Genomic DNA, 72,089 nt, shown 5'->3' with positions numbered 1-72,089 from the left:
TTAATTTCGGAATGCAAAATTCAGAGAATTCCCCGATTATGGAATCTGGAAGTTAAAATTGTGTTTCGGATTGCACGATCCATAATACAAATTTTCATTCCAGATTATAGACTTTGAAATGGATAAATTTAGAAATTTTTAAAATATGAGGCTGCAAGAAGAAATTATGGAGGTATAGAAAGATATTTTTAAATATTTAAAATATGCAGGTTATGCAGTCTTGTCCGTCCCACCCCGTCGACACAAGTTGTGGGTTATGAAAGACAAACTTAAACGGGCCAATAAGTTCAAATAAACCGTCCGCTTCGCGCTTTTTTTTAACTGATCCATCTCACTTTATCATCTCTAGTTTAATATTATATTTTATGGTAGAAAATGACTAAGAGAGATTTTTGTGAAAAAAAAGTAATAAGGGAAGGAAAATTAAAAGTTATTTATTCTTCATCCATTCAATTGATTAAACAAAATAAAAGAATTAACATACAAGTAGTGTTGATTGTTCAAGACTAAACACTAGAGAAACTAACTAAACTACATGAACTATTTTATGCCATATCAATAACATATAAAATCTAACGACGTTAGATTAACTATTTTATACCTTGTCATAACAGAAAATCTAACCACACTACATGAACTATTTTATACCTTTTCACTGGATAAACTATTGAATTTGGTAACCATTCAAGAAAGGAAAAAAGGCTAGGTTCCAACAAAATTAACAAAAACTGTAAGATAGAATGAAATAGGCATCGACTTCTTTGGATCCAATAAGCACTTATCCTTCATAAACATATTTAAACCACTGATTTCTCATGTGCAATGATCCAATTCCAAATTGCAGTGCAACAAAGCAAATATCCCAGTCTAATATCTTTGAATATTCTATACATTCAGATCCTGCCAAAATTATAAATACAAAATCAAATCAAACTTGAATGTTTATACATCCCAATCACTCCAAAGTTATCCATATATATGTCTGTATATGAACACATACAAGTCTTTCAAAAAAACAACAATCTGCTACTAAGATCATATGGTATCTGCCCAGGGGTATAAATTGTTCTTCAATCTAGGAATTTACTCATGCCCAATGTAGGAAATTGCAATGCTTTCTGTCAGATACAATACTCAGTTGATGAATTATTCAACTAACATCTATCTTCCTGATACTTTACTATGCAACCTTAAGCTAGCTAGGTGTAAAACTTCAACTAATTTTTCTTCTTCATTTTCATGCTACTTTCTAAAATTTTCTTTCACACAAGCCTAATTTTATTTAACAAAAGACTCTAAATATCCTTCCCTCACAAGTGTGATTCCTCCTAGCTTGAGTTTACACAAGTACTTTCTTCCCTAAGCCAAATAAGACCTTCAGCTTAATAATTCTACCCTTTTTCTTTGCTATTAACCACCTTAGAAAACCTACCCTTCAGCCTACAATTGATAAAACCAAAAGGTTTCTATAGATCAAACAGTGAAAGCAAAGGACTAACCATAATGTATTAGATAAATTACCTCATAAAAATGTGGCAATTGCTTTCTGCACCATACCACCACACCCAATTCCAGGATAAAAGACGAAAATGTCCTTAAAAAATGGGATACATGTAAAAATACATTTCGGACTCCCTTTTTGAACACAATAATCTCTTTTGGATCTAAATGTATTATTTTCAGTTTCAAATTTTTTTATCCAGAATTAAATTTTGATTTTTTTTTTCAGATTTTTATTTCCGAAAGACAATAATCTCTTCTAGATCTACTTTTTCAGAATGTTGTTTTCAATTCCAAATTTTCATTCCAGAATAAAGGACATTTTCAGAATTTGAAAATTATGTTGGGTGTAGGTTTGTGGAAAGTATTTGCCTAAAAATGTTAGCATTAATTTTAAATTTAGTTTAATCTTAATCAGCTTATAAATAAAATTTATACTCACTTTAATATTATGAAGATTTTATTTTTAATCGATATAAAAAATTTTAACACACAATTTTATCGGTTAATATGTGCACACAATTTTATCAATACCAGTAAATATATGCCTAAGATTATATAGTTTTAAATAATTATCCAATAAATGTATAATTCTTACTAAAATAGACTTTAAATTATTTAATACGATTTTAAAAAAATAACTTTAAATTTATTTTAACTTTACAAAATCAATTTAAAAAAACTCACATATTCACTATGTTATCTTTAGTCATTTTTAAGATCTGCAAGATAATGTAGATAAAACTTCTTTTAATGGAAAACACGTAACCATTAATTGGTCATAAATTTTACAGAACTCAGTACAATATAGTATAAAAAATTAGAAAAAAGAACATATAGTGGGCACATGAACGAGAATCGATATAAAATTGAGTTCGTACTAGTGATTATACACTGGTGCAGAGGCAGGGCATGTTCATCCAAAACTGCATAGGATTCGGCCACATCTATGATCCTTCATCCCAGTTAATTCCTAGCACCTAAAAAGGCTATGTCAATCAAATGTAATAAAAGAGTTACACAACACTCAAACATAACCACTTTTTAACTCTATATTTGCTTCTACAAATGGAAAAGAGCCTTCGCTAATTTGTTTTTATTTCGTATAAAACAAATATTAATTTCAAGAAAAAATAAATATGGTCACTTTTCACTCAAAAACAAAAAAAATTACAAATATTTTACTAATACTTATAGTTTTAATTATTGTAATAAGAAGAATAAACAATTAAAAATACATATTAAATAATAATTTTTTATTTTTATCTTTTCTCTATTAATTCAAATAATTTTACTTTTTACTCATTTCTAGTCATGTTTTCCTTTTTTCTATTCTCACTTCTTATATCTAATCTAATGAAATACATTTTTAATTGCAGACTCACATATTTCAACGAAATATAGCATACTATTACTTAGTACATCAATAATTATGTATTAAATAAATGCCTATTAAAATTGAAAAGGCTGTGTGTGTATTGTTTTGTAATTTTAAAACCTAAATATACTTGTTAAAGAATTATATAATTGTTGTTAAATACTAAATATTCTTCTTCTATGTAAGCTATTTTTTATTTTAAATATTTATAGTCATGTTGTGCAACGTTAAATTTTTCACATAAAAGAAGAATAAATTTATCTACAATAATGTTTGTATCTAAATAATTACGTTACACGAGATAAACAAATAAAAATATTAACATAATTTTTTATATAAAATTATATTAATATTTAAACAAAAATACTGATTAGATGAGAATATAAACATTTACAAAAAATATTAACATACAATTATCAAAATAAATTTTTACTTTATATCAACTACTCAAAATCGAGAATTTAGATTTTTGGACGATAGTGACAGAAATAGTAAAAACGTTTAACAGGATCTGACAAGAGGACTTCTCTTTTTTTTCTGTACTTCACATGACAATGGAAATTTTGTGTTACATGCAGTGAAATGATGGCAAAAGTGTCATCGTTGAACAGTAAATCAAATAAAAATGGTGATATTTAAATTGTTAGTGTTAAAATAAAGAATGTTACACCACACATTCACTTAATATTTTTTTTTATATCTTTTTTCACGTGAACTTAATTTTTTTAATTTAAATTTTAAATATTTTGAATACTTATATTAAGTAAATTATTTTTATGTGATAAATAAATTTTTAAGTATCATTATAATGTTAAAATATTTATGTTAATATATTGAATGGATATTATAATATAATTTAAATTAAAAAAAAATTACGTAATAAAAAAAATATGGACAATGACTTTTTTTTAATAATTTTCTTATTATAAATATCTAAAATTTATATTAAAATAAAAATTAATTTTACATTATAATAAAAAACTGAAAAGATATTTAACTTTTATTGTTATGTAGTAATAAACGCTAAAAATTATGAAAATGAGTATCCTCCTCCTAGATTTGACTTTTATACATATATAGGAATCTTGTACCTCAACGACCACATTCGAAGTGGCTAGTTATCTTGTCGAAGATGAGTGTAAATTTATTATAGGCACATGTCTGAAGTCTGAACAGAAAACAACGTATCAACTATGCAGTTGTTGGTTTCAGAATGGTCCTGATATATATGACACAAGATAACATTTCTTGGTTCAGAAGCTTTAGCAGATTAACAATTTGCAATGTTCTTAGCAGATTAGACAAGCCTTATGATTGAACAAACATCCATTGAAAAGTGTTTTATGGTGGTCCTTATTGCAAACCTTCTTCAGACATGTCACTTATATGCTCTGACTCTGACAACAGAATGAGTAATTATGCTTGCTACATATAATGCAATCTACTCATTAACCCCATTACCAAATTCATAAGATATTTGAGTAAATTTTTTTTAAATAATTTTTTTTTATGTTAAAGTATCATTGTTCAACATCTCAGCTATTAAAAAATAAATAAAAATAAAGAAAATAAGAAAAATATGGGAGACTAAACCAAAACTTACTAGATGATAGTTTATTGTACCAAATAAAAGATTCTCTATGAATAATCATAAATTAGTCAACTTATCAGCACATGCATTTCCTCCATGAAAAATATGAATAATCCTAAACCTGATTTTTTCAGAGTAATTAAGACAAGTATTTCATCGATTCCGAAGCATTAAAAGAACATTTGTTCTAACAGTAAACGCAACACAAACCAAAATAGAATCACATTTCATCCAGACATTAGTAAACCTCATCTTTTAAGCTTCCTTCATAACATGCATAACCACATAAAACTCAGCAATCAGAACAGTCTAAACTTCAAGAAACGCAGAGAAAGTTCCAATAAATTCTTCCATACTCCTACGAAAAATACATCCACAAGTAGCAAAATCAAAATATCTCCTAGCAGCCCCATCAATGTTAATTTTAACTAAGTCCGATGAAGAAACTCACATATAACAGAAAGTCCTAGAATATGATTAAGAATGTAAGTTTTTTATTGACTAAAAATAAAATATGATTTGTATAATAAAATAAAATTGTTATAGAATTTTGAATTTTAAAATAAATATTACTTCCAATGCCTCGATTGAGTGATATTATTTCAACATACTGAGACTCTAAAAATAAACTATCGTTTCATTAGTGCTCTGGGAGGCTACTTTAAAATGTACATAAAGTTATACTTATGATTGAGTTGAGGGTGGTGTAGTTTTATTTTTTGGTTTTCTCTGAAGCTTATAACACATCCTCTGGAGGAGGAAGCGAGAGAGAGAAGTAGAAAGAAAAAGCAAAAAATGTTTGATAACTTTTGGGGGTTCTGAATGATTGTCTGGTGAATTGAATAATGCGACTGAAAAGTGAAGGATCACAGTGGGCATAAAAAAATTAATGTCTAGGGTGTGCTTGTTCCAGCACATGCTTGTGTTGTGTAAATTGAATGAAATGTCATTGATTTGGGTTTAAAATCTGAGCAAATAGAACAGTGGAGATACTCATAAATGGAATGCTGGTTTTGTTCTCTGCCAAGTTTTGAAGTGAAGCTGCTGCTACACACACATTAATTCATATTCCTTGGTTCAAAATGTGTGAAGTAAGAGCGTGTTCAACATTGAATAGCTTTTGGTGGGGTCATGCCCTATCTATGAACCCCTATCAAATCTTCTTCACACTCCAATTTAATGGTAAGTGTAAGTAACGTAACGTTGATGTTCATCTTAACGTTCAGCGCCGCGCCTATTCTGTAGATCACAGTCTAACGCAACATCTATTGCTTCCAATAGCTCTGCCCTACCCTCTCAGTGTTTATTATTTTTTTATTTTTTTACTAAACTAATGTTTTTTCCAAAATTACGATTTTGGATAATAAAAAACTTTTTAATGAGAATGAATAATCTCATGGATAAATTTTAAAGTAAAAGTTGTACTTATAAATATAATTTTAGGACATTTTCACTTTGAAATTATATCCATAGATACTACTTTCATAAGTTGTATTCATAAAATATGACTTACACATATGTAGTTTTTTTATAAAAAAAAATCACTATTTTAATGTAAAAACTCTTTTTTAATAAATTTCAGTTTTTTTATTAATAATAATTTTTAAATCAAAACTCATACAAATTTAATTAAGTGAAAAGTAACTATATAAAAATTATTAAATTTAAACATATTATTTTAGATTTTTTTATTTATTGTATCTTAGTGAAAATGTCAAGTTTAGAGTTGCATTAGAACAAAATAAAATGTTTACTAATTTGAGACAATCTGATGTAAAGTTTTTAAATCTTGGAAACTCAAATCATAATACATATATATTAAAAATTAAATAAAAAAAATACAATTATAATATAATCTAAAAGAAAAATGGGTTCGATTTAAGAAAATAAATATAAATAAATAGGTGAAAATTGAATTAAAAAATGAATAATCTTACACCCTTTTATTTTTCTTATTTCTTATTTTTATTCTGCCAAACATAGACACCTTGATAAAAGTTGTTTAAAAAATTAATACAAACTATTTTTTTTAATATCTTTCTAACTAATTTTTTTATGGTAATATTAAAATAAATTTTATTAAAAAATTATAAAACAAATATTTATATTAACTTTTATAATGTTATAATTATGAAGTAAGAAAAAATACTATTTACTGTAATGAATTTTATATAAATAATAAAATAAGTTATATTAATAAGAATAAAATAAAAAACAAATTATATAAACCAAACGGTTATAAAATAAAATCTTACTTATTAATTGTTATTACTTTTATAATGTTATGATTATACAGTACTTTGAATAATTATTATTTATTATAGATAATTTTTTATAAATAATAATAATATATATATATATTATATTAATGAGAATAAATAAAAAGAAAAAATTGTAAACAGTGATAAAATGATTATTAAAAATCTCCAAAAATAATAATAATAATAATATAATAATAATAATTCATTGATTATAAACATATAATTGATTATATTGAAATCATAATCAATTACCTTCGACTGAGTTAAAATTGGTTTCCTCTATGATGGCAAATAATTGATTGTTTTATATATACATAACAATAAAAACGTATTTTAGCAATCATATATTTTTCGTTAAACAACTTAAATCAGTTGCAAATATATTTTGTGACCAAATTAGTAATTGGAATCATATGGTAGTAAAAAATTTAGTCACAAAGTAGTGAATGATCAAATTTCTGTTGAATAGCTACCAAATTATATATCATTAGTTTGTCACTAAAGAATAAGAGACCAATTTATAAATAAAAAATATCTTAAGTTCAATCGTTAATTTGATAGTATAAATAAAAGAATGGTGAGATGCTAATGAGTCAAGTTTTTATTTAAATTTAAATATTTTTCTGTCGCTCAATTGATTATACATTTTTTTAAATAATCGAAGAATTTTTTTTTGGATCGCTAAATTATAAATTTATTCTATAATGGTCATTGAGATTTTTTCAAATATTAAAACCAAATAATTTGTTTGTTGTATTTATAATATTTTTGACCTGTTTATAAATGTTAAGAATTTAATCATGCTAAATAATAGTAAACTCCAATACATAATCTAGTAAAGAATAGTATAAACATTACCTGTATAAAATATTATGTGATCCAACATAAAACTATAATGAAAATAGTTCCAAGCAAAAATGCAAGATTTAAATATAGTTAAGCATTTAACTAATGATTTTTTTTTTATCTATCATCACTAATATGGTCTAATATGTCATCTTCGTCAGTAGTAGGATTTGTAAGGCCAGCCTGACGTAAGATTCTTCATTTGAATGTGCTGTAAAATAAGTTTCAAATGTTCATCTTATTGGTGTACATGTTTACTTTGTTGTTCATGTTTTTTCATCAATTGCTCCATCTTTTCTTCAAATGTCTTCTCATTGTCATCCTTTTCCATAAATTCAACATTTAACTTCCAAATAGTCTTACACATTTCTTTAATTTGATGAATCACTTGAGTTTGACTGATAGTAGAGTGAACATCTATAGAACTAATAAACTTTTTGTTCGATTATTGCTTTATTATATTTTCGTTATTGCTTTACTTGAACAATTTCATATCTACTTTGATTCCTATATTGAGAGTATTATAAAACCTTTCACACTAAAAAATAATTGAATACATCATTGGCAAGTTAATGTACTTGAATTGAATAATATTAGACAATATTCCATAGAAATTTGACTCTAATATTAGACACCTATTGTTGTGTCTCTTTCTTCACGTCTTGAGTCAAACACTTATTATGAAGTTGTGAAACATGACTGTAGGAGAAAAGTTATACAATGTGAGATATCTGCTTTTGAGTCAAATCAAACATGGGGGATTGTTCTTATGCCTGAGGACAAAACGGCCTTACAAATGGTATTAAAAAAAAGTATAAGGTTAATGGAACAGTTGAAAGGTATAAAACCAGACTGGTAGCAAAGGGATACACACAAACATGTCATTGTCTACCTTGATACTTTCTCTCTAGTAGCAAAGATTACCACCATAAGGTTGTTTCTATCTGTAACTTCTATCTATAATTAAGAGTTGAAACAATTAGACATAAATAATACCTTTTTACATGGAGAGTTGAAAGAATATGTGTACATGATTTATCCTCCTGGATTGACTTCTATTCAACCAAGATAAGTTTGTAAATTAAAAAAGACTTTATATGGACTTAAGCAAGCTAGCAGAGAGTGGTTTGCAAAACTGTCATCTTTTTTTCTTTTTGCAAGATATACTCAATCTATGAATGATCATTACTTGTTCGTTAATTCTTCTAAAAGATCTTTTACAACATTATTGGCGTATGTGGATGATATAGTATTGACAGAAAATGATAAAGAGGACATTCATCGAATCAAATGAGCCTTAAATCAGACATTCGAAAATTAAGGATTTTGGAGATTTAATATATTTTCTTGGTCTAAAAGTAGCAAGAAGTAAGAAAGGGATAATGGTGAATATTCACTTGAAATGGTAATATATGCAGGTCTTTTAGCTTGCAAACCTACACTCACTCCTATTGATAATCATGCAAAATTGTCTTCTAATAGGAGTGTTCCTTTCACAGATATTCAAGCCTGCAAAAGATTGATTGGAAGACTTATGTATCTTACTAACTTTACATAACATTTTATGTGCAACAATTTTCTCAATTTCTTGTTAAGTGTATAATTGCTCACTACTATATTGCGACAATTAGAATTCTCAAATATATTAAAGGAGCTCAAAGTCTTAGTTTATTTTTCTCTTCCAACACTTCTACTCATCTAAAAGCCTCTTGTGATAGTGATTGGGCAAATGTAGTGATTCAAGACAATCAGACTGATTTTAGTGTGTATCTTGGGAATTCCCTCATATCCTGAAAATCAAAGAAGCAAAGAACAATATCAAGGAGTTATTGTGAAGTTGAGTATAGAGCAATGACCACTATTACATGTGAAATTCAATGGTTAACTTATCTTCTTCAAGATTTCAGTTTCTTTTGAGCAACCATTTCTACTATGACAATGACTCAGCAAGATACATTGCATCAAATCCAGTGCGAACACATAAAAATATAGTCACATTGTTAGGGAAAAATTGAAGAAGGTTCTGATCCATTTGCTTCCCATTTTCACCACAGAGCAATTGATTGACATTTATACCAAAGCCTTGAGTCCTCAATCTTTCAAGAGTATTTGTTCCAAGTTAAGTCTCATAATATTTGTTCCCCAACTTGCGGGGATATCAAAGGATATAAATACAAAGCTTCTTCAAGAAAGCTAATATAGTTTTTGTCTTTTCTAATTCTTAGTTGTTTTAGTTTGTACACATGTCTAGTATTTATTTTGTCTTTTTCTAATTTTAACCTTTATTGACTCTTTATTTTACATCATTTCTCTTTAGTTAGATCTAGAATGAGTGTACTACTTATATATATTCTTACTCACTGCTTTGATTTAAAAAAAAAAACATAAGAAAATTTATTCACATGTCCTTTATCTTTCTTTCTTCTCTTTTGTTCATCTCTATTCGATTTTGTTCATTTATGTTTTTTTTTTATATAATAACTTTATCCTTATATATAACTAATAATGTATTACTTGCAATGATATTTTGGTCTAAATTTATTTCTCATAATTTTTTTAAACTATTATTTTTAGAATGAAGGAAGTATTAATTATCCTTGCAATTTACGCAAGACCTATTATTTATCCAAATATTTTTATGATCTATTCAAATAAAGTGAGTAATTATTCCAGAGAATGGAGTAAGATGATTTTAGATAAAATATTAAAAATATTTTTTTTTTTGTAAAAGTTATATACTCAAGTTTATAAGATTTTATTTGAATCTTATAAGACATTAAAACATGCTGATGTATTATAAAATTTGAAACTCAGGATATCAAATATCATTTTAGTTATAAGAATAAAAAGTTATTTTTATCTTAAAAACAACTCTATTTTCTACTGAATTTATGAAAAAAAATATTATTAAAATGCAAGTCTTATAAAATTTATATATTGAAATATAAGTTATTATAAGATAATATGACATAATAAAATCTAAAAGGTAAATTTAAACGTTATAATACATCTGTTTGATTATAATAAAATATTTATGCAGTTTATTATTTTATCCTTTTCTTTTTCATCTAATTAAAAATTATTTAAATATTAAAAGTTACATAAATATATAATTAATAAAAGAATAACTGATGTGATCTTAAACTTTGTAAATACCAAATAAATAAAAAGAATCTTCAAAAAAATTGCCACTCAAAATGAAAATATTAATAAAACATAATATAGTTAGCCACTTTCCTTAAATGAGAACGAAGGTACTAAAATATTAGTAAAATATAACGTAAATAGATCATTTATTTGATATGTAAGTGAAGTTATATATTTTTTTTCTTATACTATTTTATATGAGAAAAATTAGAAATAAGAATAGTATAGTATAAAACAAAAACATCAGTTTTAAGGGAAATCGGAATGGGTAAAATAAGATATAATTTAGGAGGTGGTAGTAAATGAGCAGAAAATATGCATGATAATTGTAAACTACACAAACCCCAATATTTTGAGTACTTTGAATACGAAGAAGTTTGACTAATTTGTCTCATGTTATTCTTCGATATCGAAAACCTAAATAATAGATGCCCCTCAAAGAAAAATTTAAGTTAGCTTAAATTTATAAAATTAATTTATACTAATATAAAATTTGTATCAACTTGTATATAAATATAATTTTCTTTAATTAATACAAGTTCTTCAACATATTTTTCATTTCAAAATTTGTTAACTCATACATAAAATTATATATTGATACTAATAAATTAACAGATTCTCAATATGATAAATTCTATATAATTTTAATATAATATTTGAAAGTAAATTTTAAATTCAACTAAACTTTATAATAAACTTTATAAAAAAAATGGATTCATATTTTTGTCAGCTTAGCTTATATACTTGATGGAGGATCTAAGATCTGTATCAGTTACATTAATAAAATATGAAGAAATTATTATAAAAAATAAAAATATTATCCCTAATTTAAAATTTTGAAAACAGTGATTTTTTTTTCCTTACTTTTATACATTGTTTATCTCATAGCTGATTTTGTAGTATAAAAGACAGCATTGACTAATGTAGTAGTACTAGTGTAAAGTGCAAAGATACTAAAAAGACAAAGTTGTACGAAATAATTGAGATTTTAGCAATAATTAATAAATTGTAGCGTAGGAGAGTGAGCAACCTTGTGGGGGGCACAGGAGTGTGCTGGTCCTAGGCCTCGGAAAGTGAAGCAAGCAAAGAATGCAATGTGGAACAACTTGAGGAGAAAAGTAAGCATCAGGATCCGACAGTAACCTCAGTTTTTTTTGTTTTTTTTTTTCTTTCAACTAAATTAACCGAAACCATTATCTCAAATTACCAAACTACCCTCTCCTTTCTGAAAAGGGCTCGTTGGTCGAGAGACTCCCAACAAACCTCTCAAACCCGAACCTCTTAACTGCACTCATCTCACCACCCATCACATTTACAACATTTACTGTTTTGCCACTCCCCCTTCTATATCTCCCTCCTTGCATTCAACACTGCTGCTTCTACCACATTTACTTCTTTTTCTCTTCCCAGGTTTCTTTCTGCCTCTCTGTAACTGGTTTTCCCTCGTTTCAACTTTGTCCTTTAGCTTTGTTTTTTCTCTCCTCATGCATTATTTTATGTTATGGAAATTTGAACTCCAGATTCTCTCCCTCCTCCACGTTTCTGTTCTTTTATATTTTTTTGTTTTTATTTTGTTATCATATTGCTGTGGGAATATAAACCGCTTCGGCATGTGTTCCACTGCAGGGGAGAGGAAACGTTAGTGCCTCAATGGGATTGCTTGCTGCTCTGTGTTGTTCAAGGTCGTTTTCTACTGTTGGACATCACTTGTCTTTTTTAGCCATTAAATAATTCATTTACTTGCAGGCCAATTACATATGTTGTTGGCATTAAGTTATACTTGATTTTCTGTGTTTCTATCTTTTCATCTCTCTCGTTTTCTTTGTTGTTTCTATTTTCTTTACTATTTACTATCCTATTTTTTTATTGTATGTACCATTTTCTTATCTCTCTTTTTCAGTTCCCAATCCACCCCATATGGGTGAACTTTTACATTTTTCTACAAATTTTTATTTTGTTTTGGAGAAATGACAGGTAGACCACCTTGAGATTTTAAAAAAGAAAGTGGGAGCTAGAGAGATAAAGAAAGAAGAGATAGAGAGAGAAATATAAAATGAAGAAGGTTTAATAAAGTGTTTAAGAATGATAAGGTGTTGATGTATCATTATTGTTTATTTTGACCACATTATCTTTGTATGTTTTCTTGAAGTGGTGTATAGGAGGTATAGAGAACTGCGTTTTTGTGCTTTGCTTTGCTGGGTTGTGTTATGTCCCCCACCCCTTTTTGTAGTGCAAACTCTCTGTGTGATTTCTATTTCGCTTTGTGTTGATGTTTTGTATGTCTTGCAGGTAGTGAAGGTTGCATTGTTTGTAGTGGATTCTGACTTTCTAAGTGTGAGATGATGATGGAAGGGCGGCGGCATTCAGTTGATATTCCAATTTCTAAAACTCTTGTGGCATTGAGGAGAGTCAGGTCATTGAGGGATCCTTCAACTAATTCTATGAGCAAACTCTCTTCTTTGGTTGATAATGTGCACTGGGAAAACGGTTCTGCTAATGAGATTTCCCTGCGGTTTTCTGATGCTGCACGGCCACGTGATTCTGATGACAATGCTGCTCTCAGATCAAGAATTTTAGGTTTCAAGGGACAATGGGAGCAGAATGATGCTGATTTTGTATTCAACTCAAGGTTGAAGCCTAGTGGAATTTCTTGTCAGGGTGTCCAACAAGATGGTGAACTAGTTTACTCTAAGCGTAAAAGTGAAAGCTGTGGTAGCAACCATGGGAGTAAAGAATTGGACTTGGCTCGTATTGTGCTTCCAAGTAACAATGATTTCAAGGATGGGGATTCATGTTATATAGCAACTGCTAGATCATCTCAATTAGGGAGATTAGATTGCTCTAAGTCAGCAAAAAAGTCTCTGCGCAAGAATAAAGTAAAACCATCAGAGTTAGTAGGCAGTACTGATGATGGCAATGCTAGTCCATACCCTTCTGGTTATGATGCTTTCTCACCCTACAGTGGTTCAGTAGGTATAAATCAAGATATGGATGGTTTAGATAATAATGATAACGGGTGTGGAATAAGCTGCTGTTGGTCAAGATCACCAAGATTTAGAGAATCAAATCTATATGGTGAGATAGAAGACCGTCCTTTGATATCTCAGCGAGTTGACGAGTCAGATCTTCATTCACACAGAAGCATGAGACACAATGGTGGTGGGATTAGTCTGAATTTGGAAACTCCTAGGAGTTTGTCCATGAAATTTAGGCCTAAATCATTTAGTGATTTGGTGGGACAAAATGTGGTAGTGAGGTCTTTGTTGGGGGCTATCTCCAGAGGAAGAATAACATCATTTTACCTCTTCTATGGTCCGCGTGGCACCGGCAAGACATCTGCATCTAGGATATTTGCTGCTGCACTGAATTGCCTTTCTTTTGAGGAGCAGAGGCCATGTGGCCTATGCAGAGAATGTATTATATTCTTTTCTGGAAGAAGTAAAGATGTTAAGGAAGTGGATTCTGTGAGAATCAATCGCACCGACCAGGTTAAATCCCTTGTTAAGAGTTCAAGCATCCCTCCAGTCTCTTCGCGTTTCAAGGTTTTCATTGTTGATGAGTGCCAGCTATTGAACGGGGAGACATGGGCAAGCATTTCAAATAGTCTAGAGAACCTTTCTCAACATGTTGTTTTTGTGATGATCACTCCTGATTTGGATAAGCTTCCTCGGACTGTGGTTTCCCGTGCCCAGAGGTATCACTTTCCAAAGGTTAAAGACGCTGACATTGTATGCAGATTACAAAATATTTGCGCCGAAGAAAGTCTTGATTTTGAACAGGAAGCTTTGGACTTTATTGCTGCAAAATCCTGTGGGTCTGTTAGGGATGCAGAAATGATGCTTGATCAGATGAGTTTGCTTGGTAAAAAGATCAATATTTCTTTAGCTTATGAACTTGTAAGTCTACCACTTTTGTTCCATATATGTATTCCCTCCAACTAACTTCAATTTTTCCTTGGCATTCTTGCTTACCCATTTGTTGTTCTGCAGACTGGGATCGTTTCTGATGATGAATTACTAGATTTGCTGGATCTAGCTTTTTCATCCGACACTTCAAATACAGTCATTAGAGCTCGGGAGCTGATGAGATCAAGGATAGATCCTTTGCAACTTGTATCACAACTAGCAAATCTCATTATGGACATACTTGCAGGGAAATGCGAAAATAGTGGTTCAGAAGTCAGAAGTAGATTTTACAGGAAATATACCTGTAAGTGGTGTTTCTGAAGCATAATTTATTTTATATTCTATTTAGCTTTAAGCAAAAATGCATTTGGTGTTTCAACGTTTTTGCACTTAATGTTTGTCTCTCTGGTAAAATTCTATTATGCTCATATCTTAGTTCTGTTATCTGACTGATTGTTTTCTCTATTATAGCGGAAGCTGATCTGCAGAAACTAAACAATGCATTGAAAATACTTTCTGAAACTGAGAAGCAGTTGAGAATTTCGAAGAATCAAACAACATGGTTCACCGTAGCTCTCCTACAGTTAAGCTCTGTAGATTATCAATCTGTGGATGCAAATGACACCAAATTTAGTCTTAGAGGTGCATGCAATGGAGGCGAGCTTAACCTTTTTCCTTGGCTTGTTACATTATTTTCAATTCCTTTTCTCCTTGGTGTGTTGGATATAAATACTAACAGCCTCATTACACTATCCTCACAGGTCAAAACTTGGAGCATTTTGCAACAGGCCTGTGTGCTAACAAGTCATACAGATTAGAAGTGCCGGAGGATCACAAAGGAACATTGGATTCCATTTGGTATAAAGCCACTCAGATGTGTCATTCTAGTCAGCTCAAAACTTTTCTCAGGAAGAAGGGGAAGTTGTCGTCACTTCATGTTGATCGCAGTACAGCTTGTAATTTCCTTTCTCTTTTTCTAGTGTTGCTATTCATTTACCATTCAGTTAAAAATTTATCGCATCATAGTAGACCTGCTTTCTGCTGTTATGTTTGGGGGTTTTGTCACACTTCTTCTTTGAGAAATTTGCTTCTTTATTGTATAAAGAGAAAGGCCACCAACACGCCCTTTTAGAACACCCCTTTAAATAAACTCATGTTGGTTGGAATTTATTAGAAATGACAGTTGTGTGGGTCTCACTTTTATTTTATGAACTTCCCTCTTGATTTTGTACTTTCCTTGTAAATTTTAACCATTTGGAGGGAGTGTGTTTTTTAAATATATTCTATGATTTAGCAAGTATGTGCCATCAAATTCAGCTTCTTTTCCATAATCTTGGTCAGATTTATATTTTTGAAGTTGAATATACTGCACTCCTTTTAGTTCTCCTCCCTAATGTACTGAGTGATGAATTTAATAATACACTAATTTGCAGGTCTTGCTATAGCCGAGTTGGAGTTCCACCATAGCCACCATGTATCCAAGGCCGAGAAGTCATGGAAAATGATTGCAAGCTCCTTGCAATTCATATTGGGTTGCAATGTGGAGTTGAGGATCACTTATACACCTTGTGCTTCAGATTCTAAGTATTCCAAATTGAAGAGATCAACTTTCAGTATCTTCACTTGTTCCCGCAGAAATCGGCAACAGAAGTCAGCATCATCTAATGAACAAGGAAGTGAATCAGATTGTGCTGATTGCACCTCTGAAAATCCCATGATGAAGGACAAAACTTCTACCTCTGATTGTGGAATGGATGCTGTAACAGCTTTGAGGAGTTGTGAAGGGAACTTGCTGAGCTCAGGAGAAAGATTTTTGAATAGATCATTTCAAGAGAGTATGAGAACATCATGTGCTGAAGTGGATTCTTCCAAGGAAAAGGGATGCAACGGTGCTCATCTAGATCCATCAATCCTCGATTCAGATAATGAACACTTTAACTGTTTTCCTAAAACCCTTTGGCTTCAAAAGAAGTTCCGTTCTTCGTATTCATCCAAGTTTACTTTTCAAGGCATTCAACAACAGAAAGATTTTGTTTTATCTGTCCCGAAGTGTACATGTTCTGGGACATATACATATGCTAATGAACCCTGCATTTTTTCCGGTACTTGTAAGAATTGCACCAAAGCCTCTTAGAAGAAGTAAGTTTTGTTATGTGTTTACATTGTTATAGTTGTTGAGACTGCATTACAGTGATAAAGTAGCATAGTTGGATAGAATGAAATGAAATTAACATTCTTGTGCTTTGATTCAGAAATTCCAAATGGTGTTCTCCATGAAATAAGTGCCATGAACTTGTGGACGGAAAAGACTTAATTCTGATGTATAGACATCTATCGTGCATGGGGAGAAACTGTTGTTTCATTAAGGTGGTTCCTGACACCCTTGTATGGGAAACAAAAATTGTTTTGCTGCGAGATGATATTGACCATCCATAAATCCTGTTGGAACATTTAATAAAATTGTCACTTTTTTTTTTATAAAAGGATGACACGCAAATTTGGTGTAGTATCCGTAATGGATAATGTTAAACTGGTAGATTCAACTATTTCAATTTTGTAGGATTCGATTTATTTTTGTCACCCTTAATTATCACATATCATATTCATGTCAATTTCAACAATTTAGAACTATTATTCAATCTTATATTTTAAAAAATTACCATGATATATTAATAATAATTAACACTCAATATAGCATATATTGTACATACTTGCAGTATTTATTTTAAATCTACTCGAGATTTCTTCGAGAACCATATTAAGTTTTGATAATAATTATGCTGATTTGATGGATGACTCACTATATTCTTTACATAAATTTGATATTCTTTTTTTATGATCTGATGTCAAATTTATTTATAATAAACTTTATAATACCAACTTCGACGTATGTTTATATGCAATCCTTTATTTAGGAACTTTCGAAATGAACATGACATTTTTACAACTCCCTTCCCAAATTATGATGCGTGTCATACTGAGTGTCAAACTTCATGTAAGATTTTTCATGTTGGTGTTTGACAATAATTATATGTTTTTTTTTCTTTTTGAAATGTTGCAATCTGTTTTGGGAATTCTTGAAAGGAATAAAAAAATTATTCTCACAATTGGTAGAGCGTTCTTTATGTATACCAAATCAAAGAATAAAAGTCACCTTTGAACTCCACAACTTCATCATCAGACAGCAATTACCAAAGAAGTTGTATGGCATTAAAATAATTTTGCTAGAATTATGTTTTGATAAAAGAAGTTGTCCGGCCAATTTTGATTATTAATGAAGTCATTTATTCTGAAAATGAATTATAAATAATTAATAAATAGAATCATTTTAGAGGTTAGGTTCAACTTTTATACAAAACATAAAAATAAAACATACCTCTACTAGCAACCCACCCTAAGCCTGTGTTTGGATTGGGGGTGACACTGTAGCCGCAGACGGATGTTGGGTGCCACCCCGTTTGTATCTGTTGAATGGTGAGGGTGAGGAGAAAGTTGGCCAAAATGAGGGTCCTTTGAGAAGTGAAGAGAAAGGAGAGGGTGAGTAAGTGAAAGTCAGGTACAATGAGTGCAAAGTCATTTGTACCCTCAGTATTGTGTGAATTTTGAAAGTATATGGAATGAATGTGAGCAACTGAAAATTCGTAACATAATCGATTATGGAGGTTATACAAAAGTGAACATAATCGATTATGTATATGTATGACCATAATCGATTATGGAGGCTATACAAAAGTGAACATAATCGATTATGTATGACCATAATCGATTATGTTGGTTTTTTAACTGCATAAATAATCGATTATGTACCATAAAACTTTGGATAATCGATTATGTGTTGTTTTTAACGAAAGTGATAATCGATTATGTGCCATTAAATTATATTTTCTTTTATTTATAATTAAAACTTTAATTTTTTTTAATTAAATATAATGTGAATCAATTTGTTTTAATTAAAATCTATTTTAAATCTAGACCAAATTAATATAATTATTGTTTTTTATTGATTAATAGTGTTTTTTCATATTAGTCATAAAACATTGAATTTTCTGTGTTTAGAATATTCCTTTATTTTTTAATTCTTTTGTTTACAAAAGTATTTTTTAACATTTATTTCTTTATTTAAAAAGATTTTGTTTTTATTTGAAATTAGTATTTTTCAGTAGGAAAATATAAAATAACAAAATTTGAAATTAGTATTTTAACATTACCTTTATTGGAGCATTACTTTTTATTTATATATATATATATAATTTAAAGAATCATAAATAATATTAAAATTATCTAAATACATTAATTTAACTAACAAAATTAAATAAATTAATAAATTGAGAATTAATATAATTATATTTACATTTTATATTTTATTTATTTATTTGAATTTTACATTATTTTATTCTTTTATTTATAATTGAAAATTTAAATTATTTTTATTGAATAAAATGTGCACAAAAATAATTATAATTTTTTTCTTTTTTTTATACACAATGGTAAATTTGTAATCTTATCATTTACACTATTAAAAATAATTCAAAATATTCTTACAATCATCACATCACTCACATATTTCAATAAATTTTCCTCACACATCCACTCTAACATACCCCAATCCAAACACTCTCAACTTTCTTCACACTTTCTTCTCAAATCTTCACACTTCCACTCCTCCACACCCTCTAATTCAAACAAAGCCAAGAGAGGAAGAAAAGTCACCACCTAATACAAGAGACCAAAGAACTAGATCAATTTACCATAACTTAAACCAACAGGTTCAACACTCTAAACAAACAAAAACAAAAAGTCGTGTATGGGAATGACGACTTCAATTATATTATAATTGTACTAAAGTCGAGTTCAGCGTGCACGTTTTACTTATTTTTTAAAAAAAATTGTTTGTTTTTTAAATGAAATAATTAATTAAATTATAAAATTTTGAAAAAAAAAATGGTTACGAAATTTGAATAAATTTAGTGGTTTTTTGAATTGAAAATTTAATTAAAAAATGTGTTAAAATCTTAAACTCCACACTATAAAAGATAAACCCTAACCAAAATCGTCACAAGTAAATCCTAAATAAAAACTCTAAACTCAAAGGTAAAAACACAAAATCGTAAAATTATTTAATAATAAATTTAGTTTTTAGAGAGATTATTTAATAATAAAATTATATTTTATTAGGTAATAGTAAATAAAACAACAAGGAACTATGACATGAAGGAAAACGAACGAATATGACAAGTTAATTAGAACAATTGTTTTAACCCAAAAAAGAACAAACAATATTGTTAGGTTTACATTAGGTTTATGGTTTAAGTATTTTCAGTTTTAGGATTTATATTTATTGTTTATAATTTTTATTGTAAGGTTGTTCTTAGGGGTTATGATTTAAGTTTAGGATTTAGAGGTTAGGATTTAGGTGTGACATTTTCGTTTTTAAGTTAGGATTGATGTATGATATACAATTTTAAAACCATTTTTTAATTAAATTTCAATTAATGTTCAAATTTTTTAAATTAATTTTTTTTATAATTTTTATTAAGAATTTTACAATTTAATTAATTGTTTCATTAAAAAAAACACAAACAACAAAAGAATCGGAAAAAAAAAAAACTCAACAAGGTTGAAGTTGTGATTGTTAAGTACGAATTCAGTGTAATTGTAATACAACTGAAGTCATCACCCATGCACGACTTCAATATTATTACAATTACATTGTGTTAAGCATGCACAACTCTAGGCTTGCTGATTTTAGCATTAGTAATTTTTAATGTGGATGACTTTATTGTCTAATCAAAATAGTGTAGGGTGAAAAACTTCTTTGAAACATAAGTCAAAATTATTTTCATGCAACACGATTTCTTTAGTTTTTTTTTCTAAGGATGATGAAGTCATGAACACGCTTTACCTGTTAAATATTTTTTTGCTCATATTAGGAATTAAAAAACCACACCATTTATAGAAAAAAATCCACAATAAATTAATAATCACTTGAAGAATAATTCCCATAAAAAAAAATCATAATAAAAATAATATAGTCCTCATTTCATTAATTAATATCACTATAGATACTAAAATCTCACACACAAAAAAATCACAACAAAAAAGCACAACTCATAACAAATATCATCCTCATTTTGGTAATGGATATCACTATAAAAACTAAAACCTCACAAATATAATATGACTAGTAGGTTGACCCGTGCAACGCACGTGACTTTTTCGAAATTTTTATATTTAAATATTAATATTAAAAATAATAAATTTATTTAGATATATATAAATTATTAATTTGATGAAATGAAATTAAATATATTGCAATAGTATAAATTTATATAATTTTAGTATATTAATGAATTTAAATAATGTAACATAATTAAAAATTCATCAATATATTTTGGCCATAATAAATACATTACAATATCAATACAATAAAATATTTTGAACAAATAGATTATTATATAAACAATTATCTAATACTATGTGTCCATTTTGAAGTCCTCTTATTTTGAAGTCCTCTTCACCAACCTCATGCTATCTTCAACCTGTAATTTAATCTGCAAAAAAACTCTCCAAAAAATCTTTGCAATTAAAAAATAGAATAAACTCTCCAAAAAATGTTTACAATTAAAAAATAGAATTCAGGAGATTATACCAAGTACAATTATTACAAAAAAACTCTCAGTAAATGTGTGTTTCTTCGAGAAACAGATTGTAGGCAAAATCATATTAAATTATGAATTCACCTTTTATGATCTAAATTAAATTAAAATGTAATGTAATATAATACAACTAAAACATAATGAAATACTATTATATAAATAACTAAAGATCTTAAAAACCATACAACAATAATAAACATATATACATCATCATGTTTCTATATAAAAAAAAAGCAACAATTAATACTTGAATGACTAATTAATAATAGACAATATACAAAGAATAAAACGAATATAAGTATTCTCTAATATTAACACAAAATATATATAATAAAAAATATGATAAAAGATTTTTCTGACTTTAATATACTGGCAATTGTTATAGTGTTAAACATATGTAATAATGCCAACCTATTATAAATATACCAGATAATGAAACAAATTTATAAATAAACAGATGAACAAATAGAATATGAACAATACTAAACAGAAACATATAGTGAATATAATATAAACATAAAGAGTACCTAACTGTTCAGTTTTCCAAAAAAGTCCAAGCAGAAACATAAATATGTATGAGCTTTCTTAGTCCTTGGTAACTATTATGCTATGAGAATAATAACCGAAATTATGCAGGATAACTTAAACTGTGAATAGAAGTAAGTAACAAAACCCTGATATGAGAAGAAGGATTTCTCGTATCACATTCGAAGATTATCTTGTCTCCTTCACGATAAGAATGAAGACTACAGAAATTCTTCCACCCTTTTCCAAGTTTAATCCGTCTAAAAGGAGGCTTCCCTTTTAAGATCTTGCATTCCACATTCATTAGTAGACCATGCAGAGTAACCTTGTTGAATCTCCCTTGTCGAATATATTGTGAAAATTTAGCAGGAAGATCCTACAACAATATCGAAATAATAAGAAAATAGAAATAAAGTAGAATAAAATAAAGAGCATTTTGAAATAAATCAATTTTATACTAACCAGATAACTGAGTTGGATACTTGATCGAGACAACTTTATTGAAAAATGATCAAAGGGACCAATGCTTAAGGGTTCCTTCCCTTCAATTTCTTCCAAATAACGATCTACTCCACTCTAAGGGACGTCATCCATATAAACAGTTATATGGAAGGCGTTGTGACCCACATAACGGAATAAAATGTAGTTATCATCTATTAAACCATAAAAATCAAATAAATTAAACCATCCACTCAATATTTCCGGCGACAATAAATTTTCGTTATATTCCACTATATGGACGTTTCCTTCTGAATCAGCCAGGGTCCACTCCTTTCCCAGTTCTTTTTGAAACTCGATGGCGAAAGCCCGATCTACATAACCAAGCTATTTTTTATGAAATAAAGAAAAAAAAAAGGTCAGGAAATGAAGACAATGTTGAAAAGAAGAAATTTTGGAAAAAAAAATAAATATACATACTTCACCACGGCTGTTCATGCACCAAAAGACTCCTCTTGTTGGAAGTCTAATGATTTCTTCAGCACTGGGCGCCATTAAATGAGTAGTGGAGAAAACACCAAGAACTCAGTAGAAGAGAAAAAGAGTAATAGAGAAACCACCAGAAACAAAGTAGTAGAGCACCAGAAAAAAAGTAGGGTTAAGGATATTTTATAAAAGATTTGGTAGAAATGAGTACGGTTGTTGGGAAGCGAAATATTTAATGTTTAATGTTGAAATGATTATCTATATCTACCAAATCTGATAGGGAAGAGGAATCAATATTTTGAGAAATGTGTAAGAGAGATTACATTAGCCACGTGTATCTGTAAAAATACAAAATCAAGCAAGTCAGACTAAATTAAAAAAAGTACAATCTGAAAAATTGTGAGTTGATTGCTATCAGATACATGGAAAGCACACATTTATCAATAAATAAAGCCTTTAAATATCTTTTTTGATTTTAAAAAATTGTTTGATTTAATAAATATTTTTGAATAATGAATTTGTTCATTTTTAAGAAGTTTGATGATGAGAAATATAACATAAAAAGAATTTGTCCCAGAAAAAAAAATCAATTCTCACAACATATAATGATTTGACATAAATAATAATAATAATAATAAGCATGTAAATTCAACGGTTAAAATTTAAATAATTTATAAAATAAATGATTGTTTAAAAAAATAAATTTTGAAATCCTTAAATTTGGAAATTGGGATGAAATGATTACCTGCTTCACAAACTCTGCATAGGAAAAAACAATTAAATTTCGAAAAAAGTTTTGCATAGGAAAAATCAAAAAAATTTCGAAAGAAGTGTATCAGGAAAATAAAAAGGGCACACTCTATCTCAAAAAGAATAAAATAAATTATTGACTTAATTAGTCTGATACCTATTTAATGCAACCATTTATCAATAAACAAAAAGCTTGAAAATAAGAAATGATCTACCTTTTATCTTGTGGACCATAATGTTGATATAATATGAGCACAGTAACTTATATAATCATTTAAGGTATAAGTTATGATTTAAGATATAATTTGAGCACAGTAACACATTACACAAAGAAATTAAAAGTGTCCAAATAGTAAAAACGCTAAAAATTAATAAAACACATAGTTATTACTAATAAAACAAACTATTAAAATGTACACAAAAATGATGACAATACCTGTAAAGGTTCTTGAAACAAATAACTCACCTGAAATATTCTAGATAAAAAAAAATTATATCAGTTATAAAAAAAAAAAATACTGATTAAAATAAGATAATAATAAAAATTTATATATATAATATATAAACGTATTGAAATTTAAGAAATTGTTTTAACTCTAATATTAACAATACCTGAAACATTGTGTCCTGTGGTGAGACCAAAACATTATATAAAGAAATGTGCAATAGTAATTCTACAAATCATCAAAATATAGTGTGAATATAAATTAAATAATAAGCAGAGAGTAACGAATATACTGCAAAACTGTCCAAGCAGTGCTAATACTACATCAAATTTCTTCATTAAAATTACTTCCTTTTGAATCAATGTTGATATTTGTCCTTAATATCTTGAATGAGATATGATCATCCAGTACGCAACCCTCAATAGAATTTGACTCCATAAATCAAGAATTTCACATTGCCTTTCAAGAGCCTGAATAAAAGATTAAGTACACAAATAGGTACACGAAATTTGTAATAGTAATAATAAATTATGTAATTAATAATTTAAGTAAACATACGTCACCAAATGCTTTACAGATTCATCATTTCTGAACTTTAATTTTACAAAACTGTTACTTCTTATAAGTAATTCCTGTAAAACATTAATTAAATTAAGCAAACTTGACAAAGATATGTCAAAATAAAAGATACGTACCATACTTTCAAGATGACCATGAATAATTGTGTCAAACAAAAGCATTGATCAAAACCTGTAAGAGATAGTGTATATCAGTTCTTAAATTGTTGTTCATATATTACAAAAAAATATGATAAATAAAAATATATTTCAAATAAATAAAGAAATTTCATACCTCATATGTAACGCTATAAGTTAATACTTCAAACATTTTCGAATATTTCTTTGTAAACCACGTTAGTAGTGAAATTTGTGGGAATACCATTATCATCCAAAATCAATATCTTCAACCCTTTCTTAGATTTTACTCTTGAAAGAGCAACATATAATTGTCCGTGTGTAAAGACTGGACGGGATAGATATAGACCAACTTTATTCAGAGTTTGACCTTGACTTTTATTTATTGTCATGGCAAAACACAAAGATATTGGAAATTGCCTTCTTTGAAACATAAATGGCAAACCTGTTTCCGAAGGAGTCAAGTTCATTCTGGGAATAAATATTTGATCACCTATATTTTTCCCAGTAATAACTTTGGCACCAATAACATTTTTCCCCAAGTGAGTTACATGTAATCTTGTTCCATTGCAAAGTCCATTGGCTTGATCAATATTTTTTAGAAGCATTATTGGAACTCCGACTTTTAATTTAACACAGTGATTGGGAATTCCAGAGCATTTGATCTCATTTAAAAATTCAGTTGTAAACCACCCAGCTTGAGCATTTTCTTGTTCTTCACATTCGCAAGGACTGTCTGAACTTAAATAACAAACTTCAGATCCTGGTATTAATGATAAAATGAATTCATTCACTTGATCCACACATTCTTTTGTTGGACATAATATTGCACCATCATCAAAAGAATCATCAGATGTCACATTGTTTATGTAGGAGGGATAAACAAACTCAACCAACTGCAGTAAAGGTTGTTCAACATCTAAAATTAAATTCTCTTCCGGTATTTCAATCATTCCTTGTCCCAACTCATTTAACTCCATATCTCCATCTCCAATGTGAAGTATCCAATCAGCAAACTCTTTTATTTCTGTTTTACTTTGAATTGATGTATCACTCTTTAATCTCATATTCTCTGTAAGTTTTAAGATTTTGCAATGTTTCCATAAGTCAGAGTAATTTACTGTTGCCTTCACAATGTCATACTTTGATCCATTTTTGACAACAGGTAATATCTGACGAAAGTCTCCTCCCAATACAATTACTTTACCACCAAAAGGTTTAAGAGCATTTTCTTCACTTACAGCTCTCATGACATCCCTTAAAGTTCTATCTAGGGCTTCAAAACATAACCTATTAATCATTGGGGCTTCATCCCATATAATTAATTTCGTTTTGATCAACAATTTGGCCCTAAGACTTCCTTGAGGAATATTGCATGTTGACTCTTCATTTATTACAAAAGGAATGCAAAAGGTAGAATGAGCTGTTTTTCCCCCTGGAAGTAACAAAGAAGCTATACCGCTAGAAGCTACATTTAAAACAATAAACCCTTTTGATCTAAGACCAGTGGACAAAGTTTTCCACATGAAAGTTTTTCCAGTTCCCCCATAACCATATAAGAAAAAAAATCCACCAAGGTCTGACAGGACTGCTGTCATTATATTCTCATAAACTTCCACTTGCTCAGGAGTAAGAGTTTGAAAAAGAGAACAATGCATTTCAGACATTTGTATTTTGTCATAATTCAATTCATCAATAATGAATCTATTTTGATAAATAAAGGAATCAGAATGAATAGGTTCTGGCAGACTTGGAAAATCTTTCAAACACTTACCATTTGAAATTAATAACTCTTCTACTTGTAGAAGAAAAAGGTTTTGAATTTGAGCATCTTCAATTCTAAGACCTAGGAAAGAAATTATATGTCATATAGCAATTATAAAATTATAAATTATAAATTTCAAATAAAATAATAAAATTATACCTGGTAGGACAAACTCCTTTCTTTTTTGGTATAAAATATCATCTGATAACAACTTCCATGTTTTGTTCCACACTTCATCTGGTCTACACATAGTATTCATCATTAAAAGGGTAACAAAGAGTCTTCTCAACTGATTTCCTGAAGCAAGGACACTGCACTCTATAATTGCATCAATAAACTCTTTATCATCTGCCAATAGCCCCATTGCATAGCATGCCTCTTTATATGTTTTGTGAATGAAACCATTAACAGTTTTGATATTATCATAGCTACAACAACCCTTTTGATAATTCAACAATAACCTCAGATAATATAATTCCCCTGACCCTGCAGGAATATATGTTAACCTTCCAATACTAAGACCATTTTTTCTTGGCTTCCACTCTCTTCTGTCTGCCATCCAAACAAAAAATCTAGGGTATTCACAGTCAGTCAAATTTTTTCCCAGTGGATAAATTTTATTAGCTTCAAACCAAGCTAAAAACATTGTTGTTTTATGTTGATTGAAGTTCAATATTTCATCAATGTCTTCATTGTCTTTAAAAACAATTGGTTGCTCATACAATAGATGAAAAGTTAATCGTTGAACTGGAGGCCATCTATGATGGATATCAAAGGCAAATATTCTCCACACAGCTTCACATGGAGATATGTATCTACAATCATAATACTGTTTAATTTCATCAATAACTGGGGTTTCTGTAGAGTCTTTATCAGCAGTAGTAATTTTCAAATTGGCTCTATCTGGACCCTTGTTCACATATTTAAACAAATACTTGATTGAATTTGATTTGTTGCAATATTCTGTGTTAACATGGGCTTGATACCTCAGTAGTAGCAAAGGGCTATATGGCACAACATTTCTATTGTCCAACTTAATTCCATTTTTAAGAATGAATGTTCCATTATCTTGACGTTTATAACATGCATATCCATCCTCATCAATAGCAGTCAACAGTTTAAATTTCTTTGGGTAAAATTTTGAACATCTACCATTAATCATGCAAGGTGAACTTATTCGACTTACCCCGCAAGGGCCATGTATCATGTAGGTTGTCACTGCCTTTGACAATTTAGGATATAAAAATGCATCGGGTAATTCTGCAGAAATGACTCCATCAATATCTGTTGGATTTCTTAACTTATTCTCTCCATCCAACCACAGTAGTATGTGGGCATGAGGTAAACCCCTTTTTTGAAATTCCACAGTGTACATACCTGAAAGAATATGAAAAAAATTCTTCAAAATGTAATACATAATAATAAATCAAACAAACTGTTAAATATGGGTTAATGTGGATTACCTGCATTAACTTTGCCAAAATAGTCATTTTTTTGAAGTCAATCATCATTTGATCTAATTTCATCTTGAAAACTCTACAAACAATGTCTGGCCTATCAGCAGCAGTTAATCCTTTTGATGTAACAAAGTCACGTATTTCTGACCAATTTACGTTGCAGGTAATAGTGATAAATAGATCCGGATATCCAAATGTTTTGCAAATGGCCATAGCATCTTGGCAATTGTTGAACATATATCTCATTCCTCCTGTAAAAGATGAAGGTAAAACTATCCGCTTTCCAATTGCAGAAGAATTTGTTTCTCCTCGATTCATTGCTTCTTGTACGCCTTGCAAAATATCACAACGGATTGTTTTTTGGTTTAGCCTTATAAAAGACAATCTTTGAGCTTCAACTATTGTATATGCATCAACCAAAAATTGTTGAAACAATCGACGTGAATGGACTATATTCCCAAACTCCACATTTCTTTCTTGAATTCTAAATGCAATAAATTCCCTTAATGAAATACGACTTCTCTTACGTTCTCTGCTATTACTTCCAGAATTCCGTATTGGAATATGTTCTTGATACCCATCCTCTCCAAAGGGGAATATTAATGGATATTGTAATGGAATAAAGGCTGTATGTGTTTCATGGAGTCTATACATTTGTCCTGAATATTTTTTCACTATGATATCTCGCCCTACTTCCATGTTGCTCATATCACCCACAATTAATGCAGCTATCTCATCTGTTGTAGGGGTATTGTACACTCTTGGATCTTTGCATCGGTGTCTAAATAACCTCAATGCAAAATCTGAATTTACATCATCATGTAGAAATTCTCTTACTCTTCTAAAAGTTTTGGCCAAAACATTGTTGTCATCAATCATCTTGGTAAGATCTTCAATTAAGGATTTGTCAAACGTCACATTTTTCACTTTTGACCTACATGCAATTTTTAAAAATATATCATTAAAAATAATCTTTGAATTAATCCAGTAAATAGAAAGTAAGTCAGTAAAGTAACTAAAAATAACACATACCCAAAGTGAGATAATCTATTTTACACTTCATTTTGAGTGTCATATATGTAAAGTTGTGCAAACTTAGGAGATGATCCACTATTGGGGAGCAAGCTTCCAATCCTATGATAGTTTTGTCCATGCAGAATAAATTGAGGAGGGCCAGATCCATCATTTATCGAAGAGTGAATATTCCCTCCAATTGAAGTAAATGAAAACATACTATTGTAACTTCTAATATTTTGTAGATAGTGTTGACTTCGACTATCTTTCCCATCTAATAAATCTAACAGCAATTTAGGAGGTTTTTGTAAGAAAAGGAGTTGTACTTTTCCCTTTTGACAACAAATAGAAAAATCAACCTTAACATAAATCTTAGATTTCTGAGATCTTTCTTCATACCAAACCTCGCCCAAGCAGTATTCACATTGAATAGTAGGTTGTCCAAATTCAACAGTAGCTATTTTCAGAAAATTAAGAAAGGTGATCTATTACTTTTCTGATATAAATTGATTTAGTTTGATGAAGAAGTGAAGAAGTTATAGTTAAAGATATGCACCTTCATTTTCAGCTTTTGAATATAATTCAGAACTAAAAACTTGTCTGGTGTCATCTGAAACAAAAAATAATAAAAGAAAGTGGTTGTTACAAAATTAAAAAAAAAAGAATTATAAATTAACAATTTTTAGTACCATTATTTTCTTCATTTTGGATATCTTCGTCAAAATTCAATCTCTGGGTCACTGATTCAATGATTTCAACACTGTGTGTACCGGACTTGTTATGTAAGTTTAGTGTGTTACTAAATACATACCCTAAACTCCCTGCAACTGAATTACCTGGAGAAAATATGTTCCAAAGCAACAAATAATTAGTACTAAAACATGAGTATGATTTTGAAATTTAATTGACAAAAAAGATAAACGAAAAATCATTTACATTGGTTTCCTGAACTAACCTTGAAATTTAGGGGTAGTACAAATTGTTTGTAAACATGACAATGATTGAGAAGTTGCATCCATCACGTTCACATGACTCTTAGGGGTCACTAATTGCAAAACAAAATGATTTTTGTTAAAAAAATGTTTTTCATTAAATGAATTTTCATTTAGTCTATATTTCTACTACCTCTAGCTTGATCACCATTTTGCAGCTTTACCCAAATGTGCACAAAATCAAAGATATTTTTTTTTTCAAAAAATAAAGAAATAAAATTATAATGTGCCATTGCTAGATAGTTTAATCAAATATAACGAATCACTGGTCGTAAACTAACCATGAGGAAGTTGAGTGAGGGTAATGTCTCCATGAGTAACTGTTTGCATTGATGACATTGCTTTGGTAGTAGAATTCATCATGTTTAACTGATTTTTAGGAGTAAGCTGATGAGAAGAAAGGAAATTTGAGCCTGTAATTCCAGATGTCTGAGAATCAAAATCCTGAATTGATTTAAGAGTACTTTGACCTAAAACAAAAACTTTCAATGAGTGATCGAATAAGATAAATCAATTAACATCAGTATATAAGAACTTATAAATTATTTTACATTAAACTTAATCTTAGAAAAATGATTTGAAGAACTTTAGCATTTGAGTGTGTTTGAACCATATATATATGATAATTATTACTACTTAATGATTTCAGTTTATTTAGAAAAAATATAGTAAAACATAAATTAGTACTATAATTGTAATGAAAACAGTTGAATTATCCATTAAAACTAACCATGAAGTTGCACCGTAAGACCAAATTCTTCATTACTAACTGTACTCATTGATGATAATACTTTTGGAATTGAATGCATGGTGTTGAATTCATTGTCAGGAGTCAGTTTTGCACAGATAGAATCATTTATGCTTGTATTTTGAGAACTTTGACACAAAAATTTCTTACTTGAGTTCACAATAGTTTGACCTACAAAAAAATAAATTAGGCATAAGATTTGACTTTAGTAATATAAAATGTTTATGAAATAAAATGTCACTGTTATTACCTCTTGTTGGATTAACCTTTTCTCGCTGACCATAAATGAAGTTTCCCTCTTCTACCTTTGCAGATTTGGCAACATCTGATTAATAATAAAAAAAAATGATTCCACAAAAACAGTATATATAAAAATTGAAATGTTTATTGATGTAGTATTAGTTTAAATTGTTATGAATAAAACTTATAATACGTTTTCACTAACCTTGAAGCAATTCTAAATTACTAACAGTACTCATTGATGACAATACTTTGGTTGCTGAATGCATTAATTGATTGTTGGGAGTAAACTTCTCATAAACTGGGATATTTGTTATCATAATTCTTGATGTTGGAGAACCAAGATCTTCACATGAGTTAGGAGTACTTCCACCTACAATAATAAGTCATAATTGGTGATAAATAAGGTAAAGGGATGACAAATAATGCTAATTATATTTTAAATCTAAATTTAAATCTAAATATATATAAAAATAAGGTATTTAGGTTTCAGTACCTGTTGTTTTAACTTTTTTGCTGCGCAGTTCATATAATATATTTCTTCTTTTTCTTCTGTTATATTTTCCATTATCAGCATCGAGAACTAAAATAAAAAAAAATTAGAACGAAAATCATATATAAATAGGATAAAGTACTTTGAAAGTAAAGAATATTGTTAAAGTTATACTTACCATTGTTTGAATCAGATATGCATGTTGTGTTTGGATTTTGATTCTCTGGAGAATAAAACCCATGTAAAATAATAAGCTGTTAAAAACTATAACATGCAATCTATTTTTTATATATTTTTACCATAAATTGTGTTGAGAGTTGATTCACTCTTACATCATAAGTGATTATTAACTTCTTTTATGAACCTAATTTTTAAATATATAATAAAAAAATTAGATAACAGTAAAGTTAAGTTCATAGAATTATGAGTTAAGTGTATTGCATTTGGATTAACTTGTTTAAAAATAAAAATACATGGATAAATTTTGACATTTAGTATTATTAATGATAAAAAAAAGGTAATTATGTTGACTACCTGTTGTTTTGACATTCTCTCTTCGCAATTCATACAATATATTTTTTCTTTTTCTTCTGGCATCTTTTCCATTATCAGCTGCTAGCAATAAAAAAAAAAAAAAAATTACAGTGAAAATGATAAATAAAAATGCGGGATTCAGATATGCTTAAACTTATGCTTACCATTGCGGGATTCAGATATGCATGTTGTGTTTGGATTTTGATTCTCTGGAAAATAAAAATCATTTAAAAAAATAGGTCAAATTATAAACAAACAATAAATCTATTAAGAACTATAACATACCATTTATTTTTTTATATATTTTTACCATAAATTGGCGTGACAGTTGATTATATATAGATCATAATAGACTATGAAATTGTTTTCTAAAAATAATTTTGAAATATATATCTATATCTATATGTATGTATATATGACACTTAAAAATATAAATATACATTGTAGTTGGTATACCTGATGCATTAGAATTTGTTTGAGAAAGGCTAAGAATGCTATTTCTTCTATTAATATTTTCCTTCAGTTTCTCCATAACTATTGAAAGTTGAATGACTGAACTTCAGGGAGTATTGTAGTAAGAACAAATATTTTCAGCCATAAAAGTATGTACTGTTTTCAGCAGTAAGTATGTAAAATATATTGTTCACAGTAGCTTTGTTTTGGCGCCAATTTTGACGGTATATGGTCACGCACGGGACTCCCTTTTATGTTATTACTTTGACATAATAAATTTATTAATTAACTATTAAAATATTGAAAAAAAATGTGTAATATTTTTATATAATAATCATATCTATTTATATAATTATATAATAATTATATTTAATACTTAAAAATGTTAAACCAAAAATTTACCTTCCAAAAGGGATAACACTTGCACAATTTTTCTATATTTTGCATAATAAACAATCAAACTTCGAAATGTAAGAAGAATAAAAAATTTAAAAATTTAGGTAGTATCAATGTTCGATGAAGAAATGCATGTGTAGAAGTTGTTGTGAAAAAAGGGGAACTTAACTTTTAAGATATGAAAACAAATTCCTATTCCAGTGCAAAAGAACAACGTTCTACTTTAAGCATTCTCATTAATGAATTGTTGGTTGACTTTTGAAAGAGGAAACCTGCAGGAAATAAATTTATCAGATTCTATATATAATAATATATATAGTAAATAATAAATATAGTAATATATGTGGACGGACATTTATCTAGGAACAATCATCTCTTAAAACACAGATGAACGAAGCAACCTCCAAAAACAGAAACATAAAGTACATCAATATACCCTGATCCCACAACCCTATTAAGCAAAAAAAAGGAACTTTGGCTAACTTTCTTTTGCACCATTCTAGAACAGCTTTTCTGTTTAACAAAAAAAAGGAATTCTTCCATTGGATATATCTGAAATAATACACAACATGCAAAAACATGTAGTATATGTATACCGCCAAAAAAAAGTGACTAAAACAGATATTCTCATTTTGTATTTACTAATTTCACTAAAACAGAACTTAAAATAATTATTATACCTTAAATCTGTGAACTTAAAACATTTAAAAATGGAAACTTTAATCAATATTTAGGGTTAGGATGAAAAAAGATCCAAACTTTAATTACCTTTTCCATTCCATGGATACCTCTGCAGTGCCTATTTTTACCAAGTTCTATACTGGGAAATCAAAGAAGAAGAGAAAGAGTTTTTTTGTCTTAAATGCATGCACCTTTAATTAATATTTATGGTCGGAATGAAAAAAATCAAAGCTTTAATTACCTTTTCCGTTCTAAAGCGTTTGAGTTGTACCTCCCAGAACCAAGCAGAAACATAGTACACCATGGAGAGCAGATCTGGTATCTGATATCTAATATAATGAACAAAAAGAAGATGTTGAGACAAAGATTGTTTCTAAAATGTAAAATATAGATATCAGTTGGCTTATGAATGTCGAAGAAGATGAAGATGATAAGGGACAAATGAGTTTGAACTAATAGAACCAACTTTATGTGCTTCCCCAGAAACTTCTTGATTCATTTTGTTAATGATTTACGCTCAAAATTATGTTCTTAACTTATTTTGAATCTGCACTAATATTATATTTATTTTAATTTGTTTTTTATTTATTTTTTAATTTAACTTCGAAATTTGTAGTCAGTGGAACTAATGATTACTTGAAAGTTCTGGAATTCTTAAATAATACTTTATACAACTTTTTATTATTTTAAAATAAGATATATTTCCTTTCTTCGGATTTTTTAATTTTTCTTAATAATATTTTTATGCTATATAACATTTTAACTGTTTTTTTTATTGAACTTTAACATTATAATAAGTCTGGTTAAATATAAAAATTATGAAAGTGAGGAATATATAAATATAGAAATATAGAAATATAGAAATAGTGAAATTCAGAAGTTTAAATTTAATTTAATTAAATTAAATATAATACACAAAAAAATTAACATTAAAATTACATAATTTTACAATGACTTGTAAATTACAATACATTACAATTTAAACTAATTTAAATTAAATAAAACGATTTCTTATACTATGTTCTCATAAGATATATATACATAAAAAATAAAGTATTAAAGACCAACTTCCTTCGTTAAGTTGAACCTGCAAAAAAAATACTGCAAAATAATTATTGCAAGTAAAAGTATAATTCATTACATTATATCAAATGAAGTCCTTGTAAATAAAAAAATGTGTGTTTCTTCCAATAGAAACGAATTGTAGGCAAATTCATATTGAACTATGAAGTCACCTGCAGAAATAAATAAGAAATATTTTGAAAATGAAATAGTATTCATAAAATTTTTTAAAAATTAGAAAAATAATACTGAAAAACAAACAAATGTACATCAAAAGGTTTCGAGATAAAAAAATAGTTAATACAACAATAACTAATAACATAATAATTAATAATTAATAATAAAAAATATAAACATAAACATTGTATAGAAAATCCAATTAATATGCATGCATTCAAAAATATAAAACAGGCTTATGATTTTTTTAATATACTGGCAATTCTTATAGCATTGAGCATATTTAGAAATGCCAACGCATTATTAATATGCCAGATAAGAAATGAAAAATTAAAAGCATATGTATATACATATTGAAACGAAAGAAACACTAAACAATAAATACAAAGAAATAAGATGAGCTAATTAAACAGAACCACAATGAAATAAAAATAAAGAGTAAACAAAATAAACTGTTCTTGTTTCCTCAAAGTGGAAACTGGATACTTCCCAACAAAAAGAAGCAATACTTGCAAAAATAAATTAACTTAAACAAACTAATATAGTTCAAAACAATAACTGATTATCCTAAGCACTAAGTCTTTTGTAGTGACACGTCTTCAGTAGTAGAACCCTGATATCAGAAGAGGGCTTCTTGTTACATTCAAATATAATTTTGTCATCTTCACGAATAGAATGAAGACGACAAAATTGTTTCCACCCGTTACAGAGTGTAACGCTTCTGGAAGGAAACTTGGACTTGAAAATGGTGCATTCAACAGCTTCTAGCCATCCATGTAGATTAACCTTCTTGAACTTCCCTCTACGAATATATTCAGAAAAAGGAGAAGGCAGATCCTTAAACAATAACGAAAATATTAGTTAATAATTAGTTAATAAAAGAAATAGAATATATTAATATCCATTTAAAAAGAAAGGATGGTAAACTTACCACATATCCTCCAGAGACCTGTTTCGAACTCAACTTTAAGCCAAAATGTATAAAGGGGCCACTGTTGAGCGGCAACCTCCCTTCAACTTCCTTCAGAAATTTTGTCAAAATCATTTCACATAACTCCCCCATAAAAACAGTTATATGGAAGGAGTTATTACCCACGTAACGGAACAATATATTGTGGTCACCTTTAAACCCATAAAAATCACTCAGACGGGACCATCCATACACAATTTGGGGACAAAGTATATCTTTGTTATAATATACTATATGAATATTGCCTTGACTGTCGCTGAGGGTCCATTCCTCCTCCAGTTCATTTTCAAACTCGATGGCGAATGCACGATCCACGTGTCCATTCTATCCATTTTAAAACCATAAAAATACTTAAAGAACTGAAAAAAACAATGAAAAGTAAGGAATTTAAGAACCAAAAACATACCTCCGCACGAATGTTAACTGTTGTAAATAAACCTTTCCCACTAAGTTTTACGATCTCTTCGGGAATGACAGCCATGACAATGAGAAAAAGAAAGATCAAGATAATAAAAGTAGGGAAGAAGTATAAAAGACTAATAGCAATAGGTTTCTGAGTAATAGAAAGCCCTACGTTACTTATATATAGCAATCATACCTTTTCAATCCCAAATCTGCGCTAAATTTCCTCTGAAGCAACATGTCTTTTTAGTTACTAAATTAAATAATTAAAAAAATAATTAAAATCAAATAATGATAGTAAAATAAATTAAGAAAAAATATTCATAATTAATAATGAAATAATATTAAAGTAAAAAAAAAATGAATATGAAAAGACAAAACTTTAAAAAGCATAGTAGGTTAGGTGTTAGGTGTTAGCTGTAATTATTCTTTGACGTTTCCATTTTACATTGCCTTATACAACAGTGTTTTTTCAGTTTAAATAAGTTATTAACAAAATAAAAAATTAATAAAAATACAACTATTTCAATAGATAAATAAAATGAATATTAATGATACGTATAATTAATAATTAATTAGCATTATATAATAATAAATTAAAATAGTTAACATAAAACTGTATTATATATAAATAAATAAATAAATAATAAATAAATAAATAAATATATACATAAGTATAAAATAAATATAATATAAAATATATTAAACATATTAAATATTATTAATATATCATATTATATATATACATATAATTAAATTAAATACTTAAACCCTAACGTCTAACATTAAATAACATACATGTAATTAAAATTTAAAATTGAAAATATAATTTCATATTGAATTTAAAATATAATATTTTTAACTTCTGTAATTATTACTTCTATCCATAATTTTTAATAAATTAGTCTTGGAAGATGAAATGAATACTTTGAAAAAAGTGTAAAAGATATAGAAGAGACCGTTGATGCAAAAATAAAAAATAAAAAATGAACTGATGCATTAATTGCTCTGACACGTAGTTAATGCTATCCTCTAAATCCGTTTGAATTCTTAGAGGTTGAGTGTAAGGTGAATTTTTGTTTAAAAAAATTCTTTCTCGTAAGGACAAACATATCATTACACAAAGAATTATTTTTTATCACATACTAAGATATTATGTATAAGATATTATGTATAAAAAATGAATTGACAAAAAAAAGAATAACTCTAATAAAGGAAAACAATACCTGTAATAAAGGAAAAAATTCCCTGGGAAAGGAAAAGAATATTTCAATAACCTTCACAAAAAAAACACAAATTATAATTATTAAAATATTATATAATTCTATATAAATTTATGAATTAAAGAAAAAGTAAAAGTTGAGGCACTTACCATTACGATTCTGATATTTAATGAAAGAACCATTGTTACAAAATAGAGTTACAAAAAGTATGGAATAATATGAATTACACAAAAAAAACTCATTAAATAAATTAAAATGTAGACATAAAATTGAAAAAAAACAAAAATATAACAACTTCAAAATGAACTATAAAATAAGTACGTACCTCAAAGATAATGTCAACATATGAAACTAACAATATTACATAAACAGTTTTAAAAATAGAATTGTACTGATACATCATAACATGTTCTACATAGAAATTAAAGAAAGCCCACAATACATGAAAATAGATCATTCAAGTTACAAAACGTTAGAGAAATAGTATGAAATTATAGTACTCCCTTTTCGATCTTGATATTTTTCCTTAATACCCTAAGCGGGATATCATCATCAGGTGTGTGAGCAGGTGAAGCAAAATCTCTTGTAACCCGTGGAGCAACAAATTCAGTAACAGTACCTAACACACTATCACTGCCTAAATCAATAGTTTTAGATTGCAATTCAGCAGCTTCAGTGGAGAATTTATTAAATAAATCCTGCGATGATAGCAAAACATATTAGTAAGAGTAAATTATTCACTTTTTTAACTTAATACTTTAAATGATAATTACCTGAGAAAGTGGTACAGAAGACTCATCCTGTTGGACATCTTTAATAGTACACAGTCGTTTCTTCTGAGAATGAAGTTCCTTCACAAAATGATAAGTAAATTAAATTAAACAAAAACAGTATAAATAACGAATTTAAGGGTAAAATGTAAGTAAGAATACACTCAAATTAGGAAACATACCACATTTTCAACACGACCTTCACAAAACCTTTGTATAGTACTATCATCAATACAAACTTTTTTGACACGAAATGATTGATCAAACCTAAGAGATTGATCTTTAACACAACCAACTTTAAACAAAACAGCTTTGTCAATCAAAAGATCAAAGTCTTTTGGTAGTACACCAGAATCACCGTTCTAAATATTAAAAAAAAATATCAATTAATATAATAACATTTTCTTAAATGCATAAATAAACAAATGCATGGTTCGATAATTAACCTTATCATGACTTTCAAATAATTCGGCGCAAGATTTATTGATCAGTGTAGTGGCATCCCTGTCAAATAGAACGAAAGTCGTAGAATCCGTTTCATCAATCACTCGCAGCTTCAGCTTATACCTGAAATATAAAATACAGAAAGGTTTACAAATTATATCTATAATATCTATAATTTAACGAAAATAATTAATAGTTAATCATTAACAAATTATTAAAAATAAATTCATGCAAGTACAAACACTACCTCTGTTGGACTTTGATAACATGTTTGTTACATTTCTCACAAAAAAACATTTTGGAATCAGGGTAAACAGCTTTACCGCATAAGCAAGCTGTGTACCACCAATCGTCATCAGACACAATATGTTTTATTGTAGCTAAGATAACAAAAGTGCTTTCCTGTAAAAAGAAAAAAAAATTATCTTCAAATATTAATAATCGATTTCAATACACTGTTAAAAAACATTAGTAATACCTCTTTGCAATCTTTCATGCCTTGAATAGTATTTCTATGAATGAAGGTGATGAATTCATCCTCAACATTCTGTTTTCCAGAGTCACACAATTGACTGAGTCCCTGTGTAGGAGAATCCGAACTTTCAATCATCCTACAGATGTAAAAGTTGTAGTTAGAAAGGTTCATACATTTTAATTATCGAAAAATAATATATTAAACTAACCTTTTCTTGAGTTCGGTTGCATCTTTGGACTTATCATTATATATTATTTTCGTACATTCCAAGCAATTTTGTATAAAAACCTTGTCTACATTAAAATTAAAATATAATGTAAATAAAATAATAAAATAAAAAATATAAATAAATTAGAAATTCAACACTTGACATACCCTGGAAAATTTTGACTTTAGCAAAATGCACACTGATGACAATATTTTCCAGCTCTCCAGATGACAGAAATGCATTGAGCTCATCAACATAGTTACCAAATAAAGTACACTCAATGCGGTAGCTGTTGTAAATTAAAATTACAATTGTAAGAACAAATATTTTGGATTAGTTATGGTACAAAATATTAGCTTACCCATCAGCTTCAATAGAAATTGCATTTAACTTAGTTGTTGACCCTGATCTATTCAGCTCTCTTTCAGTTCCCACACCAGTTAATATTCCAATAACATCTGTAAAAACATATTCATTTAAAAACATGTTCAAACAAATCTGTTGAAGTAAAAGAATATTACTAACCGACTAAGTAGTCCGTATCAAATCCAGGCGCCTTTAACACAGAAATTGGTGTGTAATGAGGTTTCGGACATGAGACCAGATCATTACCAATAGAGCTTACTTTGGTTCCAAACTGAAAATTGATTTTGTATTGGTGACAGGTAGTGCGATAAGATCCTGAATTAGTAGACACACTAAAGAAATTGAAGGAATAAACTTTATCCTCAAAAATATCATTTTGAAATTTATAAATTAGAGTTCTTCTAACGGAAACATGAATTCTATCACCCTGAAAGATAGCAACAAACATTAAGCATGATTAATAAAAATGACATTAAACTGTAATAAAAAAAATATGGAAGAAAATGATAAAGTATTTTACATCTTTGTCTTGTATGACCATTTCCATGGAGAATGGAAACTTTGTTTTCTTGAAATCAGAAACAAACCACAAACGTATAACCCTTGCTATCAGGATCCAATTTTCACTTTGTGGATTAACATCTTTCACACAATTTGTATTTTGTCTTGACACAGACATTGTAAGGGTGACCTTTGAGTAAAAGGAAAATGTAGTATGCAATGGTCAATGTGAAACACAAAACATACCCATATATATACTGAGGAGGTGGTAAGGAATTATTTTCAAAAATATCAAAAAAACAAATTTACAATTTCAATGAATGAAAAAAAGAAAGTTAAGCATGTCAGGTTTCATACAGAAGAGATTAAGCCTATAAAAAATCGAAACTGTAAAAAGGGCAAACATTTAAACTTCAAGGATTGCGATTAATGAAATTGTGGTTTGAATTTGAAAAGTAAGGTTGAAAGTACACAATTTTTGAAATTGCCAGCATGATAGGAAAATCCTACTTTGCAAAGAAATGGAATTTTAGGTACGTTTTCAAAGGAGATTTGAAAAAGAGGATTCTTGTTTAGCACAAAAAAAAACCTTACTTTGAAATTATCAAAAATATCAAAAAACAAATTTACAATTTCAATGAATGAAAAAAAGAAAGTTAAGCATGTCAGGTTTCATACAGAAGAGATTAAGCCTATAAAAAATCGAAACTGTAAAAAGGGCAAACATTTAAACTTCAAGGATTGCGATTAATGAAATTGTGGTTTGAATTTGAAAAGTAAGGTTGAAAGTACACAATTTTTGAAATTGCCAGCATGATCGGAAAACCCTACTTTGCAAAGAAATGGAATTTTAGGTACGTTTTGAAAGGAGATTTGAAAAAGATGATTCTTGTTTAGCACAAAAAAAACCCCTACTTTGAAATTTCTGAAATAATACACAGATAGACAGAAAGTGGAAACCCTAACAGATAAATCTTACCAATTTCATATAACCATAGACTCTTGCTTTTGCATGCGGACGAAAGAAGAAAAAAATCTTTCCTTGGTGCTTGATATACTGGGGAATCAATTTGAAAACATGAAAATCAAGAAACAAACCTATAAAAGTAGCGGTGGCGTTGACAGATTACTGAAACCCCAAACAACTGAAAGAGGAGAAAAAGTGAGATAATGGCTTAACATAATCAGGTAATAAAAACAAAAGAACCAAATCAGATCTCTGCAAAATGATATTTGAAAAAATGAAAACTTTTTAATACTTACTTAGCAAAACAGGAAAATGAAGATACAAACCTCTGAAAGTAGCTGTGGGGTTGACAGATTCATGAAAAAGGAAAGGAAATCAAAGAAGAGAAAAGGTTGGATACAAAGAGCACAGAACAACATTAATGACTTAAGCCAAGAAGGTAATAGAAACAAAAAAATCAATGCAACGCATGCGGGTAAAGGTTTAAAATCAGATCTAAGTTTACTGAAAGTATGGTTTCATGCAGCTCGGTGAGAGTATTCTTGCTGTGTTTTGGAGGAACAAACCAATTCCCCTTGATGATAAAGATGACTTCAAGGAATGAAAATATTTGACTATTATTATGTACCCCTAATTTTTATGTGGGAACATGTTAGATTAAGGATTTAGGATGAAAATGGGAGTGTCAGATCTTAGAAGTTTAGAAAAGTTTTGAACCAAATGTAATAATAATTATAATCTTGGAATCCCAAATATTGTGTGGCACAAGATATGAATAAAAAAAAGGTAATTAATATTAATAATGTTGTTGAAATTTTTAAATTTAAAATTTAAAATTTGAAAATCTGAAAAATTAAATATTTGAAGTTTATTAGTAATAATAATAATCTTGGAATTATAAGTGTGCAGAAAAGTCAGAAAAAGAAGATACAAATAAAAAAATAATTCATGATCTTGGAATTGTATAATTTGAAAATATGAAAAATTAAATATTTGAAAAATAATAATAATAATCTGGGAATTGGAAATAAGTTTGCAGATGCAGAGAAGTCAGAAAAAAAAGATATGAATCAGAGAGGTAATTAATGATCTTTGGAATTGTAAATTTGAAAATTTGAATAATCAAAATTTTTTAAGATTATTAATAATAATAATCTGGGAATTGAAAATAAGTGTGCAAAAGCAGAGAAATCAGAAAAAGAATATTTGAATCAGAAAGGTAATTAATGATCTTGGAATTGTAAAATTTGAAAATATGAATATATAAATGGGGCAGAAGCAGAAGTCAGAAAAAGAATATATGAATAAAAAGGTAATTAATAATCTGGGAATTGGAAATAACTGTGCAGAAGCAGAGAAGTCAGAAAAAGAAGATATGAATCAGAGAGGTAATTAATGATCTTTGGAATTGTAAAATTTTAAAATATGAATAATTAAATATTTGAAGATTATCTGGGAATGGAAAATAGGTGGGAAGTCAGAAAAAATTAATGATCTTGGAATTAAAAAATTTGAAAATATCAAAAATTAAATATTTGCAGATTAATAATAATAATAATCTTGGAATTCGAAAAAAAGTGTGCGGCAGCAGCAAAATAAGTCAGAAAAAGAAGATATGATTCAGAAGAAGATATGAATCAAAAAGGTAATTAATGATCTTGGACTTTTAAATGTATTTATAGATTTGAAGATTATCTGGGAATTGAAAATAAGTGGGAAGTCAGAAAATGATCTTGGAATTAAACAATTTGAAAATATCAAAAATTAAATATTTGCAGATTAATAATAATAATAATAATAATAATAATAATAATAATCTTGGAATTCGAAAAAAGTGTGCGGCAGCAGCAAAATAAGTCAGAAAAAGAAGATTTGATTCAGCAAAATAAGTCAGGTAATTAATGATCTTGGACTTTTAAATGTATTTATAGATTTGAATTTGAATTTCGAATTTGAATTTGAATTTTGAAGAATAATATAATGCGAATAATCTTAAGGTTAAAGTTTGTCTGAAGAGTACATTAATGCGAATAAAAATTTAAAACAAAATTGATAACCAAAATAAAATAAAGAATTAATTTTCTATACTCGACATTACAACAATTTGGAAATTACATCTATCTATAAATAAATTCTGAATACAATATTGAATTTTGAAGCACTAACAACACCATCATATGAATTGGGGTTAGTCCACTTTCAAAGATCAGTTTGTGGTCTTCACACAGTACATGTATCTGACAAAATTTCCTCCATCCACAACCAAATTTAACAGAAGCTTTTTTTGGCCTTAGGATAAAGATCCTAAAAGAAAATAAACACATGTATGAGATTTATGAAATAAACACAAAAAAACACCATTAAAGATTTTATCAACAAAAAAAATAAACAATGAAAACAACAATGAGAACCAAGGAAGGAAAAGATTTCACCTTGATGCTGAAAAAAAGATGGATATCAACGAAAATCCCATTCCACTTACACTACCGGTTGCTGAAGAAACTGAAATGTATATGGAAAAATACCAGAAAAGATTAAATCAACAGCAAAGTGAAAAATGAAAAAAAAAATGAGGACAGACAAACACATGAAGGAAAAGATCTCACCTTGGTGCTTGAAAATCCATTCCACTTCCACTACCGGTTGCTGCAGAAACTGAAATGTAGATGAATATCATTTTGATGCTGTCAAAAGTAACAAAAAAACACAGAATCAACCATGTGAACAACAGAGAAACAAATAAACGGTCGAAAAATGAAAAGAACGAAATTTGATCAGAAAAACAAAAAAAGATTTAATTTTTATGCGGTGGAAAAAAGAAATCGTAAATGAGATTAACAAAATCCACCTTGGTGCTTGAACATGGTTGATATGAACGAAAATCCCATTCGACTTCCACTACCGGTTGGTGCAGAAACTGAAATGTAGATGGAAAAACTCCAGAAAAGATTAAATCAACAACAAAGTGAAAAATGAAAAAAAAATGATGACAGACAAACCGAGGAAGGAAAAGATCTCACCTTGGTGCTTGAAAATCCATTCCACTTCCACTACCGGTTGCTGCAGAAACTGAAATGTAGATGAATATCATTTTGATGCTGTCAAAAGTAACAAAAAAACACAGAATCAACCATGTGAACAACAAAGAGGCAAATAAACGGTAGAAATATGAAAATAACGAAACTTTGATAAGAAAAACCCAAAAAGAAGAAATAATAACCTGGAGAAATAGGAGAGAACCGCAGGAAACCCAAAGAAGAAGAAAAATCATCAGAAACATGAAAAAAACAAAACTTTGATAAGAAAAACCAAAAAATATTTCATTTTTATGTTGTGGAACAAAGAAATCGTAAATGAGAAAACACAGAATCAAGCATGTGAAGAACAAAGAGGAAAATAAACGGTAGAAACATGAAAAGAACGAAACTTTGATAAGAAAAACCCAAAAAGAATAAATAATAACCTGGAGAAATAGGAGAGAACCGCAGGAAACCCAGAGAAGATCGGTGCAGGAAACCCAAAGAAGAAGAAAAATCATCAGAAACATGAAAAAAACGAAACTTTGATAAGAAAAACCAAAAAATATTTCATTTTTATGCTGTGGAACAAAGAAATCGTAAATGAGAAAACACAGAATCAAGCATGTGAAGAACAAAGAGGAAAATAAACGGTAGAAACATGAAAAGAACGAAACTTTGATAAGAAAAACCCAAAAAGAAGAAATAATAACCTGGAGAAATAGGAGAGAACCGCAGGAAACCCAGAGAAGATCGGTGCAGGAAACCCAAAGAAGAAAAAAGTTCATCCTAAACATGAAAAGAACGAAACTTTGATAAGAAAAACAAAATAAGTTTTCATGTTTATGCGGTGGAACAAAGAAATCGTAAATGAGATGAAGAAATAGTCACCTGGAGAAGGAGAAGGCTGAAATGAAGAACCCAGAAATGAAGAATAAAGGAAACGCAGAGAAGAAGAAACCAAGAGAGATCGGAGAAGTAGTTGAGTAATAGGAGAGAGAAAGGCTGAAAGGGTATATAAAGAAAGATAGTATTTAAAGAAATGGGATTTTAGACACGTGTAAGTCATATAGAGTGCCACTTGTCACTCCCAGAATGAGTTTCAGCTTGCTATTTTTAGTTAAAATTTGAATTTTTTTCTTTTTGAATTTTTTTTAAAACTTACCCTGGAAGTGCCTTCTATTTGTTATATTTATAGATGTTATAAAACTTAAATATAAATTTTGTTTTATTTAATAAAAATATTTAATAATATCCATCATAATTAAATTTTCTACTTAAAATAATTAAATAATACTTACACTTTACTTCAAATCTAATATATATATATATATATATATAAACTATTAGTTTCATTTACCTAAATATTTATTAATTAACAAAAGAATATATAATAATCATATAAATTCAAATTCATACATTAAAGTATTAATTACACATTAATTTTATTTTTAATTTATATTAGAACCATTAATACAAAATAATATAAATCAATTTAAAGTAATATTTATTTATTCAATATTTTTTATCATATGAAGTTATTTATATTGTTCTTTCTTCAATTAATTATTCTTTTTAATATATTAATTATTATATTAATATAGTATCTTCATTTTTTTAATTTCTTTACATTAACTTGTTTTATTTTGTGATTTAAATTATTTTTAATTTACTTCATCATTTAAAAAATAAATAAAAATCATAATAAAATATTTTTGTTATATATATTTTATTTTTTATTAATTTTTTTCTGATATTTTTTAAGAAAATCTTGCCATAATTCAATTACCGACCGAGGAACGAAGTTTAGGTTGTTTGCATGCGATGGAGCAATACCATTAAAGGAATTAATTTGGGTAAATAAAGCGTGGGTGAATTTGTATGGAAAACTTTAAAAAAAAGTTATATTTGAGAAAAAAATTCTGTTAAAGAAAATATTATGAAATATTGACTAATAACATGAAAAATAATTATATTTTATTTTTTATGTATAAATTTTTATTTCAATTTTTATCCAATAAAATAAAGAAAATAAAATAAAAACTTTCGTTTATCATTAATAAACATTGGATGAACATGAAAGAGTTTGATAAAGTCATTACATTATAATCCTAAATGATGTTGTGCTATGGAAATTTAAAAAAATTACGAACATAATAATGTCAAATAACACATTAAATTTAATTGACAATCAAAATAAGTTCAACATAAAAAATAATAATATTACAATAAAAATACAATCAATATTCTTTATTGCTTTGAAGTTGGTGAAGTCTATCTTCAATTTGGCCCAAACATGTATTGATAGTGTTGATATCCAACCTCATGCTTGACACTTTTTTGTATATTTTGAATTCTCTCTTAAATTTGTGTTAACATTTCTGAATCATGGGGATTGTGGGTTCACGATGACCGCATACAACACATTGTATCTAGTACAACATATTTGCTAAGGGTTACAATGCGGGTTGACCTGTGTCGCGTCGGCATGTCCCACATTTAGCCCGTAAAATACAGGTCGGGTTAGCTCGCCCCTCGCAAGGAGTGTGAACTCATTTGACTGGTTCGTTCTGTATAAGAGGTAGCCTGCGGGCTTGCGGGCCAGTCCACGTAAGAAAAATATTTTTTTAAATTAAAATTTTATTAATTATAAAAAATAAATTTATGAAAAATTAAAATTTCATCAATGTTTCAATCCATTCAATTAAGATAAAAAAATATAAAGAAATTCAAGTATGAGGATTGTTAGAAGGTTTGATTAAAAATAATTAAAGTTTTGTTTTGTATATATTTTTCGTCTATATGTATGAAAATGTATCAAAATATCTTATTAAAGTTTTGCTACAAAATACTTTAATGAAATTTCTTCTTTATATTATTTTTTTATTAACAAATTTTAAATATAAGATTTTACTTAAAACTAAATCCAATGTTACTTTTAAATTAACTTCTTTAGATGATTAAAATAAAACTTTTTTTTTGTATATTAAATTTATTTTTATAAAATAAAACAAAAGTCACACTGAATAATGTGTAAGTGAAGTATGATTTTTTTAGGAAAAATAAAATAATTACTTTTTATTTATGCGGGCCAGCAAGCTAACCCGCTCCGTCCTACTGTTAGCATGCGTGAGCTACAGGTTATGCGGGACAGACTTAAGCAGGTCAGCGAGTTTGACTAGTGAGTTCGCCCCACACTTTTTAGTAGCGGGCTGCGAGCTAATCCGCATGACTCGTCCCGCATTGTCATCCTTAATATTTGCTGTATACGAGAAAAAATTTAAGTATATTTATGAAAAATTTAGAAGTTTGATACTAGTAAATTTGTGAAGAAAATTTTGAGTAAATCTTTTTATATAAATTTATGAAAAAAATTTCGATTAAAAGTATGTATTATATATAAAATGAAGAGAAAATAAGAGATTTATGAATGTTATATGTAAATGACTTTTTTTTTCAACATTATAAGTAAATGACTAATTTGTTTCATTATTTTATTCTTTTAAATTAATTTTATCACTTATATTGTAGTTGATTGGGTATATATACTATTGAAGTGGATTTGGAGCATGAGGAAGTTGTGTTAATGTTTATGCATGGAATATATGATTTTTGAGATTTGTATGGAAAGAAAGTAGAGGGAGAGAAGAAGCATTTCCTCAAAACTCTAAATATTATTATGGAAAGTTTGGGATGAATGATTCATTTATATTTGTGATCCTACGTGGTGGTGAATGGTAAATAGTGGAAAATGCATGGGGAAGGGTTGAATTTTGATTCATAACCCATTAAAAGTTGCTTAATGGATTACAATATAATCAATCATGTTTTTAAAAATTAATAAAGATGAAAAAGTTTGACATGTTAATTGATTATGTGTAATCGATTAGATACGTGTGTAATCAATTAAATCTGACTTATTAATTGATTAGGTTGTGGGATTTACTCAATTATCAATTATGTCTCATGCATAATCAATTATAGTCATTTTTTTATTAGATTTTGTCAATAATTTTTCACTATAATCTCTTATTTCATTTAAATTAAGTTAATAATTTTTAATTTTGATCTTATATTTTTAATTAAAGATTAAAAAAGTTTAGGATTTAAAGTCAGTCTTTATCATTTCCTATACTAATTTGATTTTGTGGTTTTAATATATTTTATCTCATTTCCTTTCCTTTCTACTCTCAAAACAAATCTTTAATAAATAATACTTTAATATTAATAGTTATTTTTAAAAAGTTTGTATTTTAAAATATATATACTAAGAGAATTTTACATTATAAGTCCATTAACTTTATTTAATTCAATCAAAGTAATTAAGATATATAAATAAAAATCCATTATTTTTTGTTAATTGAAGGTCCACTGTTGAACAAACAAAACATAACTGACCAAGAAGACTCACACTGGTTCGTACCGTTTCAAGTGAAAAGAGAAACGGTTTCCCCCGATTCCATTGTTTCGTTGAATTGAAATTGGAGGCAGAAAAGAAGGACAATTTCGATGGCTGATGATAATAACCGTCGCGTGAGACTGCTATGCCGCCCGAAGCAACTCAACACCAAAGGATCCGACCCGGAAATCCATTTCTGGCTCGTCGGATCGCCGTTCCTCCCGCCGCTCACCGTCGCTTCCTTTTTCCGATGTATCCACTCTCTCCCTTCCTCCTCCTCCCCCGATTTCCGCAAGGAATCGGAGGACCTGCGCACACTCCTCCCTAAAGGCTTCGAAATCATCGGAGCCGTAGCCTCCGGCGAGGAATCTAACGCTCGTGCGGCCGTGGACGCGACCCGTTCATTGCGGAAACTGCTCTACGGGGAAGGAACGGATCGCCCGGTGATTGGAGCTGTTTCCGGTTCAGATTCCAGCGACCTGCGGTTTTTTGTGTCTGAGAGTGGGAATGTGACGAGCCTTGAGGCTGTTCCGTCGGTATTAGAGGAACAGGAATCGGAGAAGTGTTTGTGGGAGAATGGCTGCCTGCTTCACTGTGAGCTTCCGATTAAGTTGCCACTCTATTATGCTCTCAAAAATCCAACTGGTAGGTTTTCCTTATTCTCGCGCTCTCTCTCTCTCTGGTTCAGAAGTTGTTGATATTTGCAGAAACATAATCTCTGCTGCAATTGAAAAATCTTTTTTGATTTAACTTTTGTTATTATTAATCAGAGTCACAATGTTGTACTTTGTAAGTTCCTCATTTCACTTTAGGTTTGCATTTGGGGTTAAGATGAGCTTATAGGAGGATTAGATGCCACTTTTTCAAGTTTAAACTTTTAGAAGTTTAATATCTGAACGAGTTTCTCCATAAACACTGACAAAAAATAAGAATAGAAAAAAATATAAATTATTTTTTCATTAGCTAAACTTGGCTTCTCCATGTGCTAATTTGTTGATAGTTTCTCCAATTTTTTATTTTTTATTTATAACTAAGCTAATTTTAGCCCATGACAAAGTTCATTTTTCAGTTATTTTCTTATTTTTTTTTCTTTTAGAAATGCTTATCCATCATGCATCTATCATCACTATCACTTTGTTCTAAATGCCATAAATTCTGAACAAATTTTGTTCTGCAGATGTTGAGAAGGCATATGTACAGGCTGCTGAAGCTGTTATTGCCAAGTTAAGAGACCCTCAGGCTGTGTACATGTTAGAAACGTCAAACAAAACCTCTCAGGATATACCTCCTCCTGTCATAATTAGAGGTGTACAATTAGACTTTTATGCAGACCTCTCCAAGATCAAGACTTTGGCTGAGGATGATGATGGCTCTGATGCAAGCTCACTATCATGTTCATACTTTTCAATTGGCTGTAAAGCAGGTTCACCAGTTTTTTCTGCAGAGGTAACAATTGTTACGATTTTCTTTTAAACTTTTTGGTTTTTTTCCTATATTTTCTGATAGTATTTGTGATTTTGTTTTTTATCCTGTCTTTGTTCTTTTCCTTTCTGTTATGTATTTCATGAATAGTCAAATGACTATCATTGCCCATTTTGTGAAATTTTCTTCTTCTTAGAATGCAGATACTATTCAAGTTAGTGTTCTCTTTAATAGCTTCGGGACATCATCAGCTTCTACTGTGCCTGTTGCAGAATACTTTCCAGGTCAAGATTTGTGGATTGTATTTGATGTCCAGTATCTGCTCATTGAAAAATGATTTACTTTTTGTTTTTAGCTTTTCTTATTTGAAGTTGAATTATTGCTTTCAGTCGAGGAAGAAGCTAGACTCCTTGTTGTGGATATTAAGCTAGATGTACTCTGCTATTCTTCCAGGGAGCTTCCACTAAAATATGCAGTTTCAAGTTTAATCATACCTGGCTTAGTTGACCAGTTAAATATAGTGCAGAAGTTGATGTTGCCCAACCTTTTGGAACAACATCCCCAGGTGAGGAAAATAAGCTTTCTATGGTTCTCCATTCCACGGTGATTCCAATTCACTAAAAGATCATCCTTCTATAGTTAATGCATGTACAAAGACTTATTCTCATTCCTCTATCCTCTCATTACAGTTTCAAATGGATTTTTTGCTTTTCCCTTGAAAATATAGTAATATACTCTCAAATATGTACATTATTTCTTTGTATACTACAACTCACCTGTGAAAGTGACAATTTCAATTCAATATGGGCTGTAACGCACCAGGATGACTACCCAAAATGATGTTCATCTGAACTTTCAGATATATGATGATCTGTTTTACAATTATGAAATATTTCTAGTTTAAATGGTTAGAACTTAGAAGTACCAGACCTATATCACCTTTGATAGTTACTAAGGATTGATTGTTCAAATGAAAAAAATTAGAAATTAATATATATTAATGTGAGGTACTAATGGTATGAATTTGGACTCAACCTATCCGGCACATATTCTTTCATAATGAAAGTGTGGTATCGAAAAAACATTATTATTCTTTTGCAAATCACCCTAATGATTATTAGTGACCAACCAGGTCAAATTCACAAAAAAAAATGATTTTATTTCTGTGAATTTTTATTATTTAATTTAGTTATTGTTGTTTCACAGTAAAGATATATTTTCACTGTGTGTAATACTTATGTTCTTTTGATTGACTAGCAATTTATTTATTTGTCAGCTAAAATCTTATCACTTTAGTCCTCCTGGTATTCTGCATCCAATAACTGTTTTCTACGAACTAAGTTTTGGGGAGACAGAAATGAAGCAAGGTATGCTGTTGAACTCTAACATCGATAGGATAATACTTTTACAATGTTTTTGTCATTAGAAAATATAGAAAAAAACCATACTATAACATTTGGGTTTTTCCAATTTTCTTTATCATTTATGATTTCAGCATGTTAGTACTAATGATTAATGAGTTGTTCATGCTTTCTGCAGTTGAAGTTAGGAGATCCCTGCACTCAAGGTTGGGATTACCCTATGATCGTCCCCTTCTAAGAATTTCTAACGCCTTGGATTTTGCAAAATTGAAGAACAATGACATGGTCTCTCTACAGAAAGGTACTTGAATGGGTTGTTCTTTATGTTCTATTGGTGCTCAGGATTAAGATTGCACGTGCCTCTTTTCAGGTTCTATTTTCCGTTACTAACTCCTTAACAGATGTCATATGCTCTAAGTTTCTTATATTTATTGGTAATACTAGGTTCAACTTTGCTCAGAGATGTCCACATTGGGATTCCAAGTAGTGGGGGTAAGTTGCTTTTCTGGTCTGTTTCTCATTCTAAATTTAATTCTTCTTTTTTTCATTTGAAATGGTTGTGGTTTATGCAGTTACTGGGGGAACTGTTTCCCTTGTTCAAGGTTCCTATGAGTACTTCCACTACCTTCACGAAGGTTATAATGATTCGGTAATTGCAATTCTTCTGCTTAGTAATGATTGTTCATTAAATACATGTCATCTTTGTTTCATGCTCAATTGAAATTACACATCTAGGTGGTTTGCTGACTGGTTTGATATTATCTGATTAACCTAATCTTGTTTAGGCAGTTGCAAATTATGGTCTGGGTTGCGATAAGGGAAAAATCATTTGAAATTTAAATGAATAAAAATAGAATATTGAAAATTGTTCTTTGTTAAGTAATCTTTTAAACATATTCCAAATTATTTGTCTGTAAAAATGATAATAAAAAATAGAATTGAACTAGTCTATTAATAGTTTGGTTTTTCTTTATAATTCTGTATGAAACTATGGGTTACAGAATTATTAGTTTGGAATGTTGGACTCTTGGCATTTCCTTGCTAGTTTCCTTTCAGGCTCTTTGGGGTAATGTAATGTATTTAGTGAGGCAGGGTATGTAATTGTGATTGGTTGGGATAGGGTATTATGGGTGCTTGGATTTTGTAAACAGGGACACAAAGCTGCTTTCACTGCATTAATGTGCAATAGGCAATTAAATGTCATGTAACCAACTGGTTATGCATAAACGAAAAATGTATTTGTAAATAATTTTTGTTATAGTTATAGAAATAAGACTCAGATTCTTAATAATTAGGAATATCTAGATTATATATGTATTTCCTACGTTGTTTTGTCAATATAAATAAAACACTTGTCCTGTCTTGGAAACACATGTTTTCTTCTCAATGTCTCTCTTTCGATATTATTGGCATCCACTTATATTAATATACCATTATATTTGCTTATAAAACATGAAAAGAGACAGGAATAAAGGAAAACTAAGGTCATCTGATGTGTAGCTGCACAAGGAATGCAACTTGTGGAAACATGGAATTGACATTTTTTGTCTTTCCTTGTGTTGCCCATCCTTCCCTCTATTCCAAAATAAATAAATAAAAAGTTATAGGGTATAGGGAAGCTCTAACAAATTTTGTTGAGCTGTCAATAGTTAACAGCTTAACGAACCGAGAACTAACTTTGCTGAGCTGGCGACAAATAACAACAGCTTAACTATCTTAGAAACTACAATGCTGATCTCGCAGAGAGCCAGTCATCTTACATCATACGAAAGAAGAGCTTTGTTATTTAGTTCCATAGAAGACTAATCATACCAAGTCTGGTTTTATTTGGCATAAAACTAATGAAGCTATGAGCGTTTATGGACCAGTTACTGTGATGACTTCTTGTCTAGTCAAGGAACAACTAAACAAAACATCATTATATTTACATACCTGCAGATTGCAGATATTATTAGAACAAAATATCTCAATTTTCTTGTAGTATTATAAACTAAATCCCTAAATTGATTTTCCTAGGGATGGGGTTGTGCATACCGCTCTCTGCAGACTATTATTTCATGGTTCAGACTTCAAAACTACACGTCCATAGAAGTTCCTTCTCATAGGTAATTACATTTTACTCTCGTCTGATTGTGAATTTTATTTCAAGGGAAGATATCATTTCTTCATTATTTTTTATTGTCTCTTCAGGTTCAAAATTGTGTGACGTTTTTATTTTTGTTGTGCAATTGACTAAAAAATTGGTCTTTTAAAAGAGTCATTTGTTTTTCATTTAAATGGGAAATTTTCTGAATCAGTAAGTCTTGCTGAAGTTCACTTGTGGCAAGCAAGATCTTGTTTTGTCATATTCATGTGTATGATCATGATTTGGCTGGTAAAAAACCAACAACTTTCTCAGGGAAATACAGCAGACACTTGTTGAGATTGGTGATAAAGACCCTTCTTTTATTGGATCAAGAGAATGGATCGGTGCTATTGAATTGAGCTTTGTTTTGGACAAACTTTTGGGTGTAAGTATTGCTCATCTTAGCATTTCTTAATGTTCAAGTTTATATTTATTATTTAACTGTCTATAGATGCAGCTGGCCTTTTGGGCCCAAAACCTAACTGGGCATTGTGCTTATGGTTCTTTGACTAGAATCAGAACAATATATGTTGAGCCCTCTCACCCCAAAGAAGACTCGAGTCTAAATTCTTGATCCATTACTGAACAAAGTGCCTGAAATATGTATTTCTTGTGAGCCTAATTGAGTTCTTATTATTTTGTTTGGGTGATTTAACAGGTTACATGCAAAGTCATCAATGTTAGATCTGGATCTGAGCTGCCGGAGAAATGTCGAGAGCTAGCATTGCACTTTGAGAACCAAAGTACACCTGTTATGATTGGTTAGTAAATTATGTAATTTTTTGCTTTTATCTGCCATTTATATATGGCATCTCCGTGTATAATATAGGCTTGTTCAAAAGAACCAACCAGACTGTGAACTAAACTGAACCTAACCTTTTAAAACAGTTCAAGAACCTGGATTAGTTTTTTAAAACAGTTTTTCAGTAATACAATTTGGCTGACATTATAAACAAATGACTGAAAGTACTCTCTCTTAAAACTGGTAAGAACAGAACCCTAACTTTGTTCTGACACTTCTTGGATTGAGAAGCTGCTGTGTTCTGCAAAATAATAGCTCAGCAAGGTGGAACCCTACTCTTATACTTTCCCCATTCCTTGTTCCTCAAGTTAGAATCTTCCTTACAGGCACAAAAGCAGTAGTTGTAGTATAGTGCATGAGAGCAGTTGACTTTGACTACTGCTTAGTACTCATTGAATCGTGCCAGTGAATAGGCATGTAAACATGACAATGTTTTGGCCCTGCCAAAGACAAATGAAAAACGGGTGCTACATGCTGGCTCATCCCTGTATCTGATGATGTGGTGAATGATGTTGATATAGTATGTATCAGAGGTACATGCAATAGCAGATTTTAAAGGGCAGGAAGTTTCCTAAGAGAAGAGCTCTTCCAAGCAAGAGAGAATTCTCTCTGCCCAAATATCTATTCCAAGGATTCACCTGATAAACCTCCAATATTCTTAAAGAGGGAAATATATATAACCATCCCTACTCCCTTCTAACAGAATCAGTTACTAAGGAAGCATAATCAACTATTCCCCAAATACCTCTCCTATACTATCCCAACTCTAAAAGAAAACCATTAACAATCAATCCTGCTTCTTATTCTTGGGCCTACGATTACAAACCTAAATGGGCTTATTCCACCTGGAGGAATGGTTTCTATCAATACCCTGTTCAACCGAATTAGCCTTGTCGTCAAGGCTGAAATCCAGAAACTTGGCACAAATGGTTGTTGTAGACTCCCATGTGGCTTCCTTGATATGTAACTTCTAAAGGACAAGCCATTCTGCTAAATGGGTCGAGTCTTTACCATCTTGCACAACCAACACTGCCTCTAGTATTGGAAGCTAAGGCTCAACAAATATAAAATTGGGGGGAATGGCATATAAAGGAGATCACTTGGTGACGGATCGCTTCATCTGAGACACGTGAAAAATTGAATGAATCTGAGTCTGGTTGGGTAACTAGTGTATGCAACAACTCCAACCTCAAACAGGATTTGAAATGGTCCATAGTAGCGGGGAGAGGGCTTGGAATTGGTGAGTCACTGAATTTTGGCAATGGGGTTGGAGCTTGACATACACCTAGTCACTGAAGCTGAACTCAAGTTGTCGATGATTTTTATTAGCGTTCTTCTTCATGGTCAGTTGAGCTTGGTGGAAATGGTGCTTTGGTTGTCGGAGTGCCTCATCCTAATCGATCAAGACAACAACAACAACCAAGTCCACCAAAGTTTCAACCAAAAGGTATTGGGTCAGAGAGGGAGGAGAACAACCATGGACAATTTCAAAGGGAGTTCAACCTATTGCCGTATGGGAGGTGTTATACCTGAATTTGGCCCAAGAGAGCCACGTGTACTATTTGGTTGGTTGCTTAAAGGAAAAGCATAGAAAAAAAGTTTTCAACCCCATCTGTTTGTGGATGATAGGATGTGCTCATGCGTAGCACAATTCCTTGGAGGCAAAATAATTTGTTCCAAAAATGACTCAAGAAAAGGGGGTCCCTATCATGTAATTTAGCTACTTCATGGACAAACACTTGATGTGAAAGGATGCTTTGGGGGGAAGAAAATGCATGTATTTAGACAATCTATCTATGAATACTAGCATATCACCTTAAATCTATGCGAGCATGACAAACTTGCGATGAAACGAAGGGAAATATCTTCCTAAACAACAACATTGGGAATGGGGATACATTGGATTAACCTAGCTGGAAACAACGCTTGATATTTGTTATTCTAACATGTCACACTCACGAATGTATGTGATGATAGCTTGTTTCATTCCTTTCCAGAAGAAGTTGGCGGCAAGTCACTTATACATCTTATTAAAACCTGAATGTCCTACCAACTCACGTGATACTCTTTGAATGGTGCGGGAGTGAAGGTGGAACTAGCAGGCAGGCAACACCAATTTGGCTTTGAAGAACAAGTACCCATTCTGCCAAAAATAGTTGGGAATTGTAGCATTACCAGTTTGGAACTGGTCCATTAACATAACCAGCTCAAGGTCTTGCTGAATTTCATTGGATACCTTGGGAAAATCCGCCCAAAAAGGCTGATCATGGGAATTGTATTTAATTCAACAGCCTCCATTTTGTCAAGATAAGGCATTAGGACTTAAATTTTTGGACTAGGCTAATATATTACTTCAAATTGAAACCCTATGAGCTTCAAGAGTCAACATTGTTGATCTTTGGTTGTCAAACATTGTTGAAGAAGATGGTGAAGACTGGAATGATGTTAATGTTGTACCGCCAACGCAAGCACCATTATCTCCTTCTCGTTAACAGACTTAGCTTGGTTAGGTGGACCAAGTGCTTTATTAAAACAAGCAATTGGTTTTGTTGCATCATGCCACCCCAATACCCCTTCCTGATGCATCACATCAATGATGAACTCGTGATGAAAATCTGGTATCCAAAACAGGAAAGGATGCAAGGCATTGTTTCAATCAAGAGAATGCCTCATCTTGTTTGGTTCCCCATTCAAACCCATCCTTAGGCAATTTTTCCATAGACCTAGATCTACCTACAATAATAACCAACAAGGCCTAAGAATGCTTGTACCTCCTTAGTAGTAGTGGGGAATGGCCACTCTCCAACAAATTTGACCTTGTCGGGATCCATTTGAACTCCATGAGCAGTGATCACATGTGCATGTGCTAGATAGTTTATAGAGGACAAACCAAATGAGTATATCTTCCCATTTGCTACGAAGGAATCTGTTTCCGTTAAAGCAAGACTTCATGCAAATGGGACAAATGTATGCTCCAATCTGGATTGTACATAAGGATATTATAAAAACGGACGAGAACAAAACAATGTAAAATGAAATACCATGTTTATATTGATTGGAATGTGGTCGGAGCATTAACTAATCCAAAGGGCATAATGAGGTGTTCGTAGTACCTTCGAGGGTTTGAAAAGCACTCTTGGGAACATTCACATCATGCATTCAAATTTGGTGGAAGCTCGACTTAAGATCTATTTAGAGAAGACATGGGGTCCAAGAAGCTCATAAATCAATTCATAATTGGAATATGATATTAACATAGTCACCTTGTTTAGGGCACGAAAATCAACACTATCCTCCTAAAGTCCTCATTCTTAACCAAGATTAGTAGCTAGAAAACAAAGGAGCTCGCACACTTGATTCTCTATCTTGTCCTTATGATGATATGCATAATGATAAGGTCTGGCACTAGCTGGCTTGGTCCCTAGAAACAAGGTGATAGCATGATCTTGAGCTGGCTTGGGTGGAAGCCCTTAGCGCGATGGGAATACAACCTCATACGTTGTCAAGACTTCACGTAAATTTGGCCAAACATTTCTTGCACTTGAGATAATATGATCTTCATTAATGACCATTTTCTTAAGCACTCCTTTTAGAGTTGTTGATTGATAAGCCATGAAGGTGCCACCCTTGCAGAGTGATAACCTCGCCCTTATCTTCGAAACACACTGTTCGACGCCAATCTATGTTGGTGCGTCCAACGGTCTTCAACCACAACATTCCCAAGATGATGCCAAAACCCCTACGCGAGCTTCTACATAGAGGAAGTATTGGCCAACCTTGACTCTAATGACTTTGCATAGGCCTTGTGAAAAGCACTTCAATCCATTGCCAAGTCCTACATGAGACAAAGTGAGTTGGTGGGAGTTGTGGGTAGTGCCACTATCTATAAAAAGAAGAATTGTATATCCCTTCAATTCTCCATTAAACTTGATAGTTTTTGCTTGAGCTAAATCCCTTGGTTCCAACTTGATAATCCAGTGTTTGACACTTCATCTCTTAACTGTCAGGTGAGAGCGAATCACCACTAGTACAACATAATTCTCATTATTTTATGGGAGATTTGTCTCCTTCCAAGATTAGAAGATGCATATTTCAATCTTGGCACACGTGGGCCAGGCCCCAATTGCATCCACATTTGAAGCATAAATGCATAAATCTCTACTTCTTCTCTCAAAAAGCTCCGAGGATGATAAGTTTTGAGTTCCTGGACAAGAATTTGACCCACCACATTTAAATAATAATTAAATCTCAAACAGATTGCCCAATTACTGGTCACCATATCAGTTCGAGAGAGCTCATTTGAATGTACCTACCCCAGTGCAAATTGGGTCCCATATTGGAAAGGACCTTGAACCAGTGGTAGGTCACGTCCTCCATGTAGATTTGGACGAGGGACGTACGTGCTTTTGGAGGCGTATTTTGGATGGAGAATTATAGCTTTGCTTTACCTTCCCAAGCCATTCCACAGGATCCTCTTCGGAGAAAGAGGTAAGGTCCACACATTTGGCCATCATAGTTTCGTTGGAGGAAGGGTGATTTTGCGTTCGGAGCTCAAAGAGGAAGTGAGAGCTGAGAGTCGTACTTCACGCTTCTCATCAAGAATGGTCTGAAGAGAGAGAGAGGTCAGCTACAATGGAAGAATTCTAGCTTCTATGAGTGTGACTCCATCACTGTGGATTGGGTCGTAATGGAGGCTACATGAGACTAGAGTGCGAGGTTAGTTTCAACAAGTCATTCTTGTACTCTTGTTGAAGGACATGCTTCTCTCAATGAAAACACTAATGATCAGTCTGTATTAGAGTTGCATGCAGTTAGAGAATTATGGTAATAGATTTTAAAGGCAAGAGAAGTTTCGAGAGAGCGTAGCTCTCCCAAGCAAGAGAGGTATCTCTCTACCCAAATATCTATTCCAAGGATTCATCCGAAAATCCTCATATTCTTACAAAGGAAAAATATATAACCAACCCCACTCCCTTCTAACAAAATCAATTACAAAGGGAAATATATCAGAATCAACCATTCCCCAAATATCCTGTACTATCCCAACTCTAACAGGATACCATTAACAATCAATTCTGCTTCTTATTCTTAGGCCTATGAGTATAGACCTGAATGGGCTTATTCAACCTAGAGGAATGGTTTCTATCAGGTGTTGTGCCAGGGAACTTGATGAGGACTTCTTCAGTGATGGCCGAGGGATTGGTGCTGTTGGTGAAGTGGTCTTTGACTAGCTCAGTAGGTCAATAATATCGATTGAAGGGAAGAGATGGGAGGGAGTCAGAGTGGATTAAGCAGAGTGGTGAGAATGTGTCTAGGTTTGAATCAATTGCCTTAGTTCAGGGAGACTGTATTTTCTACACTAGTTCACTGAACCAAAATCTATTTCACTTCAGTTATTACAAAAAAAATGTTAGTTTGATTTGACTCAAGGTTTGGTTTTCTATGCTTAACCTAGTCTGACCAGGCCTTCTGTGTATGGTGGATTGAAATTCTAAACTCTGTTGTATATTTTCATTTACATATTGAACTCAATGAGTTTTTATTTTATATGTATTGCTTTTAGAAATTTTTGGCAGGGAGGCTAAGAGTGATGATATTTGTCATAATGCTTTGGTTTCTAAATGCAGGTGGTGGTGTACTAGCATATACACTCTTGGGAGTGGATTATAATGAAGCAAGTGGAGACTGTGCATTTTTAATACTGGATCCCCACTATACAGGTTCGGATGATCTAAAGAAAATAGTCAATGGGGGATGGTGTGGGTGGAAAAAGGCTGTTGATAACAAGGGAAAGAATTTCTTCTTGCATGATAAGTTTTATAATCTACTATTGCCACAAAGACCCAACATGGTTTGAGGCCTTGTTTCTATTGCAGAGAGCTCCAAATGGATACCAATTTCTTGCAGTTAGAGTAATTTTTCACTAGTTACATGTAATTTAGGTAACGCGTTGCCTCACTTTTGGGTTATTAATGTTCTGTAACTGGGCTGGATCTTCCGTAGACTCACTTGGGCTAATTCTTGGGCAAAAAGTGTTCTTCTTGGGGAAGGTAGGAATGTGGGATTAACTCATTTTCGTGAAATACATATTCAAGCCATTCGATTCCCAGTGATCTGAAGCTGCTCATGTCTGGGATCCTCGTCCAAGCCAATCTTAGAAGCATAATTATAAAGTTCAAACTTTTAGCAACGAGAAATCTGGGTTTATTGCTATACATTTATCTTTTATAGTGTGTTTAGATTAGAAATTTTTGGAGCATGATTTATTTTAAGATGAAATGTTTTATAATAAAATATGTTGTTTGAATAAAAAAAATATAAAATAAATTTATTTTTTAGAAATTTGTGGGAGTAAATAAAATTTCAAATTTACTTAAAAATTAAGAATTTGAAAATTTCCATACATTCATATTTTTCACATGTATGTTTGTTTTCTTTATACCCTCTCCTTCACTCGGCCTTGGTTGGAATGTCATTGGCTTGATTGAGGTTAGGAGTTAGGTGAGATATTTCTAACATTATATATATATATATACTATTTTTGTGTTTGATTTTAGTTGAAATAGGTATTTTTTATTCCATATTAGTTAGGATCTTCTTGTTTAAACAATAGCTACATTTTCTTATTGATGTTAAACACAATTTTGTTTTCATTTGAGTTTATGTCAATTGAATTTGTTTCGCCATTGATGTTAATCACATTTTTTTTATTAATATAGATTAAGGATATTTTTCAACTAGTGTTAGTCATGATTGTTGTATAGATTTAATTAGTTTTTGGATTACGTTATACATTTCTTTTATCTATATTAGTGAAATTAATTTTGTTTTATATAAGTCATAGTTTTTCATTTATCACGAGTTATTTTTAATAGATATTATTCTAATTATTTTGTTCACTAATATAGGCTAGGGTTATTTTTTTTTATTAATATCGCACGTACGCAATGCTCACATGTATCTAATCCTTGTAAGTCCTTAACTTACTTCTGCTTGACTCTTTCCATCTGCAATTTTTTTTTTTCTCGTGAACACACAATCATCACCGTTCATAAACATATACAAACAAGAAAATAAGATAAACTACACTTTAAAAAACATTTATACAATAATGTTTAGTAAAATCTAACAAATGTATATAAAAACAATAATCTTATCCATTCAAATATTTTACATAATCAAGTATATTTCACAACATATTAAATCTACAAATTATGCCAGAATACTACACACGTCACAAAACACTTGGCTCTACTTTTAGAAGATATATGCTTGAATTTGACTTAAAGATTTGCATATGCTATACTACATTCACTATATCACTTCTCCAACATAATTACATTAAATAGGAATCAAGTTCTTTCATATGATAGAGTAAATTCATATGGCCTGCTAAACCATTTTTTTTTAAACTGCAGACTCAGTCATATGAATATTCTCACCACCTGAGTCAGAATATTTCATTCTAGATGAATCTTACATTCAGTACATATCTTATACATTTAAACATAACATTCTCTTTCTTGAGAATAACTATGTTTACGTCATACATCATATCGTATACCAGATATTTATACATCCATCTCAAATCAAATATCACTAACATGAAATCCATATCATATCTTACTTTTTAGAGTAATCAATAAAACATTCTATAAATTAAGATTATAAACTTTAAGATGGAAAATAGAAATCATATAAAATACAAAAATATAGAATTTCACAATAAACATTTTCATCCAACAAACATCTTACTCACTAGCAAACACTTCACTAGAGGTCTCAACTAAGAAAACTCGCCTAATGAGACTAGATTAACCCAACAACCAAAGCTCTCGAATTTTTATTAGAAAGAATTTTGCTTAACAAGAGTTTGGCTCACCCAATGATGAATTTGTTAGAAAAAATGAAAATAACACAAGAATTTTAATTGTTTCAAGATGAATTTTAACTTCTTATTTTTTACATAAACTTGAGTAAATTATCTCAACTATCTACCACTTGTAACAATTTATCCTAGATGTCTTATACATAAACTTGTATGATAGAAAGTCTTTATTATACTCATTTTTTAATAAGATATTTTCAACCTTCCCTCTTTCAAAATTATTTTCTAGAAAAGAATATGCTCAATCTGTTGTAACAAGCTCAAGAAGCTTGTTTAAGATCATATAAAATTAAGTTAATATTAACTTAAATAATTAATTTAAATTATAACTTATATTTCCAAATTTTATGATAAAAAAGTTTTCTAACATCTCAATAAGATAATAAAGTAATTATATTAGCAAATGCATGTAACAAAATCTTAAAGTTAATTATATTAATAATTTACTTAAATTATAAAATTTATATTCCAATTTTTTTAACATTTTTTTGCATTAATATTCAATATTTAATTTTGTAAAATGTTTTTATAAAAAAATTAATAAATAAATTATTATTTCATAATTTTAAAATTTTACTTTTTGTATAAGTAAGATATATTTATTTTAAATTATTTTAAAATAAAAATTAATGAGAAAATCAACTCCTAATTCGAGTTCCAAGAAACTAAATTCCGAATATTTGGATTAGCCATATGTCTTAACAAATTGAGAATTTATTTCGATTTAAAAAATAAAAGTATAATCATACATAAACACCTTATTTTCTATTAAACACACTCATCCAATATCAATGGTATGGTAATTTTATTTTAAAATATAAATAATTTGAGATGAATGAACTAGAAAAATAAACATATTATTATTTTGTTAAAGGTGTAGAAAGATAGAAAGATATTCATATAACATTTTTCAAAATTAAATACATGGTATCTGGTAAATATTTGACCAATCACAATACGTATGGATTTGTTTTTTTGGAATAGTCATTTGACTCATTACGTCTATTTGTTTGAACTTTTTCTTATAAGGGATTGTTTTTTAATACAATTACTTATTATACTTTTAAGTAAATTTATTAAAAAAAAAGCATAAATAGAAAAAATATTTTTCTACTTTTTAAAAACAACTTATAAAATGCAGATGGACAGAAGAAAGAGAAAATACTTTTAAATAAAATTGACGGTAAATAAATATATATCGATTTCTGCTTATATAAAAATTACTTAAAATAATTATTTTTAGCATTAACAATTATATAACAATTCAAATGATTTAGTTTAAGTTGCTCCACATTATTTATGCCCAAAGACATACCAATAACATTATGTTAATCCATAGTCATAAATTCATATTCATATCCATTACATTAAAATATACTTCAAATTTAATTTTTTTTTTTTGAGAAGTTCTAAAATTTAGAATAAAATTATACCTATACTATAATTACACTCTTGATTCACATGTTTCGTTTTATTTTCTATAATTTACGTTATTAAGGAAATAATTATTATTAAATTATATACACAATTATGGTATGTGATATTGTACACAATTATATGTAATTAATTTAATAATTATAGAATCTTATGATTAGTGGATCCTACCTAATTAGCATGTAATTTGGAAATAGAAAGTTTGCATACACTTGTATATATTTGCTATACATTAAGTGATATAAATACACACAAGAGAATAAGGAATAAGAAATGTCTTTTTTTCTTACCATTTTCTTATATAGTATCATAGCACCTTGGTGCTCTGACAGTCTCTCAATTTTTATCCCCTAAATAAGATATCATGTCTGACAAAGAAGGCACCAGTAACGCCACCAAGTCGGCTGTCATAGATCCAACCAATCCCTACAATATTCATCATTCAGACCAACCAGGACACATGTTGGTGTCGACCAAACTGAACGACGCCAATTATCAATTCTGGAAGACAACAATGGTACACGAACTCACGACGAAGAAGAAACTCGGATTTGTTGACGGTACCATAGAAATGTCGTCACAAGAAAAAGACCCATCCCAATTCGAATTGTGGGATCAATGTAATTCCATGATTCTTTCATGGTTAAGTCACTCTATCGAGGCAGAGATAGCCGCATGGGTAATTCACGCGAAGACCGCCCGTCAAGTTTGGGAAGATCTCCGTGACCAGTTCGGACAGAAGAATGGGCCAGCCATTTTTCAAATTCAGAAGGCAATAACAACCATGTCCCAAGGTACGATGTCAGTGGCTTCATACTACATCAAACTCAAAGCGTTGTGGGATGAACTTGAGCTATATCGTTCACCCATAGTTTGTAATAAGGAGCATCAGATCGAGAAGGAAGAAGATAAACTGATGCAATTCCTCGTGGGGTTGAATGATTCGTTCAAAACAATCAGGTCCAATATTCTCATCATGAATCCTCTACCAAATGTCCGACAAGCATACTCTCTGATTGTGCAAGAAGAAACACAACAACAGATGAATTCAGATCCTGGCGAGAATTTTTCAATCGCGACATCAGTACAGTGTCGATCTGCCAATTGGAAGCAATCAAAAGGTAAGACCTGTGAACACGGTAACAAACCAGGTCATACCATAGACGAATGTCGTACTTTGAAATTTCATTGCATATACCGTGATAAAAGAGGACACACGGAAGATAGGTGTCGCATAAAAAATGGGACGTGGAACTCCAATGGGCGTCATGGCCAACAACAACGAATAAAAAATAACCCCAAAAGCTCTCATTCATCAGCAACAAACATGGCAAATTCCTCTTCATTACCACATGACAGCAATGAGTCTGATAGAAACCTTGTACAAGGGTTCACTGCCGAGCAAATTCAGCAATTGGCAAAGGCTATTTACTCGCTCAACAATAATGGTAAAAGTGAAGTGTTTATAAACGCTGCAGGTCTATTTGCTCGTAACTCGTCTATTAATTCTGCTTTTACAAAACCATGGATTTTGGATAGCGGAGCAACCGATCACATTGCATCTGATTCACAATTTTTCACACACACTTCGTCATCATTTATTCCAAATGTTAATCTGCCCATAGGCTCAACTGCTGCCACCTCATCTACACACACGATTAAATTCAATGACAATATCACTCTCAAAGATGTTCTTTGTGTTTTTTCTTTTAAATTTAAATTTCATGTCTGTTAGTAAGATAACGAGTGCACTAAATTGTTGTGTCGTTCTTTTCCACATGGTTGCATCTTGCAGGACTTGGCCACGGGGAGGATGATTGGTTCGGGTAAACAATATGCAGACTTATACTACATGTCCCTTCTTCCAAACCAAGTCCACACGTCGCAAATTTCGACCGATCCTACTTATGGCACAAGCGTCTCGGACATCCTTCTCCGGCACGTCTACAACTTGCATCTTCATTACTACCTATCAATAAAAATCTCATTTCCATTCATAATAATTGTAGTGTTTGTCCCAAAGCTAAAAGAACATGACTACCTTTTCTTTAAGCATAATAAAATCTCATTCTCTATTTAATTTATTGCATTGTGACATTTGGGGTCCTCATAAAACCCTAACTCATTTTGAAAAACATTTTTTTCTCACATGACTATACTAGATGTACTTGGCTATTTCTTATGAATCACAAATCTAAAACCTAACTTCTCTTAGAATCATTCATTACATTTGCACAAAATCAATTTCAGACATTTATTAAAACCATCCGCGTTGACAACGGATTGGAATTTATTTCAATGCATGATTTTTTTATCAAAAAAGGTATTGAATGTCAATGCACTTGCGTCTACACTCCTTAACAAAATGGAGTAGTAGAACGCAAACATAGACACGTTTTAACACATCATGAGCCTCTTATTTCAGTCCAGTTTACCATTAGAATTTTGGGGGAATGCGTTTTAACCGTCACATATATCATTAATCGCTTGCCATCACTTTTACTAAAAAATAAATCATCTTTTGAGCTACTATATAATCAACCACCTTCACTTTCTCACCTAAAAACTTTTGATTGTCCGTGTTACGCAACTGTTATTTCATCTAAGCAAAAATTTGATCAGCACGCCCGAAAATGCATCTTCATTGGTTATCCTACAATAAAAAAGCATACAAATTATTTGATATAGATGTCACCTTCCATGAAAGTGTTTTTCCATTCTGCCAACACTCTCAGATGCAATCCTCACATCCATTACTAGATATTTTGTCCGCCATTGACATTGACTTACCCACTCTTGTCCAACATTCACTTGATCCACCATCTTATCCTACTGAACCTCCAGCAGATCAACCTTCTTCTCCCACGCCAGGAAGTCCTGCACCCATTACCGAACCTTCTCCAGCCAACCTTCCTGTTCGAAGATCAAGTCGCACATCAACCCCACCTTCCTGGCTTCAAGACTACGTAATGGGATCCCAAGCCAATCATTTGACCACTGCACAAGACCGGCCGAATGGAACCAGGTATCCTATGCATCATTTTCTTTCTAGTTCACGATTTTCTTCTACACATAGTGCATATCTCGCTAACATTACAACCACCAAAGAACCTCACACTTATGCTCAAGTTATCCTTGATCCAAATTGGCAAAAAGCAATGGACGAAGAGCTTTCCGCCTTGCAGCTAAATCAAACGTGGATCTTGACATCGTTACCTGCTGGGCAGAAACCCATCAAATGCAAATGGCTCTATAAAATAAAGTACAACTCAGATGTCAGCGTCGATAGATATAAGGCACGCCTTGTCGAAAATGGGTACACTCAGATTGAATGTGTTGACTATTCTGAAATTTTTTCACCAACAGCAAAATTAACAACTTTGAGGTGTCTCCTCACCATTGCAGTAACTAGAAATTGGTTTACTCACCAGCTAGATGTGCAAAATAGCTTCTTACATGACACATTGCATGAACTTGCCACCCGGGCATCATCGACAGAGGAGAACATTGTATGTCGACTCAACAAATCCCTTTATGGTCTCAAACAGGCATCTCATGTGATTAAATCTGCAAGATTTCAATAGTCCAAGACAGACTACTCTCTATTCATAAGACAAAATAACTCATCATTTACTGCCCTTCTGATTTATGTGGATGATATTCTTTTGACAAGAAATAATTTGACAGAAATTCAATGTGTTAAAGATTGTCTATTACAATAATTTCGCATTAAAGATCTTGGAGACTTAAAATATTTTCTAGGGATTGAATTTTCTCGTTCCAAAGTTGGTATTTACATGTCACAAAGAAAATATGCGCTTGATATCTTGCAGGATACGAGACTCACAGGTGCTTGTCCAGACAAATTTCCAATGGAGCAAAACTTAAAACTCACACCAGACGATGGAAAGTTGTTAAAGGATCCAGTCAAATACAGACGACTTGTGGGACAACTGATATACCTCACGGTTACTCGGACCTTAAGTCAGTGCTCCACGAAAACCTCATTGGGATGTTGCAATTTGAGTCCTAAAGTACATCAAAGGATCACCGAGACAAGGATTGTTATTGCCATCCTAGAACAATTTGACATTGACAGCTTATTGCGACTCAGACTGGGAAGTTTTCAGACAACTCGGATATCAGTATCTGGGTATTGTATTTTTATTGGTTCCTCTATTATCTCATGGAAATAAAAAACATCTGCGAAAGCAAAATACCGCGCGATGGCCAATACTTGTTTGGAGATAGTTTGGTTGCGATATCCGTTGCAGGATTTAAAGGTGTCATGTAACTTACCAACTCAACTTTTCTGTGACAATCAAGCAGCATTACATATAGCAGCAAACAGTCTTTCATGAACGCATAGACGGTCACATTGTGCGAGAAAAATTACAAAAGCCGGGATAATCAATCATTCATATCTTCATATGTACCGACAAAGTATTAGCTCACAGATAGATATTTTTACGAAGGCATTAGACAAGGAACCGTTTTTGACGCTGCGACACAAGATGGGGTTCATGATCTTCATCTACCAACTTAAGGGTATTAAGGAAATAATAATTATCAAATTATACGCAATTATTGTATGCAATTATTGTATGATATTGTGCGATATTGTTCACAATTATATGTAATTAATTTAATAATTATAGAATCTTATGATTAGTGGATCCCTACCTAATTAGCTGGTAATTTGGAGAGAGAAAATCTTCATACACTTGTATATATTTGTTATACATTAAGTGATGTAAATACACAAAAGAAAAAGAAATATTTTTTTTCTTACCAGGTACATTTCAACAATGCATACAAGAAGAAGTGAATAAAATAAAAAATATCATTGTACTTATTTGGATTGTGAATGAGTCATCTTTTCTACAAATTTCAGTAAATTCGATCTCTAGTCTCACTTTAAAGTGAAGTGGATATATATAAAATGTACTCCAACATTCAACTCAAGATTTAATATTAAAAATATATAATAAATGTATACATTTATTTTAATAGAAGAGTATATTTATATTTATAAAATCATAATAAACCTCCAATATTCTCGACCGGTGGATTAGTTGATGAATTAATTTTAATTTTAGAGTAAGATTTCGTTATTATAAATATACTAATCATTAACTATGAAGATTGGACACTCCTCTTAAATGATGTATTTGTGTCAGACACATGTATTAGACATTGATACTCGTACGACACATATTGGTGAAGTGTCAAATTCAAAAAATATAAATATTTGTTGGATTTCTAACAATTCTAGCACGAGTCTAACACAATTTTTTTTAAAAAAAAAATACATTAATTTTTTAAAACTCAAATTTATTGTATAAATTTTTATTATAATTATAAAAGTAAGAAACAAATCATTTTGAACCAAACATGACAAATATATTTTTACTAAAAAAAACTGAAACATAGTACACATAAATCTTCATTATCAATTTATATAATTCATAATTATATAATATATAAATTCATATATTGTATCCTACATTTTAAAAATTATGCTTATCAAACATGAAAAGTATATTTTTACTAAAAAAAAAACTAAAACATAGTACCCATAAATCTTCATTATCAATTTATTTATGTAATTCATAATTATATAATATATAAATTCATATCTATATCTATAGTATCCTACGTTTTAAAAATTATGCTTAGTTTTCGTGTGAGTTTCCGTGTTACATACATCATTAATCAGTATGCTAATCATGAAGAATGTTTATTAAGTTTGAAATTATTTTAACCACTTTAACTAAATGATATTTACGGGCCCATGTCGTGCTCGAGGTCACGCGGCCACTTACGTAACAATCATTATTAAAACTAAAGTAAAATGTTTTAGACTATATTTTATAATAGTGAAACCAAATTTATAAAAAACGAAATGAATTAATCCCAGCGAGTGTACATATAAGAGGAAAACGCGGAATGCGAAACCTAACTAACACAAGAAATGGAGGAGAAGTTGGGAGTAGCAGAAGAGACCTCTAACTCCAGGGTTCTTCACCAGACGACTTCCAAGCTCGTCGTTTTGGCCGACCTCAACGTTGATCCTCCCGAAGCCGACGACGACGACTCTTCCCTCCTCCCTCCTCCATCGATTGTAACGTAAGACTTTCTTTCGAATTCTCCCATCTTTTGAATTTTCCCTTTTCATCTTTTCATTTCTGATTTTTCTGTATTGGAGAACCAATTGAAATGTCCAACTTAGAAACTTACCAAAACTAAGAGGTCTTAGCCAGAAGAACATTCATTTTTTAAACTGTGCGTAAATTTGAGAGAATTTCGGAAACATACAGTTTTCTTTTTTTTTGTTGCTGTATTACAATGGCTGTTTGTTTCGGGTGGGTTCTTTTGAATGTATGTAGAAAGTCTAGGAGGATGGATAAAAGGTTTTAATTTTGTTGAATGTAGTGACTTTCATAACAGACTGTGGTGAGGTACACGAGGTCTTGTAGGGGAAAATTATAAGGATGAATATAGTGATATTTTAGAATTTTGAAAGGACTAAAATGTGGTGACTTTTTAGCTCTTTGACTGATTAATTTTTAGTTTTTTATTAGGAAACTAACATAGTCACATGAGTAACATGGATAACCAACTTCAGGTTGAGGGTTTACTCAAAAAAATAAAGTGTAAAAGGAAAATACTACAGGTTATTCCTTGGAATGTATAAGCCTGCATTTTACTGTGATTTCCCATGTAATTTCAATTTTAGAACTTCCTACTTATTGATTCCTTAACTAATGTCCTAAAGGTATTAGTTAGTAGCGCCCAATATAAAAAATATAAGTACTTCTTTGTTCTGTGTTATAATATGATATATTGTTCATTATGACTTTTTTCTGCAGTTTTCCATTTTGCTATGTACAAGATCTGTTTTCTTGCTTATTACTCGTTTAATGGTCACCAATATTCCCTAAAAAGCTGTTTGATGGATGGTGGGACTTATTACTGGAAAAAGAATGTCTTAGGCTTTTAGTATCTGTTTGTTTCTTCTTGTCATTTATAATTTTTAATGAACATATAGTTTGGCAAATGATGAAAGCAGTCAAGATAAAAGTTTGTTGTCCAAAGAAACTGATAGCATTGAAGGTGAAAGCAAAAAGTTGAACAAACTGGGCAAATGTCGTTCCAGACTTAGCAAGACAGATTCTTCTCTTGATTGTGGAGCTGATGCAGATGGTGATCAACATGTTCAAGGACCTCCTTCATCTCGAGAGGAAAAAGTTAGCAGTGTGAAGACTGTAAGTTTACTCTAAAGTCGTTAGATATTGTCCTCATTTATTCAAAACACCCTACTTTTAACCACTAATAAGTTTGTGTGTCCTTGAGAATTATATATATATATACACACACACACACACAGAGGACATATGAAGGTGAGAACTGTTGGTTATTTTGAGAAATGAGAACTATAAATCGGGACTATACAATCATACATGAAAGGTCAAGATTGAAAGTTAGTTAGTCGTCATATGATTACTTAAAATATCATGTCTATTTTTTCTTTTAACCTAGATCGTTCTTATGTAATCTAATAGTTAGTCGATACATGGGCAATCAGATAAAATTTCAACTGTTATTTCCAGTAAAATATGACCAGAGATTAGTCATGCTGATCGAGATTTTCTTTAACTCATATTTTTCTTTATTAGATAAAATATTTGTAGCCATCCAATTTGAGATGTGGTATATATGGAAACCAATTGAAGATGAAGACATTTTCTTGTTCCTATGTTACCATTAAGAACAAAAACGTTTTCTCAAGTTTTGAACATGCTGTAGCTGTTATGAATTGTTACTGAGTTTAAAATGCTGTATTTCTTGGGAAAAGGTGACTTGGTGATGCACCAATATTCAAACATTATTTTTCTCTGTGCTTCCTTTCTATCTGTAGAATGGCAGCATGATTTCAATATCAACAAAATTGGTTATTTGTTGTTTTGCTTATATGTAACTTATTATAATGGGTTTTGTTTGATATGGATCTATGACCGTGAATCAAGTCCACTGCTTGCTGTTCACTCAACAGTTAACTTACCATGATTGATTTTAGTTTGTTTTCTTTCTTCTAAACTAATCACCTCCTTTCCATCACCGGTTGTCTATTTAGCAAAGTGGGACATTGTAAAGCCAAAACTGTAATTTTGAAACTAATAATTTATCGTTATGCCACGGCAATTTTTGGTGTTGTTACTATTATTGCTATTGCTGTTCTTTTTGTTTTATTACCAACAAAATAAGTTTATGTTATAGGGCTTGGTTCATGTTGCAAAGAAGATGCCCAAAAATGCTCATGCTCATTTTATACTTGGCTTGATGTACCAAAGATTAAACCAGCCTCAAAAGGTACCAAGCAGTGCTTTCAATTTTACTTGTTATGATTGATACATATAGCTTACTAGTTGTTCATTAAAAAAATTTCAGGCTGTGTTGGCTTATGAGAAGGCAGAAGAGATCTTGCTCAGACCAGAGGCTGAGATTGATAGGCCAGAGTTGCTTTCGTTAGTTCAGATTCACCATGCACAGGTACAATGGTCTTAGTTTGATGGATTAATGATTCTAATATCTCTGTTCATTAACATATTTTACAATCCTTTTAGTGCCTGTTACTAGAAAGTTCATTGGAAAATAATTCTGATAAAGAACTTGAAC

At 30.3% G+C, this 72,089-nt stretch overlaps 3 protein-coding genes, 1 long non-coding RNA gene and 1 pseudogene across 21 annotated transcripts in view; 3 read left to right on the top strand and 2 right to left on the bottom strand.

Annotated features, from left to right (window-relative positions):
- Positions 1-11,994: 11,994 nt before the first annotated feature.
- Positions 11,995-17,188, top strand: LOC137822066 (protein STICHEL-like 2). 9 transcript variants are annotated; one of them, XM_068626969.2, is made up of 7 exons: positions 11,995-12,133; positions 12,350-12,405; positions 13,013-14,619; positions 14,713-14,932; positions 15,100-15,270; positions 15,390-15,584; positions 16,062-16,873. In XM_068626969.2, exons 3-7 carry the CDS (start codon positions 13,063-13,065, stop codon positions 16,760-16,762), a joined length of 2,844 nt encoding a protein of 947 aa, XP_068483070.1. In that variant the 5' UTR covers positions 11,995-12,133; positions 12,350-12,405; positions 13,013-13,062; the 3' UTR covers positions 16,763-16,873. The 9 variants fall into 9 exon arrangements, with proteins under 9 accessions (XP_068483070.1, XP_068483067.1, XP_068483065.1 ...); XM_068626966.2 differs by having other exon boundaries at positions 15,100-15,285; XM_068626961.2 differs by lacking the exon at positions 11,995-12,133 and adding an exon at positions 16,881-17,188 and having other exon boundaries at positions 12,294-12,405; positions 15,100-15,285; positions 16,062-16,767.
- A 7,621-nt stretch (positions 17,189-24,809) lies between these two features.
- LOC137822327 (uncharacterized) lies at positions 24,810-32,399 on the bottom strand (annotated as a pseudogene).
- Positions 32,400-43,029: 10,630 nt separating this feature from the next.
- Positions 43,030-44,940, bottom strand: LOC150025233 (uncharacterized). Of its 7 annotated transcripts, none has more exons than XR_016515730.1 (7): positions 44,871-44,940; positions 44,426-44,768; positions 43,983-44,060; positions 43,811-43,879; positions 43,569-43,646; positions 43,395-43,464; positions 43,030-43,266 (listed from the first exon to the last, which is right to left on the bottom strand). It is a non-coding gene; the product is annotated as an uncharacterized LOC150025233 (long non-coding RNA). The 7 variants fall into 7 exon arrangements; XR_016515733.1 differs by having other exon boundaries at positions 44,693-44,768; XR_016515735.1 differs by having other exon boundaries at positions 43,395-43,455; positions 44,426-44,938.
- A 3,397-nt stretch (positions 44,941-48,337) lies between these two features.
- LOC137820884 (Peptidase C78, ubiquitin fold modifier-specific peptidase 1/ 2) lies at positions 48,338-60,285 on the top strand. The gene is made up of 12 exons (XM_068625191.1): positions 48,338-49,023; positions 49,556-49,824; positions 49,997-50,084; positions 50,190-50,365; positions 51,077-51,167; positions 51,340-51,462; positions 51,606-51,653; positions 51,734-51,810; positions 53,178-53,266; positions 53,560-53,671; positions 53,945-54,047; positions 59,716-60,285. Exons 1-12 carry the CDS (start codon positions 48,489-48,491, stop codon positions 59,943-59,945), a joined length of 1,941 nt encoding a protein of 646 aa, XP_068481292.1. The 5' UTR covers positions 48,338-48,488; the 3' UTR covers positions 59,946-60,285.
- Positions 60,286-69,317: 9,032 nt separating this feature from the next.
- The window catches only part of LOC137820813 (tetratricopeptide repeat (TPR)-containing protein), a 7,084-nt gene continuing 4,312 nt past the window's right edge, over positions 69,318-72,089 (top strand). Inside the window, exons 1-5 of one of the 4 annotated variants that reach the window (XM_068625071.2) lie at positions 69,318-69,539; positions 70,483-70,678; positions 71,691-71,783; positions 71,862-71,963; positions 72,038-72,089. The exon at positions 72,038-72,089 is cut by the window's right edge and continues 116 nt beyond it. In XM_068625071.2, the coding sequence (XP_068481172.1) occupies positions 69,385-69,539; positions 70,483-70,678; positions 71,691-71,783; positions 71,862-71,963; positions 72,038-72,089 (598 nt within the window). In that variant the 5' untranslated portion in view covers positions 69,318-69,384. Of the gene's footprint in view, positions 69,540-70,461; positions 70,679-71,690; positions 71,784-71,861; positions 71,964-72,037 lie in introns of all 4 variants that reach the window. The other 3 variants (XM_068625070.2, XR_016515535.1, XR_016515536.1) reach the window with 3 other exon arrangements.

The sequence above is a fragment of the Phaseolus vulgaris genome, chromosome 9 (assembly GCF_051622355.1).
Source record: "Phaseolus vulgaris cultivar YP4 chromosome 9, ASM5162235v1, whole genome shotgun sequence".
NCBI lineage: Eukaryota > Viridiplantae > Streptophyta > Magnoliopsida > Fabales > Fabaceae > Phaseolus > Phaseolus vulgaris.
Note: the sequence above shows the minus strand (reverse complement) of the source record. Positions and strands in the feature narration are given on the sequence as shown.

What these genes read in the sequence shown, in the direction of transcription:
- LOC137820884 (XM_068625191.1), top strand. Translation starts at nt 48,489, where the DNA reads ATGGCTGATGATAATAACCGTCGCGTGAGACTGCTATGCCGCCCGAAG. An exon ending in CATGGTCTCTCTACAGAAAG is followed by an intron (nt 51,463 to 51,605) that starts GTACTTGAATGG and finishes TGGTAATACTAG; the next exon opens with GTTCAACTTTGCTCAGAGAT. An exon ending in ATAGAAGTTCCTTCTCATAG is followed by an intron (nt 53,267 to 53,559) that starts GTAATTACATTT and finishes CAACTTTCTCAG; the next exon opens with GGAAATACAGCAGACACTTG.
- LOC137822066 (XM_068626961.2), top strand. Translation starts at nt 13,063, where the DNA reads ATGATGATGGAAGGGCGGCGGCATTCAGTTGATATTCCAATTTCTAAA. An exon ending in TTTCTTTAGCTTATGAACTT is followed by an intron (nt 14,620 to 14,712) that starts GTAAGTCTACCA and finishes GTTGTTCTGCAG; the next exon opens with ACTGGGATCGTTTCTGATGA. An exon ending in TAGAGGTGCATGCAATGGAG is followed by an intron (nt 15,286 to 15,389) that starts GCGAGCTTAACC and finishes CTATCCTCACAG; the next exon opens with GTCAAAACTTGGAGCATTTT.